The 72089-nt window shown below is 43.1% G+C and overlaps 1 long non-coding RNA gene across 1 annotated transcript; it reads left to right on the forward strand.

Annotated features, from left to right (window-relative positions):
- The first annotated feature begins 3824 nt into the window (after positions 1-3824).
- Positions 3825-30524, forward strand: LOC140623430 (uncharacterized). The gene is made up of 4 exons (XR_012023036.1): positions 3825-3932; positions 28073-28162; positions 28638-28954; positions 29382-30524. It is a non-coding gene; the product is annotated as an uncharacterized lncRNA (long non-coding RNA).
- The last annotated feature ends 41565 nt before the right edge of the window (positions 30525-72089 follow it).

The raw sequence follows: 72089 nt of genomic DNA on the forward strand, positions 1-72089 counted from the left end.
GCCCGAATGTGGGAGCTGCCAAATATATCAATCAATTAATTACCAAAGTTCAGACATACGTAGATAATAATACACTTATACTTGGTGACTTCAATGTAGCACTTCTAAACTCGATGGGTATTCTAAGGACAACAACCCCAAAGAAACAAGAGCTTTATTTTATTTTATTTTTTGAAACAAGAGCTTTAAATGATACACTGGACAACATGGATTTCACATATATCTACAGAAGTTTACATCCCAACTCAACTGAATACACATTCTTCTCAAGTGCACATGGAACTTTCTCCAGAAATGACCACATACAGGGTCACAAATCAGGTCCTACCAATATCAAAAGATCTGGATTGTCCCCTGCATATTCTCAGACAATAATGCCTTGAAATTAGAACTAAATCACAACAGGAAATTTGGAAGTCTTTCCAACACATGGAGGTTAAGAACATCCTGCTAAAAGATGAAAGATTCAACCAGGAAATTAAGGAAGAATTAAAACAATTCATGGAAACTAATGAGAATGAAGATACAACCATTCAAAATCTTTGGGATACTGCAGAAGAACTCCTGAGGGGGAAATACATCGCAATACAAGCATTCCTTCAAAAAGAGGAAAGAATTCAAATACAAAAACTAACCTTGCACCTAAAGGAGCTAGACAAAAAACAGCAATTATACCCTACACTGAGCAGAAGAAGAGAGTTAATACAGATTTGAGCAGAACTCAATGAAACAGAGACCAGAAGACTGTGGAACAGATCAACAAAACCAGGTGTTTATTCTTTGAAAGTATTAATAAGATAGATAAACCATTAGCCAGCCTTATTGAAAAGAAGAGATAGAAGACTCAATTCAATAAAATCATAAATGAAAAGGAGAGATTACTACCAACACCAAGGAAATACAAAGGATTTAAAAACATATTATGAACAGCTATACACCAATAAATTAGGCAATCTAGAAGAAATGGATGCATTTCTGGAAATCCACAAACTACCAAAACTGGAAATGGAAGAAATAGAAAACCTGAGCAGGCCAATAACCAGGGAGGAAATTGAAGCAGTCATCAAAAACCTCTCAGGACACAAAAGTCCAGGGTCAGGTGGCTTCCCTGGGGAATTCTATCAAACTTTTAAAGAAGAAACCATACCTATTCTAATAAATCTGTGCAGGAAGATAGAAAGAGTTGGAGTACTTCCAAATTCGTTCTATGAGGCTAGCATCACCTTAATTGCAAAACCAAAACTCCACCAAAAAGAGAATTCTAGACTAGTATCCCTGATGAACATGGATGCAAAAATTCACAAGATTGTAGCCAATAGGATCCAACAATACATTAATATTATTCACGATGACCAAGTAGGATTTATCCGCGGGACACAAGCCTGGTTCAACACTCATTAAGCAATCAATGTGACTGATCATATAAGCAAGAGAAAAAAGAAGAACCATATGACCCTCCAATAGATTCAGAGAAAGCATTTGACTAAATACAGCATCCTTTCCTGATCAAAACTCTTCAGAGTGTAGGCATAGAGGGAACATTCCTCAACATCTTAAAAGCCATCTATGAAGTGCTCACAGCAAATATCATTCTCACTAGAGAATCACTAGAAGCCTTTCCCCAAGGATCAGGAACAAGACAGGGATATCCACTCTCACCACTGATATTCAACATAGTACTAGAAGTCCTAGCCTCAGCAATCCAACAACAAAAAGACATTAAAGGCATTCGAATTGGCAAAGAAGAAGTCAAATTCTCCGTCTTCGCAGATGGCATGATTCTCTACATAGAAAAACCAGACTCCACCCCAAGATTGCTAGAAGTCATACAGTAGTTTGGCAGTGTGGCAGGATACAGAATCAATGTCCAGAAGTCAGTGGCATTTCTATACACTAACAATGAGACTAAAGGAAGAATCAATCCCATTTACAATTGCACCCCAAAGCGTAAGATACCTAGTAATAAACCTAACCAAAGAGGTAAAGGATCTCTACTCTAAAAACTACAGAACTCTTCTGAAAGAAATTGAGGAAGACACAAAGAGATGGAAAAATATTCCATGCTCATGGATTGGCAGAATTAAGATTGTGAAAATGTCAATGTTACCCAGGGCAATTTACACGTTTAATGCAATCCCTATCAAAACATCATGGACTTCCTTCAGAGAGTTAGGACAAATTATTTTAAGATTTGTGTGGAATCAGAAAAGACCCCAAATAGCCAGGCGATTATTAAAAAGGAAAACCATAGCTGGGGGCATCACAATGCCAGATTTCAGGTTGTACTACAAAGCTGTGGTCATCAAGACAGTGTGGTACTGGCACAAAAACAGACAAATCAATGGAATAGAATAGAGAATTCAGAAGTGGACCCTCAACTTTATGGTCAACTAATATTCAACAAAGGAGAAAAGGCTATCCATTGGAAAAAAAAAACAGTCTCTTCAATAAATGATGCTGGGAAAATTGGACATCCACATGCAGAAGAATGAAACTAGACCACTCTATTTCACCATACACAAAGATAAGTTCCAAATGGATGAAAGATCTAAATGTGAGAGAAGATTCCATCAAAATCCTAAAGGAGAACACATGCAAAACCCTTTTTGAACTTGGCCAGAGTAACTTCTTGCAAGATACATCCATGAAGTCAAGAGAAACAAAAGCAAAAATGGACTATTGGGACTTCATCAAGATAAGAAGCTTTTTCACAGCAAAATAAAGAGTCAACAAACTAAAAGACAACCTACAGAATGGGAGAAGATATTTGCAAATGACGTATCAGATAAAGGGCTAATATCCAAGATCTTTAAAGAACTTATTAAACTCAACAATAAGTAGTAAACAATCCTATAATGAAATGGGCAAAAAATAAATAAACAGAAATCTCACAGAGGAAGACATAGACATGGCCAAAAAGCACATGAGGAAATACTTTGCATCATTTGCCATCAGGGGAATATAAATCAAAACCACAATGAGATACCACCTCACACCAGTGAGTATTGGTAAAATTAACAAGGCATGAAACCACAAATTTTGGAGAGGATGTGGAGAAAAGGGAACCCTCCTGCACTGTTGGTGGGAATATGAACTGGTTCAGCCACTCTGGAAAACTGTGTGGAGGTTCCTCAAGTTAAAAATAGATCTTCCCTATGACCCAGCAATTGCACTGCTGGGGAGTTACCCCAAAGATACAGATGCAATGAAATGCCGGGACACCTGCACCCCATGTTTATAGCAGCAATGTCCACAATAGCCAAACTGTGGAAAGAACCTCGGTGTCCATCAAAAGATGAATGCATAAAGAAGTTGTGGTCTATGTATACAATGGAATATTACTCAGCCATTAGAAATGACAAATACCCACCATTTGCTTCGACATGGTTGGAAATGGAGGGTACTGCTGAGTGAAATAACTCAATCAGAGGACAAACATTATATGGTCTCATTCACTTGGGGAATGTAAAAAATAGTGACAGGGAATAAAGGACAAGGAGGAAAAATGAGTGGGAAGTTCAGAAAGGGAGACAGTATATGAGAAATTCCTAACTCTGGGAGACGGGCTAGGGGTGGGGGTGACTGGGTGATGGGCACTGAGGGGCCACTTGATGGGTGTTATTCTACATGTTGGCAAGTTGAACACCAATAAAAAATGAAGTTACAAAAAAACCCACAAAGTGTTTACTCTCAAATATTAAACTTGCCTCCCTGGATACATCCCCTTCTAGACAGCAGAAGTTGGCTGCTGTGCATCTGAATTCACTTTGAAGAGCATTATGACGTCACACGTTGCCATGGTGCCGAGAAATATACCTCTGCCTCTCTTCCCAACTGTCACTCTGAGCTGAGCATTTCAAAGTTGATTTTGAGGCAATTCTCAGCTCTCTACCTAGCGTCTTTGAAGATGGGCAATTGATGCTGCTGCGATGGTATGTTCCTAAGATCTACTGAATGCTCTTTGCTACCAACTGGATACTTAACTCGTTCTCAAACTATTTTTCCCATTGTTTAAAATTTCCTGTACCAACATTGTCTTGCGGAGTTATACCTACATGTGTTCTTTGTTCTAGACTTCTATTTTATTTTTGATTATTCTACCAAAAGAGCTGCATTGAATATTGCACATCTATTTTTTTAAAAATGTTACTTCCTATTATATCCTGCACCTATCATTTGTCAACACAAAGGTCCTCACAGAGGTAAGTATGGCCACGTGTGTTTTCAGGTTTTGCTAGGGTCTAAAATTTATATTGAAATAATTCATTTCAGAAATTAAGTGTGAATCTGGAAAGGTCGATATGGAGAATAATTGTCATTGTTTTAGCAATGCTTAAAATGACTTCCTCAATATTTTTCCCACAATGGGTATCAAGTTCCGTATTTGTGGGGGACTTGTTGCTACCCTCATCTTAATGTTGGCCCAAACTCACCCTGTGAATATGAGTGTCTATGTTTCAATTTATGTCCCAAACACACATTTCCTTTCACACTTCAGGCGTTTTCCAAAACTACTGTTTAGAGAGATATCGATTTTATACCATCCTTCATCCGACCTAACAATGATTATAATTAGTGAAAAAAGGATAGAAGAAGAAAAGAGGTAAAGGGGGTAATTCTGGGTGAAGACCTACAAGAGGTTTGTGGAAAGTAAGAAAATTATTTTAACTGAGTGGATAGAAAATGGAGAAAGATTTAGATGAGAATCTTGGGTGGAAGTTGCCCACTATCTATAATCATTTGCCTGTTGTGAAAGAATTGATCAACTGTCTTTTCCTTTTTTTTAATAATAAATTTATTTTTATTGGTGTTCAATTTGCCAACATACAGAATAACACCCAGTGCTCATCCCGTCAAGTGCCACCCTTACTGCCCGTCACCCATTCACCCCCACCCCCCACCCTCCTCCCCTTCCACCACCCCTAGTTCGTTTCCCAGAGTTAGGAGTCTTCACATTCTGTCTCCCTTTATGATATTTCCTACCCATTTCTTCTCCCTTACCTTCTATTCCCTTTCACTATTATTTATATTCCCCAAATGAATGAAACCATATAATGTTTGTCCTCCTCCGATTGACTTATTTCACTCAGCATAATACCCTCCAGTTCCATCCACATTGAAGCAAATGATGGGTATATGTCATTTCTAAGGTTGAGTTATATTCCATTGTATATATAAACGACATCTTCTTTATCCATTCATCTTTTGATGGACACCGAGGCTCCTTCCACAGTTTGGCTATTGTGGACATTGCACTATAAACATTGGGGTGCAGGTGTCCCAGCATTTCATTGCATCTGTATCTTTGGGGTAACTCCTAAGCAGGGCAATTGCTGGGTCAAAGGGCAGGTCTATTTTTAACTCTGATCCTCCCAATAGATGCAGAGAAAGCATTTGACAAAATACAGCATCCTTTCCTAATCTAAACTCTTCAGAGTGTAGGGATAGAGGTAATAGTCCTCAACATCTTAAAAGCCATCCACGAAAACCCCACAGCAAATATAATTCTCAATGGGGAAGCACTAGTAGCCTTTCCCCTAAGATCAGGAACAAGACAGGGCTATCCACTCTCACCACTGCTATTCAACATAGTACTAGAAGTCCTAGCCTCTGCAATAAGACAACAGAAAGACATTAAAGGCATTCAAATTGGAAAAGAAGTCAAACTCTCCCTCTTTGCCAATGACATGATACTCTACATAGAAAACCCAAAAGACTCCACCCCAAGATTGCTAGAACTCAGGGATCCCTGGGTGCCGCAGTGGTTTGGCGCCTGCCTTTGGCCCAGGGCGCGATCCCGGAGATCCGGGATCGAATCCCACACGTCGGGCTCCCGGTGCATGGAGCCTGCTTCTCCCTCTGCCTGTGTCTCTGCCTCTCTCTCTCTCACTGTGTGCTTATCATGAATAAAAAAAAAAAAAAGATTGCTAGAACTCATAGAGCAATTTGGCAGTGTGGCAGGATACAAAATCAATGCCCAGAAGTCAGTGTCATTTCTATACACTAACAATGAGACTGAAGAAAGAGAAAGTAAGGAGTCAATCCCATTTACAATTGCACCCAAAAGAATAAGATACCTAGGAATAAAGCTAACTAAAGAGGTAAAGGATCTATACCATAAAAACCATAGAACACTTCTGAAAGAAATTGAGGAAGACACAAAGAGATGGAAAAATATTCTATGCTCATGGATTGGAAGAATTAATATTGTGAAAATGTCAATGTCCCCAGAGTAATTTACGCGTTTAATGCAACCCCTATCAAAATACCACAGACTTTCTTCAGAGAGAACAAATTATTTTAAGATTTGTATGGAATCGGAAAAGACCCTGAATAGCCAGGGGGATTTTAAAAAAGAAAACCAGAGCTGGGGGCATCACAATGCCAGATTTCAGGTTATACTACAAAGCTGTAGTCATCAAGACAGTGTGGTACTGGCACAAAAACAGACACATAGATCAATGTAACAGAATAGAGAATCCAGAAGTGGACCCTCAACTTTATGGTCAACTGCCTTTTCCTAAGACTGATTGCTTGCATAAGATCTCTGCGGAAACTATTTAAGAAGCTTATAATTTTGCTGAATTCAGAATTTTTTTAAAAATGTAATTAAAGAATGATCTTCCTAGATATTCATTGCTTTGTTTTTAAATAGATCAATAAGTTCCCTTTCAGTGATGTGTCAGGGCAGTTTTCCATATTTGGTACTTCCTTCAGAAATATCTCCTATTAAAAACAAACAAAAAAACAAAAAAAAACAAACAAAAAAAAACAAAAAAACCAAAAAAAGAAATATCTCCTATTGAAGAGCAGGAAAAGGCTGTTAGGAAAATTTGAGGAACATTTGCCTTAACTTGTTGAAAAATTTGGGTAATAACATAAGCGTTCTTTAAGATCCTACCATATCTGCATTAGTATGGTAGTGCCCTCTAGGGGTGGTGAAATTCCTAGACTTGTGAATCTTGCAGCTCCTAATTTACATGAAAGAATCATTATGTACCAAAGGGAAGGGACTGGATAGCTCTCCTTGCTATAGTGTCTATTTGCACCAAGGGAACTCACAGGATTTTGAGTGTTTTCTCTATCTTAATGGATGGATGAAAATAATTTCCCTTCTTTAAATAGGTTATGTCTAGAATAATGAAATTATTTAGCAAAACTGTAATGTCCTTTGAATCTGTATAATTCTTTCTCATAAGTTTTGGAGCAAATATGTGGATCCTTTTTGTTGTGTGTGTGTGTGTGTGTGTGTGTTCTCTGTACAAAGTGGAAGACCATCCACTTATTGTTATTGTATATGAAAGGAATTACAAGAACACCTGTGTGGCTCAGTGGTTGAGTATCTGCCTTTGGTTCAGTTCATGATCAAGGTGACATCAGGCTCTCTACAGGGACCTGGCCCCTCCTTTTGCCAATGTTTCTTCCTCTCTCCCTCTCTCTCTAAAGGATAAATAAAAAATCTTTAAAAATTAAAAAGAACTAAATGACTTTAGATTATTTAAGTCTTGATTAGGCACAGGGGAAAACCGAAGGGGTCTTCAGTGAACTCCTATGTCATGATTGTCCAAGAATACCATTGTAATCTTCTGGAGAGAGGGAAATGGATTGACCCTCTGATCCAGAGGCACACTGAGAAAGGAGACCAACTATTCGGTAGAGCACAGTGGGTAGCTTTGGAAGAATTGATAATAGTTCAGCTTTTGGGCGAGGTCCTAGCAAAAAGAAAAAAAATCAATTTTGTTGATGACCCTGAAGTCCTGAATAAATCAGTATATTTCTTCATTTGGTGCCTTTCCTGGCAGTACAAGGATGGTACTAGCACAAATGGAGGGTATATGAAGACTTATTTAAAAGGCTTTTAATTAGAAGATTGATCCTTGGTGATCCCTGGGTGGCTCAGTGGTTTAGTGCCTTCCTTTTGCCTGGGGTATGATGCTGGAATCCCGGGATCGAGTCCTGTGTTGGGCTCCTGGCATGGGGCCTTCTTCTTCCTCTGCCTGCTTCTCCCTCTACCTCTGTCTCTGCTTCTCTCTCTCTCTCTCATGAATATATGAATAAAATATCTTAAAAAAGAACTACATATTTAAAAAAAAAACTTTGATCCTTACTTTCCACCTCCTAAATTATTAAATTTTAGGTTACAGTTTGTTGGTTCCCTCTCCTCATTTCTAGGTTGTGCTCTATTTCTTTTACCTATGTCAATGGGATTTGTAGCCTGTGAATGTCAAGTACACAAAATTCTTGTGGAAGGTATGTTTACCTCCAATGGAGTAGGCAAAATTATATCCAGAGCAGATATATCTCAGTTATGAATAGACCCATGGGTCTTCAAGTCATTGTCATTGTGTATACATTAAATATTACAATTAAAATTTCAAAGTCTCTCCCAAGTAAATCTGCAGGGCTGGAATCATATAGAAGCAAATATTAGTGTTTTCACTTAAGGGGCCACAGGTTGTGATGACCTTAAGTGGGGAGTCAAGGAAACTTTGTGTGATACTTGATACCTACAGCATACAAGATATATCTCCTCCAAGGATGAGCAGGAGCACGGGTAGCATTTAAGAAACAAGTAGGAGGGGATCCCTGGGTGGCGCAGCGGTTTGGCGCCTGCCTTTGGCCCAGGGCGCGATCCTGGAGACCCGGGATCGAATCCCACATCGGGCTCCTGGTACATGGAGCCTGCTTCTCCCTCTGCCTGTGTCTCTGCCTCTCTCTCTCTCTCTCTGTATGACTATCATAAATAAATAATAATTAAAAAAAAAAAAGAATAAGTGGTAATGTTAGAGGCCTAGCAGGTGAGCTAGTTCTTTAAAAAAAAAAAAAAGAAAGAAACAAGTAGGAGCACCAGGGTGTACCAGGAATTAATGAGAATGTTCGTTTATATTTCTAGATAATTCATCTTAAATCCATAAGCCTACAGAGGTACCTGAGTGCTTCCTCTTTCCTTGCAACATCTTCAGTTATTTTAACTGGAGAGCTTTACTAGGTCTTTGTCTTTTTTTGTCCTGAAGACATATTTTTTCCACCATGTTGATTTGTTTACACTGTTTACAGATGACTTGGGTACTTCATTAAGGTATGTTACACCAAGGTGTGTCTCTACAGGCCCTTCCACTGCTCCTCTTATCTCCTTTTTGTAATAAAGCCCTTTGCAAAAGACCTACCAGTGTGTTGTGGTACACTTAAGGACTTCATGTCCCTTTTCATGTATGTTTTTGAGTGAGGTCTCCAATTTTGAGTTTAGCTTGTTTGACAGCAGGAGATGAAAGAGTTACTATTTCAACAGCATCTCTTTCAACTAATGAATGAAATGGAAAGTTATTTCCTACTCTGGATGGAACTTTTAATTGCCTGATTATTTAATTAGTTTGCTTTGTATTTATTTCATTAATGGTAGTGTCTTTTCAGAATATCTCCATCTGTAGGGAAAAAAAGGTGGTTTTAGAATATAATGGTGGAGGTTATAACAAATTCTGACCCCTTCCTCTATGTCTTCTTCCTTCTTTATATAAGAACCTAATTTTGTTTTAAGAAAGCGATGTGGTCACCTAAAATATCGACCGACACATGAGTACATTTTCTAAGGACCATGGTTAATTTAGTCTTTTGATGATGCCAAGAGTGAATACTTTGCTTGGGTTTGCTCTCTGCATAAACATGTCCCTATATGATGGGCACATCTATTCCTAATTGTTTGTGGGCCCAACACAGGACTCGATCCCAGAACCTGAGTTTATGTACTGAGACAGAGACAGATGCTTAATTTCCTGAAACAGCCAAGCTTCCAGGAAGGGTCCTGCACAAAGGACTTAGTCCCCCTCTAGTGTGGGGCCTACAGAAGGATGAGTAGTCTGTAGAGAGTGGATCTGAGGGAGCATGGAGGGAGCAGGAAAGGGGACCACTCAGAGCTAGTGCAACCAAAGCCTACTGCCTGTCAGGCCTTATCCCCAGGTACTCACACTGTTACTGAGACCCACAGTCAGTGAACTTTGTGTGGCTTAGATGTCATCCATTAAGCCCCCCGTCAAAAGCCTAAATAACCACTTTCTTTGTGAATTCATAATATGTGCTCATCAAGGTTTGGTCGATTGACAGAAATACAACTTAATATCAGTAAGGTCTGCTATTTGACAGTGGTTTGGAATGTCATGGATTCTGAGTCAATTTGGGAGATGGGCAGACCACTCACTGGTCACTGAGGGTGGTCAGCTGGTCCCTGGGAGAACTCTAAGTGACACAGCTGGTAGTGTGAAATCTAGGTTAGAAAGCCACAGTTGGGCTTCTCTGGCCTTTCTTTTTTTTAATTTCTTTGAGTTTTTTTATTTATGTTTATTTATTTATGATAGTCACACACACACAGAGAGAGATAGAGAGAGAGAGGCAGAGACATAGGCAGAGAGAGAAGCAGGTCCCATGCACTGGGAGCCTGACGTGGGATTTGATCCCGGGTCTCCAGGATCGTGTCCTGGGCCAAAGGCAGGTGCTAAACCACTGCGCCACCCAGGGATCCCTTCTCTGGCCTTTCTAAGAGGCTTTACTTGAGGAAGTGCACTGTGATTGGGGTCAAGGTGGGAGGTGAGAGGCTGTTAGGATTTGCTCTTTTTTTTCTCAGGGACTTCCTCTAGGTTATGGAATATCTCCCACAGTGAACCTAGTGCAGGAGGATTTGAGTAACAGACTGACAGAGATCCAGGTTCAGGGGTATTTGTTCTGAACTCGGGTGCCTAAAGGACATCTCAGGTATTATGAGAACCTTCTCCAAACTGAGACAACTCCATTCTTTTCTGGACCCGTCACTCTCACCAGTTTGATAACTCTTGGTAAGTCACCAACCATATGATATAAATGAATGTGTTGTTCCATCATTCTCTGTTGTGTCATCTACATCTGTGTAGGATTTGTCCACACAGTTATCTGCTAGAGCTCGACTTCTTCTTGACTCTAGGCTCCGTCTTTGGAAATATCACCCCAGTGACTTTCAGAAATATAATACAATTTGTTTAATCAAGGCCTCTATGTTGTCTAGAGGCCTTCCAGAACATATTTAATGTCCTATCATCCACATTTCCTCATTTGTCTGTTCCCCCAGCGACTGTTTGACTTTTTTCTTCTTTGTCTTTGGCTATTTGAGTTTCAAATGTATATTTCATCATGCAATATTTGTCTTACAGCTCCTGGCGAATTTAGCTTAACATAATGTCTTCTAGGGCCATCCATGTTGTCAACAATGTTAATATTAATATTTCCTTCCTTTGAAGGAGGGATAAGATGCCATTTCCTGGATAGACTCAATTTTCTTTATTCATCTGATCAGTGTAGACATGAATTTTTTCTATAATCTTGCCTGTTGTGATTAGTGCAGAACATGCATAGATATCTCTCTGAAGTTCAGATTTCAATCTTTGAGATATGTTTCCAAAAATTCATTATGCTGCTCTATATTGTATTTTTTAAATTTTTATTGAGGAACTTCCGTATTTGTTATAGTGAGTGCATCATTTTACATTCTCTCTTGAGACATTTAAGTGTAGAGCAATTCATGTCCTATTTAAAGCCCCAGTGAATCAGAACCTCTGAACCAGGTTGCTCTTCTAGACAAAGGATTAGGAATGCAATCAAAATTTTGAACTCTGAAAAAGTTATCAGTCATTCTGTATGGTCTTCTGACCATAGGATATTAACATGTCAGTGTACTTCATTACATTTTGCAGTCTATATTCAAGAACTCCAAAACTGATACATAGCAAGGATTGTAACTGTGTGCTTCCTCAAGTGAGCCATAACTTTCCACCGAGTGAAAGAACAAAAGACATCATAAATGGCTCAATTGAAGGTATCATGGAAATTCATTCATGGATTTAAATATAACTATTCTATGGACACCTGGTTGACTCAGTCATGTAAGTGTCCAATTCTTGATTTTCCCCTAGATCATATTCTCATGTTCATGAAAGGTAGCTTTGAGAGTAGCTGTGTGCTGCATATGGAATCTGTTTAGATTATCTTCAGATTTTCATCTCCCCCTCCAGTATTTACACTCTATCTCTCTGTAGCTCAAAAAACGGGTCAGTGTTCAGGTTTGTTCAATGTCTCAATCTTAGGAGAAATGTAATAAGCCATATTCTTTTTATTTTGCTTGTGAACATTTCAAATTAGCTAGTGAGACATTATTCTATAAGCAGAATAGTCAATTTACATTTTCTTTTTTTTTTTTCAATTTACATTTTCAAATCAAGTTCAGTCATTTAGACAGGATATTTTTATTTATTTATTTATTTATTCATTCATTCATTCATTCATTAGTTCTTTCATTCATTCTTTCATTTATTTATTATTTATGGGAGTATAAGAAAAAGGGATGGAAATAGAGAGAGAACATGAGCAGAGGGAGGGGCAGAAGGAGAAGTAGGATACCCATTAGGAGGGAGCACAACATGGATTGAATCCTGAACATGGATCATGCCCTGTCTCCCAGGCATACAATTAAGTGACTGTTTCCACTAGCACCCTATAATGGAAATGTGATTATCAATGTAATTATTTTGAATCTAATATTTGGATATTAATCTAGTATAAAACATTAGAAAATGTAAGTCTCTTATTGTTTTTAATCAATAGATGGTATTACCTAGATTAAAACTGATCTTTACTACTCTGAAAGACTTTAGGAAGCCAGAAGAAACATACTGCTTGAGATAGTGGCGCCCAAAGTAAGTGAAAGGATACCTGGAGGAAGGTTTTTTCCTGAAGGATGTGTCTCTTCAGTCCACTCAGGATGGTGACTACAACATTCCTCAACCAAGTAGGGGAAAGTGTTGTTGAGGGAAAGTATCCCATCACACACTTTATAACCAGCTTCGTGGTCACCAATGGCAAACATCCTCTCAAATAAGGTAATGGTTGGCAAGAAGCAACCACTCAGCACTCTTCCCAGGAGGCAGATGGTGTATTTTATCTCACATGGAAAATGTCTGATTTTTATCAGAATTTGTGTGAAAAGAAATCAAGAAAGTGACATTCGATCTTTGGTCAAAGATAGTCAAGCTCACTTTGATAATACTTATTTGATCTTCTGCGATGTTCTTGAAGAACTCTCTCATTAAAAGGGATCATTTGGGTGCTTCTAGAAGGACAGAGAGTACCCCTCAGCATGTTGGTCGTACCGCTCAAGTATAACTCAGGTAGGGGTGCCTGAGTTGGTAAGTCAGTTAAGTTTCTGCTTTGGTCAGGTCAGGGATTCTGGGACCTGAATCAAGCCTAGCATGGTTCTCCTTTACAAGTGAGGGGTTTGTTTTTCTATGTCCAACTACCTCTCACTTCTCATGCTCACTTCAACACCACATGGGCAGTGATATTAAAGTGGATGGCCTTCAAAGAAAGAACAGGTTGCAGCCATGAAAAAGCATGAGCTATTCTTGGGAGATAGATCTTTCCAGTTCAGTGAAGGAACAACATGAAATTCTTAACTCAGGAAGGAAAAACCTCACGTGAGATAAAGGTCTCCAACAACACTGTTTATAATCTCCTCTTCCAACACCCCATGAAAATGGCCCGTACACCTAAAAAACACACTGTTCCTTGTCATATTTGAATTCACTCCAAAGAGGAAAAAAGTCCCATTTGTACTTCAGAATAGCCAAGCATTCCATAGAAGAAATTGGAGATTCCTTCACTGACTTCTTGTGGAAAACCTCCTGCATCACACCCTTGGTAAGATTTAGGAGGACACAGAGTAACTGTCAATGCATTGGGTGTGGAGCTCAGGAATTGCTGAGAGATTACTGTTTATATGGATACAGGGCAAGACTGTAGTGTAGTCAGTGATTAATAAGCATCATATGAGGGTCTGGGGGGGCCATCCTCCTTGGTGGATGAGGAAAAGCCCTTAGCTCAGGCCAAGGTCCAGTGTCCTGGAATCCATCCCCTATTTGGGGCCTTGTTCAGCTTTAAATATGCTTCTCCCTTTGCCTCTTCTCTTTTCTTGTGTTCTCTCAAATAAATAAACAAAATCTTCAAAAAAAGTCAAAGACAACTTCAAGTAGCCTGACATACTCAATGCATGAATGGAACTGATCTGCACATCGATTCCAATGAGAAGTTCCCATCACTCATGCAGCTAGTTGTGAAACCCAACTAAAAGCTCCTACCTTCTGGACATCTGGCAAAATCAATTCTGACATTGTAGATCCACATATACTCTTCGGTATTTTGTAAGTTTTTTCACTTGATTTTACCCATAATCTTCATAGGTGTGTTTCAGTGCTAGCAATTACTCTCTTTTTTCTATTTAATCTAGTCTATTATATTTAGTTGCTAATCAGGTTTTTAAAAAATATTTTATTTATTTATTCACAAGAGAAACAGAGGCTGAGACATAGGCAGAGGGAGAAGCAGGCTCCACACAGCGAGCCCAATGCAGGACTCGATCCCAGGACCCTGGGGGTCACAACCTGGGCTGAAGGCAGACGCTCAACCACTGAGCCACCCAGGCATCCAGGTGCTCAATATTGTTTTTCTTTTTGTACCAGTTCACCTACTGATGGATATAAGAGTTTCAGCCATTTTTCCCTGCAGGGAGCCTGATGTGGGACTCCATTGTAGGCCCACGAGACCATGACCTGGGCCAAAGGCAGATGCTCAAACACTGAGCCACCCAGATGACACCACTATTAAGTTTTGATGAAAATATTCCATCCAGGAGAGATTTAAATATGGGAAGTATACCATTTGCCAATAGCAATAGCTGTGAAACAGAGTGGGAGGGACAGGTTTCCCATTTTCCATGAAGAAGTCACAGAGTTCAAAATACTGCATAGGGAATATGATCAGTGGAATTGTAATAGTGCTCTATGCGGATACATGGTATCTACACTAGTTGTGACACTGTATTAACTATATAAGTATCGAAATCCTATATGGTATACCTGAAACTAATGTGACCTTGTGTGCCATCTCTATTTCAATTAAAAAACAGTAATAATTTGGCCACCAGACTGGTTCCTTTGGTTGGGCATCTACTTTGGGCTCATATCATGATCATTGGATACATAATATGCATTTTTAAGAACATGCACAAATGCATAACATGAAGCAGACACTATTCAAGACATTTCATAATCTGGAGGGCTGCCTGAGCCAACAGTAAGGTTCACATCCTAACTCAGTCATCAACCTCCTGGTGTCAATCTCCAATCCAAAACACAAAGGAGTTGCCCCCAAGTCAAAATCTGGAATACGGTCTGTAGCCCAACTCTGGTTATCCTCCCCCAGCATTCATAACACCAGCTGTCTCACATGGAGCCTTCCTGGGCACCAGTTGGCCATCCTCATTTACAAGTGAACACTGGGGCAGCCCTTGGTTCAGGGTGCACAGCATGATATCCGGGACCTTTGGAATACCTCAGGTGTTCAGGGACCTCTCTCAACAGGGATCCAACTCAGACCCTGTCCTAGACCCCTTGCTCATTATATTGTAACTCTTGGCAATTCATCAACACCATGCTTTCAGCTCTCAATGAATGTGTTGTTCTGTATTTGTATATTGTCTCACCTAAAGGAAGGTATCTCCCCACACATACTGGTGCTAGCGATTTTCTTGTCCTTTTTTGACAGTAAGTGCATTTGATATAATCTCATCTCTTCATGATTTTCAAGCATATAATGCAGTGTTGTTTATCACAGGCCCTTGATTGCAGATAGAATTCCAGAACATACCGAATTCTTTTTTTTATTTTTTTAAATAATAAATTTATTTTTAATTGGTGTTCAATTTGCCAACATACAGAATAACACCCAGTGCTCATCCCATCAAGTGCCCACCTCAGTGCCCAAATTCGTATCATTGAAGCTTGGAACACTACTTGCAACATTTCCCTTTGTCTTTCCTTCTAGCTCCTACTCTGTTCTCTGATGCTGTTTATTGACTTTGAGGTTCCCCATGTAAGTGCCATCATGCATTATTTGTGTTACACTGCCTGCTAATTTCTCTTAACATAATGGCCTCCATATGCATGCATGTCATCACAATTGTTGAAATTTCCTTCCTCTCAATGTGGGATAATATTTCATTGTAGGGATACACTAATTTTTTATCCTTTTGTTCCTCGATGGACATGAAGTCATTTCTTTTTTCTTGGGTGTTGTAAGTGGTGTTGCAGAACATGTGCAGATACCTCTGTGAAATGCATATTTAATTTCTTTGTGACCCATTTGTCAAAACTCAGATGGCTAGATTATATGACACATCTTTTTAAATACTGGGGGAGGGGCTCTCAGTGTTGTTTTTCATTGTAACTTTATCACTTTATATTTGTGGTTGGCTACTTTAAGAATACTGCAACTCCAAGGACTTTGTACAGACCACTCTGAGTCAGGTGGTTCTGCAAGAGAATGATGTGTAATGGGATCAAAAGTTTGAACTCTGATAATGTTATCATTTTGGATTGTCCTCTAATATAAAGATGTCAACAGCTCTTTCTTTACTTATCCATTTCCCAAGATGTACAATTAAAAACCCAAAACAAAAACTATTTGTGAAATCAACTGGGTACAACTGGCCTGAAAAGTGGGGAAAAAATTTCATGTTTGCAGAAAGTGAAAAATTCACTCATCAAAGTAGTCAATGGAAGGTACAATAAAAATTCTTTCATTAAAGTGACTCAAGAAATATTGTTCTAGGGGCTGCTGGGTGTTTCTGTCAGCTAAGTTTCTGCCTCCTGGTTTCAGCTCTGATCATGACCTCAAGGTCATCAGATTCACCCATTTTCAGTATGGAACCTATTTAGTATTCTTTCTTGCATTCCCTCTGCCCTTCTGCACCTTAGACTTTCTCTTTTGCTCTCTCTGAAAAAAAAATAAGTATTCAATTTTGCTCAGGGTGCGATACTAAAGACAAATATACTAAGCCATATTCTTTATGTTTCATGTATGAAAATCTTAATTTAAATGGTCATGCATTAGTTTATTGCCAAAATAGTAAAACCCATTGAGAAATCTAATTTGACTAGATTAAATTGCAGCTTTTGAGAAGCTAACATTTGTATATATTAGTTCATGTTAAATATTAGCAAATAAAACTTTATTATGTTTTAATAAATAGACCTTACATTAGAATTAGTCTGATGTCACAATGCAGCATATAATATGAAATTTTTCCTATCACCATATCCTTTGACACACTAGTCCTACAAACATTCACACCTACATCAGTGTGGAACATTCATCACAAAGCACAATTCGATGTAGGCATACTATTATCATTGCTGTTCATCACAGATATTAAAAACTGCTCTGTGTTATGCTTTAGTGTGTATTTTGACATATGCATAATATTTTGTATCCCAGGATACTGGGATCATGACCTGAGCCAAATGGAGATACTCAACCCATGGAACCACTATTGTGATAACATTATTACTGCTTTTACATTTGGGTCAAGATAACCCTCATGGTTATACTAGTTTAAGGTGTACCACACATGACTGACACATGTTTATTGAAACTACACTCACCTCAAGCATATATACCATGTGTCCCCATGGAACACTATTACCATTCCGATAGTCATATTCTCTATGCTGTACCTTTCATCCTGTGATTTTTTAAATGCATGTCGAAGCCTGTCCCCTCCTCTCCTTTTCACAATTATGGCTATTTGTAAAGGGTATATATTCTGTATTTAAATCTTTTCCATAGTGGATGATTTTTTCAACATCAGATTTGTGAATAAATACAATAGAGTACTAGACTCACTAGAACAAAAGACCACAATTGCCTAATATTGAAAAAGTACACCAAAATATGGTTGAAATTAATTGAAAACCATACAAATAAGATGAATGCATGGATCTACAGAGGCAGAAATGATTTTGGAAGACGTCAATAAATTATGAATATTTAGCTGGGCTTCACCACAAGTGCTATGAATGAAGGGAACCTATCTTTGAATTCGATGTGTACATCAGTTCTATTTTACATTGTTTATTTCATGTTACTTAAAGTTGTCCTTGTCTTTTTTAAAGTTTTTATTTATTTGAGAGAGACAGACAACAAGAGAGAGCATATGCAAGGGGAGGGTAGAGGGAGAGAGAGAAGCACAACCCCGCTGAGTGGGGTGCCCAAAGAGGAGAGGGATCCCAGGCCCTGGGTCCTTGGCCTGAGCTGAAGGTTTTTCCCCATCCACCAATGAGGATGGCCTAGCAGTAGCTTTATGCTTATTACCCAGTCATTACCATCTAGTCATCCCCTGGATCCATATAAACATTGATCTTACAAATATCTGAGGACCACCACCAATGCACTGACAGTTATTCTGTGTTCTCCTGAATGTTGCCAAGGCTGTGGTGCTGCATTTTGTCCACCAAAACTCAGTGAATGACTCTCTACCCTCTTGTATGATAAGCCTGCCCCATTTGGTGTGAATTAAAAATGCTGGTCTCTTGGTTTTCCTCTTTTCAACGTGAATACACATGTAATAAGAAAAAGTGAAAAAAAAGTGTATTTTTCGGGGTAAGGGCCATTTTGATGGGGTGTTGTAAGGAGAGGAGGTTAAATGTGCAGTAGGGGGACATTTTCACAGAAGCACTTTCTCTGCCTTGAATTCTGTAGTTGGAATTGCTGTTTCAGTCAACTTGAGATATCTATCCCCTGGAAAATATCATGCTTTCTCCATAGGTGCAATGTGTGATTCCTTTGGGGGCCTTTGACACTACTATATTTGCTCATTTTGTGTTCACTACTTATCAGGATAACCAATGACAAAGTACACACATAAACCGACAGCCATCTTATCCTCTTTTGTGTAAATGCAGGACATCTCAGAAACCACCCAAACTGGTATGTATTCTGGAACCAGTCTCTTGCTTGGGAAAGTCTCTAAGTAGTAAGGCAGATGTTTGTTGTACTCATTCTGGGAAGATGCCCAGCTTCCATGGTCCTGAGGCTTGGGAGTGTGTGAGATAGGCAGCTTTTCCAGGTGAGAAAATAGGTCCATGTTTCTACACTCCTAGGAAGCCAATGTATTCTCTGTGTAGAGTGGTTATGAGTGCAACAGGCTTGTCGGTGGTGACTTGTTGACTCTATGTAGTGTGTGAGAGTGTGACTGTGAGTTTGTGTATGTGACAGAGAGAGAGACGCAGAGAAAGACAGAGGAGATTGAGAGAGAGAGATAGAGAGAGAGAGAAAAGAAAGATAGATAAAGACAGGGAAATACAGGGAAAGGGAAAAGAAGAGGTAAAGAGTGAGGTAGATTCTCCAGCAGATATGTCTTAATGAATCCACACGAGGGACACAGTAAACATTTTCAAAAAAACCAAACCAAAACAAAACAAAACAAAAAATGCCATTACACAGAACCTTTTAGAGTCCTAAGATCATGGGTGACCCAACAGTGCAGATCATCCCATGCTTCATCACCAAATGCCTTCGTATTCACTAGGTCTCCATTGATATGAGTAGTATTCCCAAATCACTATTTCTCTTTCTTCAAGCTCTAATTTATGTATTTGATATAAAGAGACCAGAAGAGAGTGAGAGGTGCAGAGGGGGAGAGAAACATGCCCTTTACTGAGCAGGGAGCCCCACACTAGTCTTGATTTCAGGACACAGAGAGCCTCACCTGAACTGAAGGTACACTCAGGCACCTGTACCTGAGTTATTCTTGAGTGGCAATGAAATGTCCTGACAGGTACTCTGTGTCCTTCTAGATGCACCCTATGATCCTTTGGTTATTACACTCTTCCAGGTGATCAGAGCGAAAGTGAAAATTAATGATGTCAAGGCGAGCTTGAGTATCTTTCACTGAGGAACAAATGTCACTTTCATGGTTGATTATCACAAAAATTCCAATGAGAATCTGACAGTGTTCATTTGAGGTGAAATAAACAATCTTCCTGCTGGGAAGAGAGTTGAGTGGTTGCCTCTTGCAAAACATTACCTTATTTGAGAGTATGTTTAATGCTGGCAACATCAAAGCTGGAAATAAACAGCACGATAGGGTACTTTGCCTCAAAAACAGTTTCTCCTGCTTGATTCAGATTTGTTGGAATCGCCATCCTGAATGGACTGGAGAGACACATCCTTCAGGAAAAGAAGCATCTTCTTCCAGGCATCCTGTCATTTATTTGGGCACCAATATCTCAAACATGATGTTCCTTCTGGTTTTCTTAAGTCATTGAGACCTTTATAATCAGTGCAGACAGACACCATAATGGGATCTGAGCTTCATGGTGTCCTCTCTTCTGTACATGCAGGTAGACTCACAAACTTGTGAAAGTGGTACATATTCTGGAACCAGGTTCTTCCTGTCTTTAGTCAGGAGCAACAGTCTGATTCTTGGTTCTCATTGGAATGAGGATCACAGGTGTAGAGACCAAACAATACAAAAAAATGAGTAGGAGACATCACAGTGGGTGACAAAGCATGAGAGACTCCTACGCTGGGAAATGAAGGGGGGGTGGTAGAAGGGGAGTTGGATGGTAAAATTTGGTGACTGGGCAATAGGCACAGAGGGGGGCACTTGACAGTATGAGCACTGGGGGCTATACTATATGTGAATATTACAAAATCAAAAAAATTTTCAAAAAATTAACCACCAGAAAACCAGTCTTCCAGGTGGAGACCCATGTTCATGTTTTATTGTTAATTTATTTTTAATGGTGTTTAATTTGCCAACATATAAAATAACACCCAGTGCTCATCCCATCAAGGGCCACTCTCAGTTCCTGTCACTCAGTCACCCTACCCCACACAAACCTCCCTTTCTATGACCCCTTGATCATTCCCAGAGTTAGGAGTTTCATGTTCTGTCTCACTTGCTGATACTTCCCACTCATTTCTTGTCCACTATTCAACATAGTACTACAAGTCCCAGTAATCAGACAACAAAAAAGGGATACCTGGGTAGTGCAGTGGTTTAGCATCTACCTTTGGCCCAGGGCGTGATCCTGGAGACCCGGGATTGAATCCCATGTCAGGCTCCTGGTGCATGGAGCCTGCTTCTCCCACTGCCTGTGTCTCTGCCTCTCTCTCTCTCTCTCTCTCTTTCTCTGTGACTATCATAAATAAATAAAAAATTAAAAAATAAAAGGCATTCAAATTGGCAAAAAAGAAGTCAAACTCTCCCTCTTTGCAGATGACATTATACTCTACATAGAAAACCCAACAGACTCCACCCCAAGATTTTGAGAACTCATAGAACAATTTGGCAATGTGGCAGGATTCAAAATCAATGCCCAGAAGTCAGGGGCATTTCTATACACTAACAATGAGGCTGAAAAGAGAAATTAAGGAGTCAATGCGATTTACAATTGCACCCAAAAGCTTAAGATACCTGGGAATCAACCTAACCAAAGAGGTACAGGATCTCTACCCTAAAAACTACAGAATACTTCTGAAAGAAATTGAGGAAGACACAAAGAGATGGAAAAGTATTCCATGCTCATGGATTGGAAGAAGTAATATGTGAAAATGTCAATGTTACACAGGGCAATTTACACGTTTAATGCAATCCCTATCAAAATACCATGGACTTTCTTCAGAGAGTTGGAAAAAAATTATCTTCACATTTGTGTGGAATTAGAAAAGACCCCAAATAGCCACAGGAATATTAAAAAGGAAAACCAGAGCTGGGGCATCACAATTCCAGATTTCTGGTTGTACTACAAAGCTATGGTCATCAAGACAGTGTGATACTGACACAAAAACAGACACATAGATCAATGGAACAGAATAGAGAATTCAGAAGTGGACCCTCAACTTTATGGTCAACTAATATTAGACAAAGGAGGAACCCTATTCACTGGAAAAAAGTCTCTTCAGTAAATGGTGCTGGCATAATTGGACATCCACATGTAGAAGAATGAAACTAGAACATTCTCTTACACCATACACAAAGATAAACTCAAAATGGATGAAAGATCTAAATGTGAGACAAGATTCCATCAAAATCCTAGAGGAGAACACAGGCAACACCCTTTTTGAACTTGGCCACAGTAACTTCTTGCAAGTTACATCCATGAAGGCAGGAGAAACAAAATAAAAAATGAACTTTTGGGACTTCATCAAAATAAGAAGCATTTGCACAGAAAAAAAAAAAAGTCCACAACACTAAAAGACAACCTACAGAATGGGAGAATATATTTGTCGATGACATGTCAGATAAAGGGCTAGTATCCAAGATCTATAAAGAACTTATTAAACTCAACAGCAAAGAAACAATCCAATCATGAAATGGGCAAAAGACATGAACAGAAATCTCACAGAGGAAGACATAGACATGGCTAACAAGCATATGAGAAAATGCTCCAAATCACTTGCCATCAGGGAAATACAAATCAAAAGCACAATGAGATACCACCTTACACCTTAAGAATGGGGAAAATAAGGTAGGAAACAACAAACGTTGACGAGGATGTGGAGAAAGGGGACATCCCTGTCTTGTTCCTGATCTTAGGGAAAGTCTCCCTGTGTTTCCCCATTGAGAATGATGTTTCCTGTGGGCTTTTTGTGGATTCCTTTTAAGATGCTAAGGAATGTTCCCTCTATCCCTACCCTCTGAAGAGTTTTGATCAGGAATGACTGCTGTATTTTGTCAAATGCTTTCTCTGCATCTATTGAGAGGATCCTACGGTTCTTGTTTTTTTCTCTCGCTGATATGATGAATCACATTGATTATTTTACAAGGGTTGGACCAGCCTTGCATCCCGGGGATAAATCCCACTTGGTCATGGTGAATAATCTTCTTAATGTATTGTTGGATCCTATGGGCTAGTATCTTGTTGAGAATTTTTGCATCCATGTTCATCAGAGATATTGGTCTATAATTCTCTTTTTTGGTGGGGTCTTTGTCTGATTTTTGGAATTAAGGTGATGCTGGCCTCAGAATGTGTTTGGAAGTATTCAATTTCTTTCTATTTTTCCCAAGAGCTTTAATAGAATAGGTATGGTTTCTTCTTTAAACGTTTGATAGAATTACCCAGGGAAGCCATCGGGCCCAGGAATTTTGTGTCTTGGAAGGTTTTTGATGACTGCTTCAATTTCTTCCCTGGTTATTGGCCTGTTCAGGTTTTCTATTTCTTCTTGTTCCAGTTTTAGTAGTTTGCGGTTTTCCAGAAATGCGTCCATTTCTTCTAGATTACCTAATTTATTGGCGTATAGCTGCTCATAATATGTTTTTTAGAATAGTTTGTATTATCTTCGTTTTGGTAGGGTTCTCTCCTTTATCTTTCATGATTTTATTAATTTGAGTCTTTTCTCTCTTCTTTTTAATAAGGCTGGCTAATGGTTTATCTATCTTATTAATTCTTTCAAAGAACCAAGCCCTGGTTTTGTTGATCTGTTCCACAGTTATTCTGGTCATAATTTCATTGAATTCTGCTCAAATCTTTATTAAGTATCTTCTGTTTGGTGTAGAATCTATTTGCTGTTTTTGCTACAGCTCTTTGGGGCATGTTAGCTTTTGTATTTGAGTCCTTTCCGGTTTTTGGATGGATGCTAGTATTGCAATGTATTATCCCTTCAGGACTGCTTTCACTGTATCCCCAAGAGTTTGAATGGTTGTATCGTCATTCTCATTAGTTTCCATGAATCTTTTATTTATATTTTATTTAATTATTTTTTTGTTTTTAGTTTTTTTGTAAAATTATTTTTATTGGTGTTCAATTGGACAACATATAGAATAACACCCCGCGCTCATCCCATCAAGTGCCTCTCTAAGTGCCCATCACCCAGTCAGCCCCACGCCCCACCCACCACCTCTTCCCCCACCCCTAGTTTGTTTCCTAGTCAGGAGTCTCTCATGTTCTGCATCCCTGTCTGATATTTCCTACTCATTTTTTTCTCCTTTCCCCTTTATTCCCTGTCACTATTTTTATATTCCCCAAATGAATGAGACCATATAATGTTTGTCCTTCTCTGATTGACTTATTTCATTCAGCATAATACCCTCCAGTTCCATCCACTTCGAAGCAAGTCGTGGGTATTTGTCATTTCTAGTGGCTGAGTAATATTCCATTGTATACATAAACCACATCTTTTTTTTTTTTTATCCATTCACCTTTTGGTGGACATCAAGGCTCCTTCCACAATTTGGCTACAGTGGACATTGCTGCTATGAACATAGGGGTGCAGGTGTCCCAGGGTTTCACTTCATCTGGATCTTTGGGGTAACTCCCAGAAGTGCAATTGCTGGGTCATAGGGAAGATCTATTTTTAACTAATTGAGGAACCTCCACACAGTTTTCCAGAGTTGCTACACCAGTTTACATTCCCAGCAAAAGTTCAAGGAGTTTTCCTTTCTCCACATCATCTCCAACATTTTTTGTTTCCTGCCTTATTTTCCCCATTCTTATGGTGTTAGTTTGTATCTCTTGTGGTTTTGATTTGTATTTTCCTGATGGCAAGGGATGCATAAAATCCTGATGTTTATAGCAGCAATATGCACAGTAGCTAAACTAATGGAAGGAGCCATGAATCTTTTTAATTTTTCCCTAATTTCCTGGTTGACCTTTTCTTCATTTAGTAGGATGGTCCTTAACCTCCACATGTTTGAAATCCTTCCAACTTCTTCTGTGACTTAGTTCTAATTTCAAAGCATTATGTTCTGAAAATAAGCAGGGGACAATCGCATTCTTTTGGTATCCATTCAGACCTGATTTGTGACCCAATATGTGGTCTGTTCTGGAGAAAGTTCCTTGTACACTTGAGAAGAAGTTCTATTCAATTGCCTTTGGATGTAAGGTTCTGTAAATATCTGTGAAATCCAGCTGGTACAGTGTATCAGTTAAGGCTCTTGTTTCTTTGGAGATGTTGTGCTTAGAAAACCTCTCAATTGTAGAAAGTGCTACATCGAAGTCACCAAGTAGAAGTGTATTATTATCTAAGTATGTTTTAACGTTGGTTATTAATTGATTGATATACTTGACAGCTCCCACATTCAGGGCATATATATTGATGATTGTTAAGTTCTCTTCTGGGATAGATCCTTTAAGTATGGCATAGTGTCCCTCTTCAACTCTCAATACAGACTTTGGGATAAACTTTAGCTTATTTGATATAAGGATGTCTACCCCTGCTTTATTTAGAGGATCATTTGAATGGTAAATGGTTCTCCAACCCTTAATTTTCAATCTGTAGGTGTCCTTATGTCTAAAATGAGTCTCTTGTAGATAGAAAATAGATGGGTCCTGCTTTTTTATCCAGTCTGAAACCCTGCACCTTTTGATGCTTTCATTAAGCCCATTCATGTTCAGAGTTACTATTGAAAGATATGAGTTTAGTGTCATCATGATACCTATTTAGCCCCTGTTTTTGTGGATTGTTCCATTGGAGTTCCTCTTAAAGAGGAATTTTAAGAGTCCCCCTTAAAATTTCTTGCAGAGCTGGTTGGGAGGTCACATATTCTTTCAGTTCCTGCTTATCCTGGAAGCTCTTTATCTCTCCCCTATTCTGAATGAGAGCCTTGCTGGTAAAGTACTCTTGGCTGCATGCTCTTCTCATTGAGGATTCTCAATATATCCTGCCAGCCATTTCTGGCATTCCAGATCTCTGTGGAGAGATCGGCTGTTAATCTAATATTTCTCCCCATAAAAGTTAGATGTTTCTCATCTCTTGCTCCTTTAAGGATCTTCTCTTTATCTTTGAATTTGCAAGCTTCACTACTAAATGTCAAGGTGTTAAGTGGTTTATATTGATTTTAGGAGGGGATCTCTCTATTTCCTGGATCTGAATGGCTGTTTTCCTTCCCAGATTAGGAAAGTTTTCAGCTGTGATTTGTTCAAATATATATATTCTGGACCTCTGTCCCTTGGGAACCCAAATTATAGGTAGATTTTTCTTCCTCAGGCTGTCATTTATTTCCCTTAATCTATACTCATGATCTTTTAATTGTTTGTCTCTTTCTTACTCAGTTTCCCTCTTTGCCATCAACTTGTCTTCTATGTCACTCATTCCTTCTTCCACCTCGTTAATTCTGGTCATTAGGACCTCTAGTTTGGATTGCATCTCATTTAATTGATTTTTAACTTCTGCCTGATTAGATCTAAATTCTGCAGTCATGATTCTCTTGAGTCCTTTATGCTTTTTTTAGAGCCACCAGTAGCTTTATAATTGTGCTTCTGAATTGGCTTTCTGACATTCAATTGTAATCCAAATTTTGTAATTCTGTGGGAGAAAGAACTGTTTCTGATTCTTTCTTTTGAGGTGGTTTTTTCCTTCTAGTATTTTGCTCAGTGCAGAGTGGCCAAAAACAGGTTGTATTGGGAAAAGGAGAAATAGAGAGAAGAGAAACAAAAGAAAAAGAAAAAAAAGAAGAAGGAAAAAAGAGAAGTAAAGAAAAAAATGGCTGCTCTGGTGGCTCAGTGGTTTAGTGCCTGCCTTTGGCCCAGGGTGTGATCCTGGAGACCTGGGATCGTGTCCCACATTAGCCTCCCTGCATGGAGCCTGCTGCTCCCTCTGCCTGTATCTCTGCCTCTCTCTCTCTCTCTCTCTCTCTATTTCTCTCTCCCTCTCTGTATGTCTCATAAATAAATACCTTAAAAAAAGAAAAGTAAAAAAGGGGGGAAGCAAACAGAAATCAGTAAACAAGGGGGAATATCCTCTGATTCTATATACTGTAAATCCCTCGACATACCCTGGAACTTTCCATGTTGCTTGGTCAATAATTTGTTTTTCTCCTGTCGTCTAGCTGGTCTTCTGGGGGAGTGTCCTGATGCGGACATCCTCAGGTGTGAGCACTTGGGGAGTTACTCAGCCTCTTCCTGGTGCAAGGCTCAGTGAATGTTGTTTAATCTGTTTATCCTGTGAGGCCATGGTGATGCACAGTGGGGGTTGATTATCCTGTGAGACCCCAACAGGATCAACAAGAGTGGCAGCCAGTTTTTTAGCCCTGGAGTCAGCTCCTGCTGTAACTATCAGAGCTCTCAGTCTCTAGGGGCCTGGATGCTATGAGTGTGGGGCCGCTGATCTGCACACCTCAGCACTGCACAGTGGCAGGAAGGTCCTTGCTGTCCTGTGCCCTCCCAGCCTCTGCCTGTCCCAGGGGGAGCACCGGATCTTGGGCTGTGTCCCCCAGGCCCTGGGCTCCTGGACTTGCATTCCCAGTCACGCAGTTCTGCCTGTGCAGAGCTTCTGCCAGAGCTGCCCCTGAGCTCTTCAGGGGCCCAGCAAGGTGCAGGCTGCAGCCCTTTAGGGAGCTTAGCCCCAGGGTTGGCGGGCTCTCCCCCAGGTGCAGTTGCTCTGTTAGTGTCCCTGGGAGCCTGATGGCATCCCCACCCCTCCTGGGATTCTGCTCCAACTTCCTGTGAGCTCCTTTCTGTCCCGGAAGTTTGGTGAAGCTCCTGCTCCTCTTGGATGGGGCTTTCCTGTCCTGGGGGCACTGGCCATGTGGCCTTAGCCCAGTTCCTTATGGGGCCCCTCCCCTTGGATACCTTTAGTTTTTTTATTTCTTTTTTCCTCTCATCTTCCTACCTTGATAGAAGCGTAAACTCTTCTCACTGTAGCAATCCAGCTGTTCTCTCTTTAAATCTCAGGCCGAATTTATAGGTTTTCAGGATGATTTGAAATTTATCTAGATAATTTGGTGGGACAGCTGACTTGGCAACTGTACTCTTCTGCCATCTTGCCCCACCTCCCCATGTTCATGTTTTAAAAAAAAATCATATAGCATTCAGGTAAGGAGTTTGTGTCCATGGAGGTAAGAGGAAGTGGAGGGTTAAGGACTCCAGTGCTGAGTGAGATCAGCCGAGGGATGGAGGCCAATTCCAGAGTCAAGGTGCTCTGTGCCACTCCCCTTTATGGTCCACAGGACAGCATTTGATGGTTTCCCTGAAATGGTCACAGATTACTCAGGTCCAAACTCTATCTGTATTCTCATACTCAAGGTGACAGGAACACTGATTCTGAGACTCACTGCAAAGTCATCAGCAAAACTTCCTCATTTCTTGTCCTCACACTTTTTAGCTCTGAGCAGCCCTTTTTTCAAACCCTAGGCAGGGATCCAGGTGTAGGTTGGAAAAATTCCCTGCTCAGCTTCTCTGGGGTGTTGGGTCCCACACTAAACTATGTTTCTACCCAGGCTGTAGCCTACATCCGAAGGAAAGGGAGACCTCCTGAAGAGGAAATGTGTCCACTCTCTGCCTCATTTATCTGAATACAACCAGCACAGGTAGGATCATAGTCTTCTCCTCTGCCTAGAAGTAGCCCCAGTTGGGATTCCTCTAGTATGCAAATGTGAACCTTCCTTTCTGAGTGTTGCCAGGACCTCACATAGTGCATCCCTCTGGATAGGAACCCACAGACAAATGGAAATGAACACTCATATCAGGCCAGCAAAATCCACTGCAGAAATCCCCAGGGAAGGCTGGTAACAGCTTCCTCATTTTTGATCCTAGACCTGAGCTTTCCAAGGAGGTAGGTAATAGCCAGACGTGCCTGCATATGTTCACATTACTTTAAGTCAGTGAAGTTACACATTCGATCCTTCATCATACATCCACATTCCTGGTACCCAGTAGATTATATTTAAATCACAGATCATGTCCATCATCATCGATGGCTCTCCTGGGCAGCTGTTCTGAGTCTGACACAGGGGCTGCTCACAGACACCCTCTAACCTAGTGTGTGTCCATCACCCATCACAGGCGAATCCCAGGTGGATCAGTGTCCAAGTGACAGCCTTCGTGATCTTTTGGAAATGAAATGCCAGGAGAAGGGGGTATTTTCTCTTAAGGAAGGTTTGCAACTGTGGTCAATGTCTAGTTGAAGGACTCTAACTCCCAAAGCCCAGGTAAGGTCTGAGGATCTCAAGGAAGAACAGGTGTTGACAGTGATTCACAACGTGGCCTCAGCTGGAGTAGCAGGAACATGGGGCCCCACTCTATAATCATCTCCTCTCCAAGCTTGTGTCTCTAAGGATTGGATATCGAGAACACAATTACTGAAGATGAAGAATACTTAGGTAAAGAACTACAATGAGGTGGGAATCAATGGAGAGGGTCTTGGGAGCAGATGGATTACACATGTTATTTTTAGACTGAGGGTGGGCGGGATTATGTCAAAAAGATTAAGGAATGGAATTGTTCATTATTTAGACTATAACCTATTTAAAGAGGGGAAATATTTTCATCTCTCCATTTAAAGAGGAAAAACATTCAGAATCCTGTGAGTTCCCTGGATGTAAGTAGACACTAGCAAGGATGGTTATCCATTCCATTTCCTTCAGTAATACAGGTTCTTTCACTGTAAATTAGGAGCTGGAGGATCCATGAGTCTAGGAATTTCAGCACCCAGATTAGAGCTCACTACTTTACTACATGGAGAGATGGTAACATCCCTAAGTAATCACCACCAATGTAAGGCAATGTTTCCTCAAATTTTCCTATTAGCCTTGTCCTGCTCTTCAACTGGAGATTTTTATGAAGGAAGACAAATGTGAAAAAATGCCGTGAAGCACCGCTGAAACGGACCTTATCAGGTCTATGTAAAAAGAGCAAATTAAACTCTAGGAGGTTCAAACTTTAACCAACTTAAAAAAATTCAGAATTGGACAGAATAAGAAAGCTACTTAAACTGACTCCTCAGACATCTCCTGGAAGAAGTCAGTTATTGGAAAAAGGTATGGACCCAAGACTTTCACCACAGGCAAACGATGATAGATAATGGGCAGCTTCCACCCAAGATAATGGGACAAGATTATCATCTAATTCATTTCTATTTTATATTAGCTCAGTTAAAATAATTCTTCTCACTTTCCACAGACCCCTTGTGGCCTTACAGCCAGAATGACCCTTTTCTTCTTTTCATACTTGCTATACTATTTATAATCATTGTTAGGTCAGAACATAGCCATGCAGGTGCCATGACTACCTGTTTTTCTGCCTATGCCATGCATCACGGAAGTTCATGGTAAATCCCTCTGGAAAATGTGGATTTCATCCAATGAAATGAATCACCAAGGCTGGAATTTCCAACTTATTAGTGAATTTCCATATGAGACCACTTTTGTTTGTTCAGACACAGGACTCAGAGAAATTACTATTCATGCGAAAGATTAGGAAATTGTTCCATGGGTGGAAATTGCAGAAATCAGGATGCCGAGAAAAACAGCAACCTGTCATTTTGGCAAATGTTACTGGTCACGTCCCAGATGGAATACCAATCAGTCAAATCCTATTAGGATGAAGAGTGGTGGATGGTCACATACCCTAGATTTCCTGTTGGCTGGATGTGGGGACATCAGTGTCATTGTTAACAACTTCTGTACTTGGACCAATAAAGTCAAGAAGGCTGAACAAGCTGTGAAGTGCATAATGGAAGAATCTGTCTAGCTTTCAGTTTGATTCTTATGGCTTCCAGGATTTGTTCTTTTTATCTGGCTTGGGCAAATGGGGTTCCTCAATTGAGGTACTTTTTTTTAGGTACCTTAACTTGTTCTTTGTTTGTTTGTTTGTTTTCATAGTAGTCATAGCCCTGGTCCAATGCATTCTATCTGGAGCCTTAACGGGTTCTATAGAGATAATCTAGTGTGACATGAATGTCAACAAAATCTTCCAATTCAGCTGAATATGAAGATGACTAGAGCATATGCAGCAGCACATGTGGGATCTGTTTTCTGAGTGGTTCAACCTCTCCCAGGTGAGACAAGGACCATAATGGGGACTGCGAATAGAAGACACAAATGGGCAGTCTGGACACAGCCTGGACACAGATAAAATTGAACACTCATCAGTAACCCACCAAGGAAACCAACTGATTCTCTAGGCTTTCTTCCTTACAGTAATTCAGAATAGTATCTCGGGTAAGCAGTCCAGAAGGTAACCAGTAAACCTTGACAAAATTGATCACATGAATTGTCCCTGAAATAGTCCCCGATTCTTCTCCCTTGGCAATAAACCACCAGCAGACAAAAGAGCCCAAACCATCACAATGGATGCCCTGCCATCGGACTCCCAACCCTGCCCTCTGCACACCACTCATGGATGATCAGTGACATTCAGTGGTCCAAACCCAGGTCAGGAGTCAGGGTGACACCAGTTGATTAAGTGACATGATCAACTTCAGGTATACTATAGAAAAGGGAGATGCAAGGGAGAAAGCATCAGGTTGGTACCGTGTTTCCAGAATGATAATCATCCATAAGAGACACACAGAGAGAGGCAGAGATACAGGCAGATGGAGAAGTATGCTCCATGCAAGGTGCCCAATGTTGGACTGGATCACAGCTCCTAAGATCACACCCTGAGATGAAGGAAGATGCTCTACTGCTGAGCCACTCAGGTGTCCCCAGAATGATAATCATCCAAATATAGATGGGGTAGAGGCACAGAGGTAACTTAAGGCTAAACAAGAAATAGAAAAAAGAAAAGCTAGAGGGCAGATGAAAGTGTCATGCATATGACTGAGGCCTGTGTCCTAATCCTCAGGATTTGTAAGATAGACTTCTGTGTACACTGGGGCATTGACAGAGACAGGATGGCCTTCATAAAGAGATAATGGAGTCACAGGTGATGAGAGAACTTGGATCATTGCTCCTGGGGTTGTGTCCCTGAACCTGGAGTACCACTCTGTCCTCACCACTGCATTCCTCCAGGGACCAGGATCTGTTTCCCAGGAAGGGAGGAAAGGATCCATATTTTAGGATGATTTTTCTCTCCCAGATTTCATAAGGGAGGCCAGCAAGCAGCCTCTGAACCGCCCTGTCCCTTCAAGAAGCAGTCATTGTACCCATGATATTATGTTGGGAATATTGACTTATTCCCTGTTCAACAAACCCCTCCATGAAAACACTCCTGTCACTTGATTCATGCCCATTTCACTTCTCTGAATTGGCCTACACCTTTGTGTTTCTTTCCAAAATCAAAAAAGCAGAGAGGCTTGGTCAAGGGCATGTTGACACACTCCCTTACCAAAAAAACGATCAATGAATGAATCCTGTCAAATCCAGGGGCACCTTTATGATTTGAATGCTCCTTGGAGAATGAAACCAACTCTGCACAACATATCACTAGCCTTTGCTGTTTCTGTCCTCAGCGTCGTGGGAGACAAGGAGCTTCACCCTTGTCTGTCCATGGCATCTTCACCTGCCCATGGCATCTTTGGCCATGAAGAGAGGTGAATATGATATTAGAAATAATCTATCTTGGGATCCCTGGGTGGCACAGTGGTTTAGCGCCTGCCTTTGGCCCAGGGCATGATCCTGGAGACCCAGGATCGAGTCCCACGTCGGGCTCCTGGTGTGTGGAGCCTGCTTCTCCCTCTGCCTGTGTCTCTGCCTCCCTCTCTCTCTCTCTCTATCATAAATAAAAAAATAAGAAATAATCTATCTTGTTAAAAATCCCCCAGTCTGTAGGTGAAGGGTGGGAAAGGTAAAGCCTTTTCTCCTACCCATTGGGGGGGGGGCTACCAGCCTTTGATCCAAGCATTGAAAGTATTGCAGAGACCATTAGCAGGCTGGAGGGAAGACCCAACATGGGGCCATGATCCTAATGTTGGGAACAGAACTATGACTCAGTATCTAGCATAGCAAAATGACATGGGAGCACAGAACCTGACCCATAGGCCCAGAGCCTCAGTCCTCAATGTGGTCAATCCTAGGAAACCAGCTCTTTGGAAAGAGAGAGAGAGAGAGAGAGAGAGAGAAAGAGTGAGCTTGTGGCTACATGAGCAGGACCACATAGGCCTCTAGAATTCCCAGCCCAGGGAGGATCTTGAGAGGCTACACTCATGTCAGTCTAGAAAGCAAGATGTAAATCTACTGCATACATAACAGGCTACAGTGTAGTGCAAATGTAACTCTTGTATGTATTGTAAAAAAACCAAAAACAGGGATCCCTGGGTGGCGCAGCGGTTTGGCGCCTGCCTTTGGCCCAGGGCGCGATCCTGGAGACCCGGGATCGAATCCCACATCAGGCTCCCGGTGCATGGAGTCTGCTTCTCCCTCTGCCTGTGTCTCTGCCTCTCTCTCTCTCTCTGTGACTATCATAAAAAAAAATTTAAAAACCAAAAACATATTTGACCCACTGTATGGGGATATTTGATTTATTATGTTAGTCTCAACAGAACCCACCCGGTCTCAGACCTGCATCTCTATCATTGTACACACAACCATGGTGGACCTTGAGTGAGGATGCTGCCCTCTTGAACTTAAAACCTTGGAATTGTTCACCTGCTACCCTCATGTGGCCTGCTTAGTCTCTTTGCTGTCCTTTTACCCCTCTGTTTCTTTTTCCTCTTAAGTTTAGCCCACAGCCCTGAACTCCTTGGTCACACATGGAAACAATGGGGTAACTGTCTCTGGATCCCTAGAAACCTCGTTCTTGGTATCACTCATTTTAAAAATCACATGCAGCCTAGGTCCCCGAAGGCACCACTGGGAACCTAAGATGTAGATATTAAGGATCTCTGGTAACAAGAAGTATGATTCTGAGGAAAATAATTGCTGTTTTCAATGAAGTAGCCCATCTCTCTCTCCATGGGTGAAATATCAACATCTGTAGAACAATCCAGTTCAATTTTAAGAGTATGTATTTAATGCAGAAGTCATATTGCAAAAGGATCCTCAAATTATGATTGAGATAATTATTCAATTTTATTATTAATTCAACTAAAAAAATTACCCTGAATTGTTTCCTTCTACGATAAGTCAATAATCCGATTCAAATATAGGGCTTCCAGAACATGAACGACTATCCTGCTATCACGTACTGAGTGTCTCTGGGCCTTGCAACATACCTCCTTCCATCTGTTCTCCTAGGTGGGAACCCAACTGCCAACCCTGACACTCAGACCAAAGACAAACCTTGTGCTTCTCTTCATCTAACAGAGTGTTTCTTGTCCCATAACCATGACTGGCTTGGTGATAGCAGGCAGTCTTTCCTCAAGGGAAGCCATTTCTGACTTTTGGCAGCATTTTCTGAAGCAAAATATTAGACTGTAGTGGGTGAAACCTGGATGAAGATTGCTCCAACTCTGTCAAGATAGCCTTCCTCCTCTTTGGATCCCTCCAGAGATGGGCATATAATGTAGCACCTGGGGCTGCACATGACAGCCCTCTAGATAATGTAGAGGATTCTTTCTCAGGATCCTTTAATCAAAAGGGTTTGGGAACAAAAGGAGGGTCAGGAAGGAAGTATCAGTGGGGAAATATCCCTTTCATCCTGAAAGAACTGATGAAACAATGATCCTGGTATCAGTGTAGTTTCCAGTGTGCAGAGAGTCCCACATGTGGAGGAACAGGAACAAGGCTTAAAAGTATTACTGATGCCAAACATAGGTATAAGTTTAGAGTCTCCCCCACAGAACATAGAGATGTGGAAAAGGTGTACTGGATTGTGTTTAAATGGCCTTGTCCCAGAGACTGACTCCCCATCTGCTGGCACATAGTTGTGAAATTTTCAGCATCCTTGTGTATGTAGGCCAGCAAAACCAGTATTTTGGAGATAACCATGTATATACTATACAAATGATTCCATTGAAGATACCATGGAGATTCTTTCACTGAGTTGATTCAACATTAATTATTCTAGTGGCACCTGGGTAGTTTTGTCAGTTAAGTGTTTATTTCTTGATTTTTACTCAGGTCATGATCTTCAGGTCCTGAAATTGAGCCTCACAATGGGCTCAATGTTGGCCATGGAGCCTGCTCAATATCTTTTTCCCTCTGCCCCTCCTCCCCTCATATTTTCTCTTTCTGCTTTAAAAAATAATAAAATTAATCATTATGATAGTTTAGTCAGTGTGACGTACTTCAGAAAAACATATTAAGGCATGTTATTTTTGTTTCACATGTACATTTTAATTTTCTGGCGAGTTTTCAGCTTATTACAACAGTAGAAAGAAAATAATTTGCAACTCAAATTTGATCTCATTCCATGAGATATTATGAAGCTAGCATTTGAGTATTAGTTTGTTGTTAAACATTATCAAAATTGATATCATTACTGTTTAATATACTTTATTACTTAGATTAAGTTGGAATAATTCAGCAAGTAATATAAACCATTTCCCTATATCCTTATTCCCTGGCACATTATTTCAACAATAATTAAAACTGGAATATTTGTCATGAAGACACCAGTGGAGTGATACTTTTATTCGTTGAAGTCTACCATTTCTATGAAGGTCAGCTCTAAGTTGTGCTACTGCACAGGTTTCGACAAATGAATAATATCATGCATGCACTATGTACAGTGTATTTCAATGTATTTTTAAAAATCTTTTATTTATTTATTTGAGAGAGAGAGAGTTAGAGACACAGGCAGAGGGAGAAGCAGGCCCCATGCAGGGGGCCCAAAGTGGGACTCGATCCCAGGTCTCCAGGATCATGTCCTGCATTGAAGGGGCACTAAGCCACCTAGGATTCCCTAGGTTCACTGCTTTTAATTCCCTTGTTCAACTATTAATGCTTCTGGACATTCTATAGAAATATTAGCAACAATTGAGATATGTAATCTGTATAGGTTAGCTTTTTTCAAAATTAAAGCATAAAACATATCACTGTTTGGGACAACCTTACATTTTCATGTATAACTTTTCAGTTAATGTTCATCCATGTCTTTTGGGGGGCTTGAAAAATCAATTATTTTTGTTGCTTATATTTCTGGCTCCTGTTTGACAACATTGGGAGGATTCCGACTTTTGTTGGTTTTGAGCTGCGTGTGTGTCTATCACATGCAGCTATCCCGTGCAGCCATCAGATCCTCTGTCTGGGTCACCCAAAACCCCGAAATGGTTGGCAGAACATCATTTCTGGTGCTGGCGCTGGGCGGCTAGCTGGGCTCTCCTGGCCACGTCGGGGCTCACTCGTGCAGGAACTTTCAGCTGGAGGGTCACCTGAGCTGGAAGTTCTGGCTCGGCCACATTCCCATGTCCAGCAGGGGGTCTGGCTGCCCTGGAAGGCATGTGGGGACGTCAGCTGTGTGTGCCTGGTGGCGCCCCTGCAGGGGCTGGTTGGGGCCTAGGCGGTGCCCCCTCCTCCTCTGTAGGGGTCTCTCCACAACCCAAGCACATAGTTCTGGGAGACACAAAAATGGGCTGGCTCTGCATTTTCACACCACAACAGTTTATTGACTTTCTACAGCAAAGGGCTCAGAGCCATGAGTTCGTGCCTTCCCCTGGAGAAGGAGACCTTTCTGTCCTTTAAGGGGGGGCAAGAATCACATGGGTTGGGGGGGCGGGTACTGGAGTCCCCCACCTGGGAGCATGTGTGGACTCCAGTTGGGGGTGAGTGTCCTGAGGTTTCAGCCTGATTGACGGTTCTGAGGACAGCAGAGCTGACCTGGACCTGCAGCTCATGGGCTACTGCTCTGGGTCCCCGCAGGGCAGCTGGACCCTGGCCTGGGCTCTCTGGGGCCACAGAACCTGGAGGAGCCTGCCTCCTGGTGTGGGTGCGGGTGTGGCCCACGGGCTTACCCCTCCTCTCCCCACACTGGTGTGTCCTGGGATCCCCAGGGCTGCCCTAGATCAGCGACCTGGATTTGTGGGGCATGCCCAGGGCCCAGGAGGCCACATCAAGCTGTGAGAGGGCTCGCTCAGCCCGGGGCCAGAATCCAGGGTTGGCCAGGGCCATGGGGGCCTGATTCCATTAGTCTTTGAGTTGGGACTGGTGGGGGCTCAAATCAACCCAGCCCCCAAAGAGCCTGGGCCCAAGTCAGCCCAGGTCCCTCTGGGTTAGGGGCTGGTGTCCTGTGCAGGATGTGCCACCCTCCAGGAGGAAGAGTGGGAGGAGGCAGGGCACAGTGCTTCCTCTGCTCTACCCACCTGCACCCACCCTGTCGGGGGGTCCCTGTCTTTCCTCCTCCCTGCAACCCCTGGACACTCTATGGGACACTGGGCTTCTGATGGTAGCAGGCTGTCCAGAGAACCCCGGGGAGGCTGAGCATGTCCCACAGGGTGCAGCTGCACTGGGTCCTTGCTGGGGGGTGATGGTGTGTGAGTGGATGATGTGGGGGCAGGGGTATGATGGTGGTGGATTGAGGGGGATGGTGTGGGGGGATGGTGTTGGGGTATAGTGTGGGTGGGGTTTGTGTGGGGGTGTGTGGGTGTGAGGGGGATGGTGTAGGGGGGATGCCATGAGGGATAATGATGTAGGGGGATAGTGTATGGGTAGGGAATGAGGGGGATGGCGTGGAGGGCCTGTGGACACAGGGCATCCCCTTTCTTTAAGATGCACACCGAGACATCTACAGATAAAGGCGACCACAGTCTGGGGTTTGTTGTGACATCTGCCCCAGAGGTCCTATGTGGTCAGTGCAGGGCTCTGGCTGGACCGGGCACATTATCTGGGGGTCATCATACTATGTATGTTTACAAATTGCAAATTGTCTCAAATTAAATGCATAGAATTTAGAAATATATAAAGCACTGTGGGTGGGTGTCACTCTGACCCTTCCGACCCTCATCGGATCAATGTGTGTTCTCCTCCAGTCACAGCCATACAACCTGCCCCCAGGTCCCCTTAATGCCCCCCATGGCCCCCACCCAGGCACCTGGTTTTCAGGGTGCCGTCCGTAACCCCTTTGGGGTTCAGCTAACATGACAATCCCTGGAGGCCTTGTCCTAGTGGCCTCCTCATCCCTGAGACCCCGAGGGTGGGGGCACGGTGTTCATCCCCAACAACCTACCATGCAGCCGTGTGTTGTTGGCTGCTGTTTTTCTCCCAGGCTCTGAAGCCCCATGTTCCCTACCCAGAAGCCCCCGGTCCTCCCGGGTCCCGATGCCCCTGGCCCCTCAGCCTCAGCCTACCCCATAGTAGTCCCAAAACATGACGTGACTGCTGAACATCCTGTTGATGTCCAGGTCCCCCAGCGTGATGTCCCTAGAGGAGACCAGGGCCTCCTCATTCATTTCCTACGGGAAAACTGGGGAGGAGGAGCTGGCGTCAGGGACACAGACCCTAACCTGTCTGTCCTGGGCAGGGAGCCCTGGGGCCACCATGGGAGTGGGTACTGCCAAAACCTCCTTCCTTCCTCTGGGAGGCCAGGGACGGCGGGAGTGCCCACCGTGCCCATGGGACCTGTGTGACGGCCTGTGCCCAGCTGTTGTAGGCAGGGAGGTGACTGAGTGTCACCCTGGGTGGGAGGGGATAGCGGTTCAGCCAAGGTGGGAGGGGACATGGGGGTGTTGTGCCCAAGATTGCGAATCCGAGAAACCACTAAGGGGCTGACACCAATGCAAACACACAAGGGTTGATTTCCAAACTCGAGCTTGCGTCCCAAGTACACCCAACACTGCGGAGCAGGGACTTGGACCCTGAGGTGGGTTTTAGCTTAGTTTTAAGGGCTTGTCTCGGGGTCCTCCAGAAGGGCTGGAGCAATTCCTCAAGTTCTGTTTACATTTTGATATGGGGCCTTCAAGGGTATTGAACTCTGCTCTCATTCTAATAGGCGCTTCCAGCCCTTGGCATGGGCTCAGATTCATTCTATTGTGGGGCTTTCTAGGACATTAAGCTGTAAACTTTTGCTTTTTCCGGTAACTGAATAATGTAAATTTCAGCTCTTCTTCACAGGGACCTGGGATGGGTGGACTTGTGCTAACACTGCATTTAAATTGGAATGGCCTTAATTTTCTTGGCCTCCACGCTTCCCATCCCATCCTATCTAGCTCCTTCCCCCTTCCCCAGAGCTCCTAAGAGAGCAATTGAAAATGACCTCAGAGTGGCAGCCTGTGTTGGGGGACAGGCCCAGGGATTTCGGATCAGGAAGACCTGGGGCACGGGCTTCCCAGCTGTGCAGCGGGATTCAATGCTGTAGACTCTTATTCCATAAGGCTATCTTGACAACAGACTTTGTACATAAAAAAGCTCTCCTTTGTCTTTAAAAGATGAAGAGCGAGTCAAAGCATTTTTTCTCTGCCCATCTGATTGCTCAGATTCCAATCTGAGACATATTTCCTGTTAATAAGGATAATTTACTATCCGTGGTACTATGGTTAAAATATTCTGACACAAGTAATTCAGAGGGATGAGGGTTTCTCATCTCTTTCTTCACAGCTCAGTCACTAATCAGGAAATGCATCTTTATGGATTTGGAAAGAACTGAGAGACATTATTACCAATGGTCCTATTATTTATGTGAAGGATCCTTCCCTGAGATTCTTCCCCTGTTTCAACTGACACTGAAACACTTTGAACTCTTTGGAAGACAAATGTCAAGGAAATAAATGTTATGCATTGCTAATTTTAAATGCACTTGCAATATGGTGTCTATTATACTAGAAGTATTTTTATCTGATTTTTGCTATTTATTATCCTTTCCTGCTTTTCAGGTTGAGGAGGCATTATACGTGTTCTTAAGTGTTGTTCTTTCCTTCTGATCTAAAATTCTTACTTTGTTTCCATCAAAGGAACTCTTTAAGAATAAGGCAAAAGTTAATTCAACAATTCTTAAAATGTCTTCACACCTGGAGCCTGATTCATTTAAGTCAATTTTCAAAATAAATCTTATTTATTAGGAAAAAACAAAGATTTATAGGGAAATTGAGAAGATAGTACAGAGCATTCGCATACACTTGCACTCAATTTCTCCAATTATTGATATATTAGTACGGTACAAATATGAGCTAATGAATCAATATTTAAAAATTTGCATTAAACAAACACGGAAAGAAAAAAAACAAAGACCATAGTTTATTCAGATTTCCTTAGTTTTTGCTAAGTTACCAATCCTCATATCACATTCCATTTGTCCTCCTGTTTCCTTAGGCTCATCTGGATTGTGACAGTCTTTCAGCCTTTCCTTGTTGTTGAACTGGAACACTTTGAGAAGTAGAGTATTTTGTAAAATTACCCTCAGTTGGGACATGTCTGTTGTTTATCTCATGACTGAACTGTTTTTGTGGATTATATACAGAGATATACTGCCGTTTTCATTATATCATATAAAGGATAGATACTATCAACATGATTTATCAGTCTTGGTATCGATCTGATCATCTTGCTGAGGTAGTGTTTGTCAGCTTTCTCAGTAGTAAACTGATTCTTCATTATTATTATTAATTATTATTATTATATTATCATTATTATTTTAAGGTTTTCATATGATATTTTGTAGAAGGAAGTTACTATGTGTATTCCACACTTAAGAGTGGGAAGCTATGCTCATGAACTTGAGGGTGGAATATCTTCAAATTGTTTGAAATTATTCTACATGGGCAATTTCTCTTCCTTGTGGATTTGTTTGTTTCTTTTTCAAAGATGTTTTTTATTTATTTGAGAGAGAGAGTAGAGATAAAGCATGAGCGAGAGGGGAAGAGGGAGAGGGAGAAGCAGGTTCCCTGTTGAACAGGGAGCCTGCCTTGGGACCTGGATCATGATCTGAGCCTAAGGCAGAAGCTTAACTGACAGAGCCACACAGGTGCCACTCATTCTTTCCTTCTTTCCTTCTTTCTTTCTTTCTTTCTTTCTTTCTTTCTTTCTTTCTTTCTTTCTTTCTTTCTTTCTTTCTTTCTTTCTTTCTTTCTTTCTTTCTTCCTTCCTTCCTTCCTTCCTTCCCTCCCTCCCTCCCTCCCTTCTTTCTTTCTTTCTTTCTTTCTTTCTTTCTTTCTTTCTTTCTTTCTTTCTTTCTTTCTTTCTTTCTTTCTTTCTGTCTTTCTTTTCAATACAGCAACTTCTGAGGAATTCCTCCCTCAGATGGGAGCTACATACTAACTTCCAAACCTGAGTACCTCCCTGAAAGCTCACTCGGGGGAACTTCCCTCTCGGAGATGAGCTGAAACGTGGTCCTTCCCAGTTCCACACTGCCTGCAGATACACTTATAAACATCCTCACTAGACATGTTTGTCAGAAGCTCATGGGACGCAAGGGGCAAGCTGCAGGCTTCAAGGTTGTGTCTCCAGGTGCAGTAAAGCGGTATTCATGGAACATCCTGAATTACAATGCTGCCACGTTTCATGGCCATCAGAATGCAGTTAGTAGAAAGCTGGCTTCGAGGCAGGTCTCCTTTTGAAAGCTGAGCTCAGGGCAGGACCCTCCCGCATCCTGCCTGCCCATAGTCGTAGCTGCTAACGTCCTTATCTTAGGTGCTGGGAGAGGTTGGAGAAATGCAAGTGGAAGTGTCAGGATGGTACTCACGTGTATCTGAGTTCAATACAGCGATTGCCAACGTCCTTGTTAAATTAGAGTGTAGTTCGGGTATACCTCACCTCGATAAGTGTCTAGCAGACATCAGCCTGCAAAGCATACACACTTCTGAGATTTGAGCTTATGGTCTGTACCTCCCCCATCCTGACTGCCTGTATGTTCCACTTCCAAGAATTTCATTGTATGCAGGACAGTAGCGGAGTGAAAACCAAGTGTCTGGGAGGAGCAAGATGGCGGAAGAGTAGGGTCTCCAAATCACCTGTCTCCACCAAACTACCTAGAAAACCTTCAAATTATCCTGAAAATCTATGAATTCGGCCTGAGATTTAAAGAGAGACCAGGTGGAATGCTACAGTGAGAAGAGTTCGCGCTTCTATCAAGGTAGGAAGACGGGGAAAAAGACATAAAGGAACAAAGGCCTCCAAGGGGGAGGGGCCCCGCGAGGAGCCGGGCTGAGGCCGGGGCGAGTGTCCCCAGGACAGGAGAGCCCCGTCCCGGAGGAGCAGGAGCTGCACCGACCTTCCCGGGGGAAAGGGGCTCGCGGGGAGTTGGAGCAGGACCCAGGAGGGCGGGGATGCCCTCGGGCTCCCGGGGACAGTAACAGCAACTGCGCGCCCAGGAGAGTGCGCCGAGCTCCCTAAGGGCTGCAGCGCGCACGGCGGGACCCGGCGGGACCCGGAGCAGCTGAAGGGGCTCGGGCGGCGGCTCCGCGGAGGGGGCTGCGCGGCCCCGGGAGCAGCTCGGAGGGGCTCGGGCAGAGGAAGAGGCTCCGTGCGGAGGGGCCTGCGCGGTTCCAGGAGCAGCTCGGAGGGGCTCGGGCGGCGGCTCCACGGAGGGGGCTGCGCGGCCCGGGAGCGCGAATCCAACAGCGCAGGCTCCGGAGCACAGGGCGCCGGGACACAGCCCAGGATCCGGCCTCCCCCGGGACAGGCAGAGGCCGGGAGGGCCCAGGACAGCGAGGACGCTCCTGCCCCAGCTGAGCAGATCAGCGGCCCCGCCCCGGAGCCTCCAGGCCCTGCAGACGGAGTTCCTGCCGGAGCTGAATCCAGGTTTCCAGAGCTGCCCCGCCACTGGGGCTGTTCCTCCTGCGGCCTCACGGGGTAAACAACCCCCACCGAGCCCTGCACCAGGCAGGGGCACAGCAACTCCCCCAACTGCTAACACCTGAAAATCAGCACAACAGGCCCCTCCCCCAGAACACCAGCTAGACGGACAACTTCCAGGAGAAGCCAAGGGACTTAAAGTACACAGAATCAGAAGATACTCCCCGGTGGTTCTTTTTTTGTTTGTTTGTTTTTGTTTTTGTTTTGTTTTGCTTTTTGATTTGTTTCCTTCCCCCACCCCCTTTTTTTCTCCTTTCTTTTTCTTTCTCTTTTTCTTCTTTTTTTTTTTTTCGTTTTTTTTTTCTTTTTCTTCCCCTTTTTTTTTTCTCTTTCTCTTTTCTTTCCTTCTTTCTCTCCTCTCTTTTTCTCTTTTTCCCAATACAACTTGCTTTTGGCCACTCTGCACTGAGCAAAATGACTAGAAGGAAAACCTCACCTCAAAAGAAAGAATCAGAAACAGTCCTCTCTCCCACAGAGTTACAAAATCTGGATTACAATTCAATGTCAGAAAGCCAATTCAGAAGCACTATTATACAGCTACTGGTGGCTCTAGAAAAAAGTATAAAGGACTCAAGAGACTTCATGACTGCAGAATTTAGAGCTAATCAGGCAGAAATTAAAAATCAATTGAATGAGATGCAATCCAAACTAGAAGTCCTAACGACGAGGGTTAACGAGGTGGAAGAACGAGTGAGTGACCTAGAAGACAAGTTGATAGCAAAGAGGGAAACTGAGGAAAAAAGAGACAAACAATTAAAAGACCATGAAGATAGATTAAGGGAAATAAACGACAGCCTGAGGAAGAAAAACCTACGTTTAATTGGGGTTCCCGAGGGCGCCGAAAGGGACAGAGGGCCAGAATATGTATTTGAACAAATTCTAGCTGAAAACTTTCCTAATCTGGGAAGGGAAACAGGCATTCAGATCCAGGAAATAGAGAGATCCCCCCCTAAAATCAATAAAAACCGTTCAACACCTCGACATTTAATTGTGAAGCTTGCAAATTCCAAAGATAAGGAGAAGATCCTTAAAGCAGCAAGAGACAAGAAATCCCTTACTTTTATGGGGAGGAGTATTAGGGTAACAGCAGACCTCTCCACAGAGACCTGGCAGGCCAGAAAGGGCTGGCAGGATATATTCAGGGTCCTAAATGAGAAGAACATGCAACCAAGAATACTTTATCCAGCAAGGCTCTCATTCAAAATGGAAGGAGAGATAAAGAGCTTCCAAGACAGGCAGCAACTAAAAGAATATGTGACCTCCAAACCAGCTCTGCAAGAAATTTTAAGGGGGACTCTTAAAATTCCCCTTTAAGAAGAAGTTCAGTGGAACAGTCCACAAAAACAAAGACTGAATAGATATCATGATGACACTAAACTCATATCTCTCAATAGTAACTCTGAATGTGAACGGGCTTAATGACCCCATCAAAAGGCGCAGGGTTTCAGACTGGATAAAAAAGCAGGACCCATCTATTTGCTGTCTACAAGAGACTCATTTTAGACAGAAGGACACCTACAGCCTGAAAATAAAAGGTTGGAGAACCATTTACCATTCGAATGGTCCTCAAAAGAAAGCAGGGGTAGCCATCCTTATATCAGATAAACTAAAATTTACCCCAAAGACTGTAGTGAGAGATGAAGAGGGACACTATATCATACTTAAAGGATCTATTCAACAAGAGGACTTAACAATCCTCAATATATATGCTCCGAATGTGGGAGCTGCCAAATATATAAATCAATTATTAACCAAAGTGAAGAAATACTTAGATAATAATACACTTATACTTGGTGACTTCAATCTAGCTCTTTCTATACTCGATAGGTCTTCTAAGCAAAACATCTCCAAAGAAACGAGAGCTTTAAATGATACACTGGACCAGATGGATTTCACAGATATCTACAGAACTTTACATCCAAACTCAACTGAATACACATTCTTCTCAAGCGCACACGGAACTTTCTCCAGAATAGACCACATATTGGGTCACAAATCGGGTCTGAACCGATACCAAAAGATTGGGATTGTCCCCTGCATATTCTCGGACCATAATGCCTTGAAATTAGAACTAAATCACAACAAGAAGTTTGGAAGGACCTCAAACACATGGAGGTTAAGGACCATCCTGCTAAAAGATAAAAGGGTCAACCAGGAAATTAAGGAAGAATTAAAAAGATTCATGGAAACTAATGAGAATGAAGATACAACCGTTCAAAATCTTTGGGATGCAGCAAAAGCAGTCCTAAGGGGGAAATACATCGCAATACAAGCATCCATTCAAAAACTGGAAAGAACTCAAATACAAAAGCTAACCTTACACATAAAGGAGCTAGAGAAAAAACAGCAAATAGATCCTACACCCAAGAGAAGAAGGGAGTTAATAAAGATTCGAGCAGAACTCAACGAAATCGAGACCAGAAGAACTGTGGAACAGATCAACAGAACCAGGAGTTGGTTCTTTGAAAGAATTAATAAGATAGATAAACCATTAGCCAGCCTTATTAAAAAGAAGAGAGAGAAGACTCAAATTAATAAAATCATGAATGAGAAAGGAGAGATCACTACCAACACCAAGGAAATACAAACGATTTTAAAAACATATTATGAACAGCTATACGCCAATAAATTAGGCAATCTAGAAGAAATGGACGCATTCCTGGAAAGCCACAAACTACCAAAACTGGAACAGGAAGAAATAGAAAACCTGAACAGGCCAATAACCAGGGAGGAAATTGAAGCAGTCATCAAAAACCTCCCAAGACACAAGAGTCCAGGGCCAGATGGCTTCCCAGGAGAATTTTATCAAACGTTTAAAGAAGAAATCATACCTATTCTCCTAAAGCTGTTTGGAAAGATAGAAAGAGATGGAGTACTTCCAAATTCGTTCTATGAAGCCAGCATCACCTTAATTCCAAAGCCAGACAAAGACCCCGCCAAAAAGGAGAATTACAGACCAATATCCCTGATGAACATGGATGCAAAAATTCTCAACAAGATACTGGCCAATAGGATCCAACAGTACATTAAGAAAATTATTCACCATGACCAAGTAGGATTTATCCCTGGGACACAAGGCTGGTTCAACACCCGTAAAACAATCAATGTGATTCATCATATCAGCAAGAGAAAAACCAAGAACCATATGATCCTCTCATTGGATGCAGAGAAAGCATTTGACAAAATACAGCATCCATTCCTGATTAAAACTCTTCAGAGTGTAGGGATAGAGGGAACATTCCTCGACATCTTAAAAGCCATCTATGAAAAGCCCACAGCAAATATCATTCTCAATGGGGAAGCACTGGGAGCCTTTCCCCTAAGATCAGGAACAAGACAGGGATGTCCACTCTCACCACTGCTATTCAACATAGTACTGGAAGTCCTAGCCTCAGCAATCAGACAACAAAAAGACATTAAAGGCATTCAAATTGGCAAAGAAGAAGTCAAACTCTCTCTCTTCGCCGATGACATGATACTCTACATAGAAAACCCAAAAGTCTCCACCCCAAGATTGCTAGAACTCATACAGCAATTCGGTAGCGTGGCAGGATACAAAATCAATGCCCAGAAGTCAGTGGCATTTCTATACACTAACAATGAGACTGAAGAAAGAGAAATTAAGGAGTCAATCCCATTTACAATTGCACCCAAAAGCATAAGATACCTAGGAATAAACCTCACCAAAGATGTAAAGGATCTATACCCTCAAACTATAGAACACTTCTGAAAGAAATTGAGGAAGACACAAAGAGATGGAAAAATATTCCATGCTCATGGATTGGCAGAATTAATATTGTGAAAATGTCAATGTTACCCAGGGCAATATACACGTTTAATGCAATCCCTATCAAAATACCATGGACTTTCTTCAGAGAGTTAGAACAAATTATTTTAAGATTTGTGTGGAATCAGAAAAGACCCCGAATAGCCAGGGGAATTTTAAAAAAGAAAACCATATCTGGGGGCATCACAATGCCAGATTTCAGGTTGTACTACAAAGCTGTGGTCATCAAGACAGTGTGGTACTGGCACAAAAACAGACACATAGATCAGTGGAACAGAATAGAGAATCCAGAAGTGGACCCTGAACTTTATGGGCAACTAATATTCGATAAAGGAGGAAAGACTATCCATTGGAAGAAAGACAGTCTCTTCAATAAATGGTGCTGGGAAAATTGGACATCCACATGCAGAAGAATGAAACTAGACCACTCTCTTTCACCATACACAAAGATAAACTCAAAATGGATGAAAGATCTAAATGTGAGACAAGATTCCATCAAAATCCTAGAGAAGAACACAGGCAACACCCTTTTTGAACTCGGCCATAGTAACTTCTTGCAAGATACATCCACAAAGGCAAAAGAAACAAAAGCAAAAATGAACTATTGGGACTTCATCAAGATAAGAAGCTTTTGTACAGCAAAGGATACAGTCAACAAAACTCAAAGACAACCTACAGAATGGGAGAAGATATTTGCAAATGACATATCAGATAAAGGGCTAGTTTCCAAGATCTATAAAGAACTTATTAAACTCAACACCAAAGAAACAAACAATCCAATCATGAAATGGGCAAAAGACATGAACAGAAATCTCACAGAGGAAGACATAGACATGGCCAACATGCATATGAGAAAATGCTCTGCATCACTTGCCATCAGGGAAATACAAATCAAAACTACAATGAGATACCACCTCACACCAGTGAGAATGGGGAAAATTAACAAGGCAGGAAACAACAAATGTTGGAGAGGATGTGGAGAAAAGGGAACCCTCTTACACTGTTGGTGGGAATGTGAACTGGTGCAGCCACTCTGGAAAACTGTGTGGAGGTTCCTCAAAGAGTTAAAAATAGACCTGCCCGATGACTCAGCAATTGCACTGTTGGGGATTTACCCCAAAGATACAAATGCAATGAAACGCCGGGACACCTGCACCCCGATGTTTCTAGCAGCAATGGCCACTATAGCCAAACTGTGGAAGGAGCCTCGGTGTCCAACGAAAGATGAATGGATAAAGAAGATGTGGTTTATGTATACAATGGAATATTACTCAGCTATTAGAAATGACAAATACCCACCATTTGCTTCAACGTGGATGGAACTGGAGGGTATTATGCTGAGTGAAGTAAGTCAGTCGGAGAAGGACAAACATTATATGTTCTCATTCATTTGGGGAATATAAATAATAGTGAAAGGGAAAATAAGGGAAGGGAGAAGAAATGTGTGGGAAATATCAGAAAGGGAGACAGAACGTAAAGACTGCTAACTCTGGGAAACGAACTAGGGGTGGTAGAAGGGGAGGAGGGCGGGGGGTGGGAGTGAATGGGTGACGGGCACTGGGTATTATTCTGTATGTTAGTAAATTGAACACCAATAAAAAAAAAAAAAAAAAAAAGAAAACCAAGTGTCTGCCTTGTCAATTTCGCACCTAGCGGACACCTGCCTGCAAGGCATGCACACTCCTTTGGATTGAGCTTATGGCTTGTACCTCCCACATGCTGACCACCTGTACACTTCACTTCCAAAGAATTTTGTTCGATACGGGACGCAAGTTTTGCGAGAGGCATGTGTCTCCTCGTTCAATCCAGCGACTTCTGAGGAATTCCTCCCTCAGATGGGAGCTACATACTAACTTCCAAACCTGAGTACCTAGCTGAAAGCTCTTTCTCTGGGGAATTTCCTTCTGCGAGATGAGCTGACACGTGGTCCTTCCCAGTTCCACACTCCCTGCAGATGCTGTTACGAACATCCTCACTAGACATGTTTGTCAGAAGCTCATGGGACGCAAGGGCCAGCTGCAGGCTTCAATGGTTGTGACTCCAAGTGCAGTAGAGCGGTATTCATGGAATGTCCCACCTTACAATGCTGCTACATTCTCACGGCCATCAGAATGAGCTAGTGGAAAGCTGGCTTCTAGGCATGCTTCTTTTTGAAAGCTGAGCTCAGGGCAGGACCCTCCCGCATCCTGCCTGCCCGTAGACGTAAATGCTAATATCCTTATGTTAGGTGCTGGGAGAGGGCGGTGAAATACATGTGGAAGTGTTAGGCCTGTACTCACGTGTATCTGAGTTCAATACAACGATTGCCAACGTCCTTGTTCAATTACAGTGTAGCTAGTTTCTAACTCCCATGTACGAGTGGGTAGCAGACATTTGCCTCCCAGTTGTACACACTTTTGAGAGTTGAGCTTATGGCCTGAACTTCCCACATCCTGCCTGCAGGTACACTTCGCTGCTAACAGGCCTAGGCTCGATGCGTGACTGAAGTGTTGTGAGAGGTAAGTGGAAAATCCCGGCACACAAGACTAGTGCCTCCAAGCTCAATCCAGCGATTTCCTAGTAATTCCTGTCTTAGACAGGTGTTACATACTAAGTTCCATACGTGAGAAGCTAGCTGAACTCCGAGTCCAAAAGCATCTCTCTCCCGAGAGTTGAGCTCACACCTAGTCCCTCACAGTTCCACACTGCCTGCAGAATGAGTTTTGAACATCTTCACCAGAGACGTTTGTCAGAAGCTTGTGAGACACAAGTGGAATCATGCAGGCCTGGAAGGTGTCTCCAGGTACAGTAGAGTGGTATTCTTCAAACCTCCTGAGTTAGAAGACTGCTATGGTCTCACGGCCATTAGAACGCAGCTAGTTGAAATCTGGCTTCTAGGCATGCTCTCTTGTGAGAGGTGAGCTCAGGGCAGGACCCTCCCGCATCCTGCCTACCCATAGTCATAGCTGCTAACTTCCTTACATTAGGTGCTAAAAGAGGTTGGAGAAATGCGAGTGGAAGTGTCAGGACTGTACACGTGTATCTGAGTTCAATATAGTGATTGCCAACGTCCTTGTTCAATTAGAGTGTAGCTCGGAAAAAAAAAAAGAGTGTAGCTCGGGTATACCTCACCTCGATAAGTGTCTAGCAGTCATCGGCTTGCAAAGCATACACACTTCTGAGATTTGAGCTTATGGCCTGTACCTCCCCCATCCTGACTGCCTGTACGTTCCGCTTCCACAGCATTTCGTTGTATGCGCGAGTGTGGCGGAGTGAGAACCAAGTGTCTGCCTTGTCAATTTCGCTCCTAGCAGACAGCTGCCTCCAAGGCATGCACACTCCTTTGGTTTGAGCTTAGGACTTGAACATCCCACATGCAGACCTTCTGTAAGCTTCGCTTCAAAGGATTTCATTTGATAGGGGCGCAAGTTTTGCGAGAGGCAAATGTGTCTCCGGGCCTCCTCTCCGGGCCTCTGTGGTCTGACGACTTGGTGGCAGCGAGTGGTCTGTGTGGTGTCTGGGGATGGGATGTGGCGCTGATTGTCAGGTGCACATCTGCCTGGGAGATGCACCTGTGAGGATCAGTGACGGGGTGGGCGTCAGCACCTCTGGCCTCCAGGGGGCAGTGCTGTGCTGCCCTGAGACTGGGATCTGATGGGGGGGAGGCGGGTGGGGATGCTGGGTCCTCTGGCTCTAGGACTGAGGATTCCACCCCCCAGTCTGCAGGCCCACCACAGAAGAGCCGCCAAGCCCCTGGTTCCCTGCCGCTTCTCTCAGAACCCTGCTTTCACTCTGCCCGCGTCTGAGTTTCTTTTGGTTTTGTTTTTTATCTCAGACTGTTGTGCCCAAGATTGCGAATTAGAGAAACCACCAAGAAGCCGATTCCGATGCAAACACACGAGGGATTATTTACAAGCTCGATCTTGTGTCCAATTATACCCGACATTGCAGATCAGGGACTTGGACCCCGAGGTGAGTTTTAGCTTAGTTTTAAGGGCTGGTCTTGGGGACCTCAAGAAGGGCTGGAGCAATTCATCAAGTTCTGTTTACATTTTGATATGGGGCCTTCAAGGGCATTGAGTCCTGTTCTCATTCTAATAGGGGCTTCCTGCCCTTGGCCTGGGTTCAGTTTTGATTCAATTGTGAGGCTTTCTAGGACATTAAGCTGTAAACAGCAAAGGTTCCACACCTGGAAGGGGGATGTCACACTGTCCCTATTTGCTGAAGATGCGGTACTAGAAACAGGAAACCTGAGAGCCTCCACCAAAACCTGTTAGAACTAAGGAGTGAGTTCAGTAAAGTAACGGGACACAAACTGACCCTACAAAGCAGAGTAGCCTTGCTGTGTCCCGACAATGAGCACTCAGGAAGGAAAGGAAGGACGTGAAGGCCTTCTCAGGAGCATCAAGGAGAATAAATAATGAGACTGAACCAAAGGAGCACAAGTCTTGTGCACTGAGCCATACCAGGCTCTGGGAGGACGTCCTGGGTTTGTGGGGTGGGAGCCTCATCTTGTGAAAATGTCCGCAGTTCCTGAAGCCACCCTCAGTTTCTTTTTTTTTTTTAAGATTTTATTTATTTATTCATGATAGTCACACAGAGAGAGAGAGGCAGAGACACAGGCAGAGGGAGAAGCAGGCTCCATGCACCGGGAGCCCGATGTGGGATTCGATCCCGGGTCTCCAGGATCGCGCCCCGGGCCAAAGGCAGGCGCCAAACCGCTGCGCCACCCAGGGATCCCCACCCTCAGTTTCAATGTCATTCCTATCAAAATCATGGTGGCAGATCTTAGAAATAGGAAAAAGAAACAAAACCCATAACATCCAACCCCCACAACAAATGACCCCGGACAGCAAATCAGTATTGGAGAAGCATGACAGAGTGGGACGCAGCACTTTCCTATTTCAAAAGATGTCACAGAGACACAGGATAAAGCAGTGTGGTTCTCGGGCCCCTGGCTGGCTCCGTCGGTTAAGCATCCGACTCCTGACCTCACCTCCGGTCCTGATCTCAGGGGTCGTGAGTTCTAGCCCTGTGCTGGGCCATGGACGAGGCGTGGAGCCTACTTAGACAAACCAGACCCACGGGGGGGTGGTCCCGGCATAAGCTGAATGAGCAAAACAGAGAGTCCAGAAGGAAATGTGCTCTGATAGAACTGATTTTTTTAACTTAATTTAAACCCAATTAATTAACGTATAGCATATTATACTTTCAGAGGAAGAATTCAGGGATTCACCAGGTGGAGATAACAGCAGTGCTCGTGACATCACGTGACCTCCTTCATGCCGGTCCCCTGTTATCCGCCCCCTCCAGCTACCCTCAGTTTGTTTCCTATCATTAAGAGTCTGTATTTCCTGCATCTGTTTTCATCTTATTTGTTTTTACTTCCCTTCACAGTTGTTCATCTGCTTTGCTTCTTTAATTCCACCTATGAATGAAACCACACGTCATTCTCTTTTCCGAGTGAGTTACTTCACTTAACATGATCCCTTTAGTTCTATCCACATCATTGCAAATACAAGATTTCCTTCTCTTTGATAGCTGAGTTCCATTCCTCTCTCTATGACCATCATCTATCTCCCATCCTCTTTATCCATCATCTGGCAGAGGACACCGAGGCTCCTCCCACAGTGTGGCTACTGTGGACCCAGCTGCTGTGGACATTGGGGTGCAGTTGTCCCACGTCTCACTGCATCTGTATCTTCAGAGTGAGCTCCAGGCCGTTCACCTGCTGGTCGCAGGGCGGCTCTATTTGTAACTTCCTGAGGGGCCTCCACACTGTTTCCAGGGCGGCTGCACCAACCCGCGGTCCCGCCCACAGTGGAAGAGGGTTGAGTGAGTTTTGCAGGACATGGTAAAAGTCTGGTCCACATTTCATTTCACGTCCTGTGGGCTCCAGTTCCTTGTACTTAAGTATTTCTGGGGAAGCCGGGTGTTGGGCTCCTTTTCAGTGAGAGGTTTCCGAAGCTAACAGGCCCCAGCTGAAGCCTGAAAGGAGGCAGGTGCAGCCCAGAGAGCACCCACTGCCTCCTGCACAGTCTCCTGTAGCGCCTGAGGATCCCGCAGGGGGCGCCTGAGCCCAGGCCCCTCCCATGGGGCACGCATGTGCAGTAGGCCTCCTCTGCCTGCACTAACAGGAGCCAGCCTGTGCTGGGGAGGCCTGCGGAAGACACGGGGACGCGTCTATGCTGATGAGCTGCAGCCTCCTCAGGACCCGCGGGGAGTCTTCAGGGCGAAATTGGGCCACATTCATGCTGACAGGAACCCCGGTCTCCTCAGGACCCGCGATGAGGCTTTAGGAATATGTGGGCCCACATCCACCCTGACAGGAGCCCCTGGGCCGCCTCAGGACCCGCGGGGAGGCTTCTGGAAGATGTGGGCCCACATTCCCGCTGACAGGAGCCCTGAGCACCTCAGGACCCGCGGGGAGGTTTCAGGAAATTGTGGGTCCGCATCCACGTTGAGAGGCGCCCCTGAGCAGCCTCACGACCCGCGGGGAGGCTTCAGGAAGATATGGGCCCGCATCCACACTGACAGGAGCCCCTGAGCTGCCTCAGGACCTGTGGGGAGGCTTCAGGAAGATGTGGCGACGCGTTCACTCTGGCAGGAGCTCCCGGGTCCCTCAGGACATAAGTTGAGGCTTCTGGAAGCTGGGGGCCGCATTCATGGTTACAGGAGCCCCAGCCTCCTCAGAACCCTCGGTGACACTTCGGGAGGATTTGGGGCCACATGGACACAACAGGACGCTGACTTCCTCAGGACCCCTGGTGTAGACTTGAGGAAATATGTGGATGCGTCCATGTGGACAGAAGACCTCAGCTTTGTCAGGGCCTGTGGTGAGGCCTAAGAAAAATGTGGGTGCCGCATCCACAGTGACAGGAGTCTCCAGCCTCCTCAGTTTTGGGAAGATTTGGGGCTACATCCATGCTGACAGGAGCCCCCAGCCTCCTCAGGTCTTATGGTGAGGCTTGAGGAAAATGTGGGGCCACGTCAATGCTGACAGGAACCCCGTCCTCCTCAGGACCTGCACTTTGGCTTCGGGACATAAGGGGCTGCGTCTATGCTGACAGGAGCCCACAGCCTCCTCAGGACCTGCGGTGAGATTTCTGGGGGACGTGGGGCCATGAACAGGGTGACAGGAGCCCCCGGCCTCCTGAGGACCTGCTGTGAGGCTTCCAGAGGATGTGAGGCATAGTCCACAGTGACAGGAGACCCAGCGTCCTCAGGACCCGCTGACTATGACTCAGGAACACGTGGGGCCACGTCCGCACTCACAGGAGCCTGGCTTCCTCAGGACCCCTTGGAGGAATCTGGAGGAGCTGTTGGGGGCCACTTCCACATCAGAAGGGACTCCTCAGAACCACAGGGTAAGTGAAAGGGTAGAATGAATGGTAGGGTGAGGGGAGGGGAGGCAGTTGGTGGTTAGCCTTAGGTTAGATGTTAGGGGTTAGTGATTATGCTTATGGTTACGAATTAGAGGTTAGGTGAGGCATAGGGTATTGGTCAGTGTTAAGAGTTAGGATGGGGTTAGGGTAAGGGACAGGATTTAGTGTTAGGGTTAGGGTTTAGGCTCTAGGGATTAGGGCAGGAGGTTAGAGGTTGGGGTTAAGGTTATGGTTAGAGTTAGGGTTGGGCTTAGGTTTGCAGTTAGGGTTAGGGGTTAGGGTGTGAGTTATGGTTAGGGGTTAGAGTTAGGGATTAGAGTTAAGGGTTAGAGTTAAACTTAGGGCTAGGTTTAGGGTTAGAGCAAGGGTTAGGATTAGGATAGGAGTTAGGGCTAGGGTTAGGGTTAGTGTTTGGTTAGGGGTTAGGGTTAGGGTCCGGTCAGGGTCAGGGTACGGTTTTGGAAAAGGGTAAGATATAGGGTTAGGGAGTGGGTTAGGGGTTGGTTTTAGGGTACGGGTTAGGGTACAGTTTGGGGTATGAGATAGGATTAGTATTAGAGGGTTAGGGTTAGGGTACAGGTTAAGGTTAGGAATAGGATTTGAATACCTTATTTTAAGGTTAGGGTTAGAGGATAGGGTTAGGGTTAGATTTAAGGTAGGGGTCAGGGTTAAGGAAACCTAAGTTTAGGTGAACCTACGTTTAGGAGTTAGGGTGAGGGTTGGCAGAAAGGTTCAGTGAATGTGTTTTGGTCTTGGGGTTTGTGTTTGTTTTTCGATTAGTGATGGGTCTTCTTTAAGGGCTAGGTTAACATTAGGATTAAGTGTAGGGTTAGGGTTATGTCTGTGTATGGTTAGAGTTTGGGTCTGGCATGTGCCTGCACTGGGACTCCTAGCATCTTGGGCCGTTTAGTTTTATGCACTCTATTTAGGTTTTGGGTTCAAAGATAGCCTGACTCCACCAAGTCAGTGGCCTCCCCAGAGAATCAAAATCCAGCCTTCTGCTGGGGTCAGAATAGACATGGCAGGCTTCTCCCGAGCTGAGCTAAGGAGGGGATTTGTGGCTCTAAAGACTCTTTATTTGGATTTTCAGTTGCCTTTCTGATTTTATCTCTAGTGCGTACATGTTTCATCAATACTACCTATTATTATTTTAAAGTTTTACTTGAATTCCTGTTTGTATACACAGAATGATATAGTTTCAGGTTTACCACAGAGTGATTCAACCCTTGGATACAACGTCTGGTACTGGCCACAGGTGCCCTCCACTATCCCCGTCCCCTGATTCCCTATCCCCCTCACCTTCCTCTGGTATTTGTTAGTTTATTCTCTGTGGTTAAGAATGTGTTTTTTTGTTTGCTTCTCTCATCCCCCCTGTGCCCCTTTGCCAGTTTGTTTGGTTTCTTAAAATTCACATGTGAATGCAATTGTATGGTATTTGGTATCTTTCTCTGACTGACTGAGTTCCTTGAGCATAAGTCCTTTCCACTTCTCCCACGTCATTGTAAATGGCTTCATTTCATCCCTTCTGATGACCCAGTGATGTTGCAGTTGGTATATTTACCACATCGTCTCTGCCCATTCATCACTCGATGGACATCTGGGCTGTATCCACAGTTTGGCTGTTGTTGATAACGCTGCTACAAACACTGGGCTGCGTGTCCCACTTGGAATCTACTAAACGACTTTTGTATCCTTGGGGTAAATACCTAGCTTTGCAATTTTGGAATCGTAGGGTAGCTCTATTTTTAACTTCTTTTTTTAATTTTTTTTTATGATAGTCACAGAGAGAGAGACAGAGACACAGGCAGAGGGAGAAGCAGGCTGCATGCACTGTGAATCCGACGTGGGATTCGATCCCGGGTCACCAGGATCGCGACATGGGCCAACGGCAGGTGCCAAACCGCTGCACCACCCAGGGATCCCCTATTTTTAACGTCTCTAGGACTTCCCACAGTGTTTTCCACAGTGGCTGCACCTGTTTGCATGTCCACCAGGAGTGTAAGGGGGCTCCCTCTTCTCTATAGCCTCAACAACACCTGTTGTTACTTCTGTTGTTAATTTTAGCCATTCTGACTGCTATCAGGTGACATCTTATTGTGGTTTTCATTTGCATTTCCCTGTTGATGGGTGACGCTGAGTGTCTTTTGGTGTCTGGTGGCCATCTGGATGTCTTGTCAGAGACAAAGTCCATTCATGTCTTCTGCCCATCTGCAGTTAGATAATTTGTGTTTAGGATGCTGAGATTTATATTTGCTTTACGTATTTTGCATACCAACTGTTTATTGGATGTGTTGTTTACAAATATCTCCTTTCATTTTGTATGTTGTCTTTTAGCATTGTTTGTTTCTTTCACTTTGCAGAAGCTTTTCAATTTGATGAAGTCCCAATGGTATTTTTGCTTTTGTTTCCCTCACGTCAGAGGCATATCTAGAAAGAAGATCCAATGGCCAATATCAAAGACGTTGCTGCCTATATTTTATTCTTTGTATATGGTTTCAGGTCTCACATTTAGGTCTTTCATCCATTTTGAATTTATTTTTTATATATATGGTGTAAGAAAGTGGTCCAGTTTGATTCTTCTGCATGTGGCTGCCTGGTTTTCCCAACACCATTTGTTCTTATCCTGGGGTCAGGGTTAGGGTTTTTTGAAGAGACTGTCTTTGTGCCATTGGATATTCCTTCCTGCCTTGTTGTCGATTAATGGATCATAGAGTTACAGGTTTGTATCTTGTTTTGGCATTCCATTCCATTCTATTCTATTGATCTAAGCGTCTCCTGTTGGGAGATTCTTGATTGCTGATTCAATTTCGTTGCTGGTTATCTGTCTGTTCAAGTTTCTTATTTCTTCCTTTTTCATTTTTGCTATGTTATATATTTCCAGGAATTGATCTATTTCTTCCAGGTTCTAGATTGCTGGCATATAATTTTTCATAATGTTCTCTTATAAACGTTTGTATTTCTCTAGTGTTGGTTGTTATTTCTCTTATCTCATTTGTGATTTTATTTGGGTCCTTTCTCATCTTTTTATCTTTTTTCTTTTTTAAAGATTTTATTTATGTATTCATGCGAGACACAGAGAGGCAGGGGTATAGGCAGGGTGAAAATGAGGCTCCATCCAGGGAGCCTGATGTGGGACATGATTTCCCAGGACCCCGGGATCATGACCTGAGCCAAAGCAGATGCTCAACCACTGAGGCACCCAGGTGCCTTGCTGATTAAATTCCTTTGCTTTATGAGTCTGTTCACATTTTCTATTTCTTCCTATTTCAGTTTTGCTCGTTTGCACATTTCTAGGGATTTGTCCATTTCTTCCAGGTCTCCCAGTTTGTTAGTGTATAATCTTTCATAGTATTCCCTTATAATTGTCTTATTTTTCTGGTGTTGATTGTGATCTCTCTTCTCTCTTTTGTGATTTTATTTATTTAGTTCTTTTCTGTTTTCTTGTTGATAAGGCTGGCTAGGGCTTGATCCATTTTCTTAGTTATTTTGAAGAACCAGTTCTTAGTTTCATTATTCCCTTCTACTGTTTTGTTGTTTCTGTATTGTTTATTTCTGCTCTCATCTTTATTTTTTCCTTCTTCTGTAGGCTTTAGGCTTTGTTTCCTATTCCTTTTCCAGCTCCTTTAGGTGTAGTGTTGGGTTGTGTATTGGAGACTTCTTGTTCTTGAGGTAGGACTGTATTGCTATCTACTTCCCTCTAAGGACTGTCTTTGCTACATCCTAGAGGTTTGAAGAAATATGTTTTCATTTTCATTTGTATTAAATTTCCTCTTTAATTTCCTGGTTGCTCCATTCATTCTCTAGTAGGATGATCATAATCTCCACGAATTTTTGGTCTGTCCAAATTTTTTCTTACTGTCAACCTCGAGTTTCATAGCGTCGTGGTCTGAAAATGTACATGGTGTGATACCATCCTTCTTGTACCTGTTGTACCTGTTGAGGGCTGATTTGTGGTCCATGATATAATCTATTCTGGAGAATGTCCCCTGTGCACTTGAAAAGAATGTGTATTCTGCTTTAGGAAGAAATGTTCAGACTATATCTGTTGAGTCTCTTTGGTCCAGTGTGTCAAGGCTATTGTTCCCCTGTTGATTTTCTGCATAGACAATCGGTCCATTGCCATAAGTGGGTGTTAAAATCCCCTGTCATTGTATTATTATCAGTGTGTTCCTGTATGTTTGTTGTTAATTGGTTTCTATATTTTGGTACTCCCATGTTGGCAGCATAAATATGTAGTTGTTTGATCTTTTTTTTAAAATAAATTTATTTTTTATTGGTGTTCAATTGACCAACATACAGAATAACACGCAGCGCTCATCCCGTCAAGTGTCCCCCTCAGTGCCCGTCACCCATTCACCCCCACCCCCCGCCCTCCTCCCCTTCCAGCACCCCTAGTTCTTTTCCCAGAGTTAGGAGTCTTTATGATCTCTCTCCCTTTCTGATATTTCCCAAACGTTTCTTCTCCATTCCCTTATATTCCCTTTCACTATTATTTATATTCCCCAAAGGAATGAGAACATACACTGTTTGTCCTTCTCCGATTGACTTACTTCACTCAGCATAATACCCTCCAGTTTCATCCATGTTGAAGCAAATGGTGGGTATTTGTTGTTTCTAATGGCTGAGTAATATTCCATTGTATACATAAACCACATCTTCTTTATCCATTCATCTTTCGATGGACACCGAGGCTCCTGCCACAGTTTGGCTATTGTGGACATTCTGCTATAAACATTGGGGTGCAGGTGTCCTGGCGTTTCATTGCATCTGAATCTTTGGGGTAAATCCCCAACAGTGCAATTGCTGAGTCATCGGGCAGGTCTATTTTTAACTCTTTGAGGAACCTCCACACAGTTTTCCAGAGGGACTGCACCAGTTCACATTCCCACAAGCAGTGTAAGAGGGTTCCCTTTTCTCCGCATCCTCTCCAACATTTGTGGTTTCCTGCCTTGTTAATTTTCCCCATTCTCAGTGGTGTGAGATGGTATCTCATTGTGGTTTTGATTTGTATATCCCTAAGGGCAAGTGATGCAGAGCATGTTTTCATGTGCATGTTGGCCATGTCAGTGTCTTCCTCTGTGAGATTTCTGTTCATGTCTTTTGCCCATTTCATGATTGGATTGTTTGTCTCTTTGGTGTTGATTTTAAGAAGTTCTTTATAGATCTTGGAAACTAGCCTTTTATCTGATACGTCTTTTGCAAATATCGTCTCCCATTCTGTAGGTTGTCTTTTAGTTTTGTTGACTGTATCCTTTGCTGTGCAAAAGCTTCTTATCTTGATGAAGTCACAATAGTTCATTTTTCCTTTTGTTTCTTTTGCCTTCATGGATGTACCTTGCAAGAAGTTGCTGTGGCCAAGTTTAAAACGGGTGTTGCCTGTGTTCTCTATGATTTAGATGGACTCTTGTCTCACATTTAGATTTTTCATCCATTTTGAGTTTATCTTTGTTTATGGTGAAAGAGAGTGGTCTAGTTTCATTCTTCTGACTGTGGATGTCCAATTTTCCCAGCACCATTTATTGAAGAGACTGTCTTTCTTCCAATGGATAGTCTTTCCTCCTTTATCGAATATTAGTTGACCATAAAGTTCAAGGTCCACTTCTGGGTTCTCTATTCTGTTCCATTGATCTAAGTGTCTGTTTTTGTGCCAGTACCACACTGTCTTGATGACCACAGTTTTGTAGTACAAGCTGAAATCTGGCATGTGATGCCCCCAGATATAGTTTTCTTTTTTAAAATTCCCCTGGCTTGGGAACCCTGGGTGGCGCAGCGGTTTGGCGCCTGCCTTTGGCCCAGGGCACGATCCTAGAGACCCGGGATGGAGTCCCACATCAGGCTTCCAGTGCATGGAGCCTGCTTCTCTCTCTGCCTGTGTCTCTGCCTCTCTCTCTCTCTCTGTGTCACTATCATAAATAAATAAAAAATAAAATAAAATAAAATTCCCCTGGCTTTTCGGGGTCTTTTCTGATTCCACACAAATCTTAAAATAATTTGTTGTAACTCTCTGAAGAAAGTCCATGGTATTTTGATAGGGATTGCATTAAACGTGTACATTGCCTGGGTAACATTGACATTTTCACAATATTAATTCTGCCAATCCATGAGCATGGAATATTTTTCCATCTCTTTCTGTGTTCCTCAATTTCTTTCAGAAGTTTTCTTTTTTTTTAATTTTTATTTATTTATGATAGTCACAGAGAGAGAAAGAGAGAGGCAGAGACACAGGCAGAGGGAGAAGCAGGCTCCATGCACCGGGAGCCCGACGTGGGATTCGATCCCGGGTCTCCAGGATCGCGCCCTGGGCCAAAGGCAGGTGCCAAACCGCTGCGTCACCCAGGGATCCCTCTTTCAGAAGTTTTCTATAGTTTTTAGGGTATAGATCATTTACCTCCTTGGTTAGGTTTATTCCTAGGTATCTTATGATTTGGGTGCAATTGTTAATGAGATTGACTCCTTAATTTCTCTTTCTTCAGTCTCATTGTTAGTGTATAGAAATGCCATTGATTTCTGGGCATTGATTTTGTATCCTGCAATGCTACCAAATTGTTGTATGAGTTGTAACAATCTTGGGGGGGGAGGGTTTTGGGTTTTCTAGGTAGAGTATCATGTCATCAGCAAAGAGGGAGAGTTTGACTTCTTCTTTGTCAATTTGAATGCCTTTAATGTCTTTTTGTTTCCTGATGCTGAGGCTAGGATTTCTAATACTATGTTGAATAGCAGTGGTGAGAGTGGACATCCCTGTCTTATTCCTGATCTTAGGCGAAAGGCTCGCAGTGCTGCCCCATTGAGAGTGATATTTGCTGTGGGCTTTTCCTAGATGGCTTTTAAGATGTCGAGGAATGTTCCCTCTATCCCTACACTCTTAAGTGTTTTGATCAGGAATAGATGCTCTATTTTGTCAAATGCTTTCTCTGCTTCTAATGAGAGGATCATATGGTTCTTGGTTTTTCTCTTGCTGATATGATGAATCACATCGATTGTTTTACGAGTGTTGAACCATCCTTGTGTCCCAGGGATAAATCCTACTTGGTCATGGTGAATAATATTCTTAATGTATTGTTGGATCCTATTGGCTAGTATCTTGTTGAGAATTTTTGCATCCATGTTCATCAAGGATATTGGTCTGTATTCTCCTCTTTGGTGGGGTCTTTGTCTGGTTTTGGAATTAAGGTGATGCTGGCTTCATAGAACGAATTTGGAAGTACTCCATCTCTTTCTATCTTTCCAAACAGCTTTAGTAGGATAGGTATGGTTTCTTTAAACGTTTGATAGATTTCCCCTGGGAAGCCATCTGGCCCTGGACTTTTGTGACTTGGGAGGTTTTAGATGACTGCTTAAATTTCCTGACTGGTTATTGTCCTGTTTAGGTTTTCTATTTCTTCCTGTTCCAGTTTTGGTAGTTTGTGGCTCCAGGAATGCGTCCATTTCTTCTAGATTGCCTAATTTATTTCCATATAGCTGTTCATAATATGTTTTTAAAATCGTTTGTATTTCCTTTTTTTTAATTTTTATTTATTTTTGACAGTCCCACAGAGAGAGAGAGAGGCAGAGACACAGGCAGAGGGAGAAGCAGGTTCCATGCACTGGGAGCCCGATGTGGGATTCGATCCCAGGTCTCCAGGATTTTGCCCTGGGCCAAAGGCAGGCGCTAAACCACTGTGCCACCCAGGGATCCCCTCGTTTCTATTTCCTTGTGTTGGTAGTGATCTCTCCTTTCTCATTCATGATTTTATTAATTTGAGTCTTCTCTCTCTTCTTTTTAATAAGACTGGCTAATGGTTTATGTATGTTATTATTTCTTTTAAAGAACCAACTCCTGGTTTTGTTGATCTGTTCCACATTTATTGTGGACTCAATTTCCTTGAGGTCTGCTCAAATTTTAATTAAATCTCTTATTCTTTTGGGTGTAGGATCTATCTCCTGTGTTTTCTCTAGCTCCTTTATGAGTAAGGTTAGCTTTTGTATTTGAGTTCTTTCCAGTTTTTGAATGGATGCTTGTATTGTGATATATTTCCCCCTTAGGACTGCTTTTGCTGCATGCCAAAGATTTTGAACATTTGTATCTTCGTTCTCATTAGATTCCATGAATCTTTTTAATTCTTCCTCAATTTCCTGGTTGACCCTTTCATCTTTTAGCAGGATGGTCCTTAGCCTCTCCGTGTTTGAAGTCCTTCCAAACTTCTTGTTATGATTTAGTTCTAATTTCAAGGCATTATGGTCTGAGAATATGCAGGGGACGATCTGAATCTTTTGGTATCGGTTCAGACGCGATTTGTGATCCAGTATGTCGTCTATTCTGGAGAAAGTTCCATGTGCACTTGAGAAGAATGTTTATTCAGTTCAATTGGATGTAAAGTTCTGTAGATATCTGTGAAATCTATCTGCTCCAGTGTATCATTTAAAGCTCTCGTTTCTTTGGAGATGTTGTGCTTAGAAGACCTATCGAGGGTAGAAAGACCTAGATTGAAGTCACCATGTATAAGTGTATTATTATCTAAGTATTTCTTCACTTTGGTTAATAATTGATTTATATATTTGGCAGCTCCCACATTCGGGGCATACATATTGAGGATTGTTAAGTCCTCTTGTTGGATAGATCCTTTAAGTATGATTTAGTGTCTGTCTTCATCTCTCACTATAGTCTTCAGGGTAAATTTTGGTTTATCTGATATAAGGATGGCTACCCCTGCTTTCTTTTGAGGACCATTTGAATGGTAAATTGTTCTCCAACCCATTATTTTCAGATTGTAGGTGTCCTTCTGTCTAATATGAGTCTCTTGTAGACAGCAAATAGTTGGGTCCTGCTTTTTTATCCAGTCTGAAACCCTGCGCCTTTGAAGGGGTCATTAAGCCCATTCACGTTCAGAGTTACTATCGACAGATGAGTTTAGTGTCATCATGACATCTATTCAGTCCTTGTTTTTGTGGATTGTTCCACTGAACTTCTTCTTTTTTTTAAATTTTTATTTATTTATGATAGTCACAGAGAGAGAGAGAGAGAGAGAGGCAGAGACATAGGCAGAGGGAGAAGCAGGCTCTATGTACCGGGAGCCCGATGTGGGATTCGATCCCGGGTCTCCAGGATCGCGCCCTGGGCCAAAAGCAGGCGCCAAACTGCTGCGCCACCCAGGGATCCCTGAACTTCTTCTTAAAGGGGAATTTTAAGAGTCCCCCTTAAAATTTCTTGCAGAGCTGGTTTGGAGGTCACATATTCTTTCAGTTCCTGCCTGTCTTGGAAGCTCTTTATCTCTCCTTCCATTTTGAATGAGAGCCTTGCTGGATAAAGTATTCTTGATTGCATGTTCTTCTCATTGAGGACCCTGAATATATCCTGCCAGCCCTTTCTGGCCTGCCAGGTCGCTGTGGAGAGGTCTGCTGTTACCCTAATGCTCCTCCCCATAAAGGTCAGGGATTTCTTGTCTCTTGCTGCTTTAAGGATCTTCTCTATATCTTTGGAATTTGCAAGCTTTACTATTAAATGTCGAGGTGTTGGACGGTTTTTATTGATTTTAGGGGGGGGATCTCTCTATTTGCTGGATGAATGCCTGTTTCCCTTCCCAGATTAGGAATGTTTTCAGCTAGGACTTGTTCAAATACATATTCTGGCCCTCTGTCCTTGTCGGCGTCCTCGGGAACCCCAATTACAAGTAGGCTTTTCTTCCTCAGGCTGTCGTTTATTTCCCTTAATCTGTCTTCCTGGTCTTTTAATTGTCTGTCTCTTTTTTCCTGAGTTTCCCTTTTTGCCATCAACTTGTTTTCTATGTCACTCACTCGTTCTTCCACCTCCTTAACCCTCGTCATTAGGTCTTCTAGTTTGGATTGCATCTCATTCAATTGATTTTTAATTCCTGCCTGATTGGATCTAAATTCTGCAGTCATGAAGTCTCCTGAGTCCTTTATGCTTTTTTCTAGGGCCACCAGTAGCTGTATAATCATGCTTCTGAATTGGCTTTCTGACATTGAATTGTAATCCGTATTTTGTAACTCTTAGGAGAGAGGACTGTTTCTTTCTTTTGAGGTGAGGTTTTCCTTCTAGTCATTTTGCTCAGTGCAGAGTGGCCAAAAAAAATTGTATTGGGAAAAGGAGAAAAAGAGAAGAAAGAAGGAAAGAAAAGAGAAAAAAAGAAAAGGAAGAAAAAAAAGAAAATAGAGAAGAAAAAGAGAAAGAAAAAGAAAGAAAGGAATAAAGGGTGGGGGATGCAAACAAATGAAAAAGAAAGAAGAAAAGAAGAGATGAGAAGAGAAAAGAAAAGAAAAAAAAGAAAAGAAAGAAAAGAAAAGAAAAGAAAAGAAAAGAAAAGAAAGAAAAGAAAAGAAAAGAAAGAAAAGAAAAGAAAAGAAGAGAAAAGAAAAGAAAAGAAAAAACCACGGGGGAATATCTTCTGATTCTGTATACTTAAGTCCGTTGACTTCCCCTGGAACTTGTCCGTCTAGCTCGTCTTCTGGGGGAGGGGCCTGTTGTGCTGATTTTCAGGTGTTAGCTCTTGGGGGAGCTGCTCTGCCCTCTGCCTGGTGCAGGGCTCAGTGGGGGTTGTTTAACCCGTGAGGCCCCAGGAGGAACCATCCCAGTGACGCCAGCAGCTCTGGAGCCCTGGATTCAGCTCCCACAGTAACTATGGAGCTCTCCCTCTGCAGGACCTGGAGGTGCCAAGGCGGGGACGCTGATCTGCTCAGTTATGGGCAGAAGCATCCTAGCTGTCGTGGGCCTTCCCGGGCTCTGCCTGTCCCAGGGGGAGGCCAGATCCTGGGCTGTGTCCTGGCGCCCTGTGCTCCAGTGCCTGCGCTGTTGGATTCCCCCTCCCGGCCACACAGCCACCTCTGCGGTGCTGCCGCCCGAGCCCCTCTGAGCTGGTCCCAGAGCCCCGCAGCCCTCTCCGCAGGGATCCTCTTCCTCTGCTGGAGCCCCCTCTGAGCTGCTCCTGGCCTCGCAGCCCCCTCCATGCGTAGCCGCCGCTCGAGCCCCTCCAAGCTGCTCCGGGTCCAGCGGTGGGCCCTGCAGTCTTTTAGGGAGCTCGGCCATGGGGTATGGTGCAGTCTCCTGGGTGCGCAGGTGTCTGTTAGTGTTCCAGGGAGCCCGAGGGCATCCCCGCCATCCTGGCGTCCCTCTCCAACTCCCTGCGGTGCCTTTCCACCCAGGAAAATTGGTGAAGCTCCTGCTTCTCCGGGACAGAGCTTTCCTGTCCTGGGGGCACTCGCCCAGGCCTTAGCCTGGCACCTCGTGGGGCCCCTCCCCCTTGGATGCCTTTTGTTTCTTTATTTCTTTTTCCCCCTCTTCCTACCTTGATAGAAGTGTGAACTCTTCTCACTGTAGCATTCCAGCTGGTCTTTCTTTAAATCTCATGCCGAATTCATAGATTTTCAGGATGATGAAGATTATCTAGGTAATTTGGTGGGGACAGGTGATTTGGGGACACTACTCTTCCGCCATCTTGCCCCTTCCTCCACTTTCCTATTTCAAACAGTGTCACAGAGACACAGGATAAAGCAGTGTGGTTCTCGGGCCCCGGCTGGCTCCATCGGTTAAGCATCCGACTCCTGACTTCACCCTTGGTCTTGATCTCGGGGTCATGAATTCTAGCCCTGTGCTGAACTGTGGACGAGGCATGGAGCCTACTTAAACAAACCAAACCCACAGGGGTGTGGTTCTGGCATAAGCTGAAGGAGCAGAATAGAGAGCCTGGAAGAAAATGCACTCCGATACCGTCAACGATTTTTTAAACTTAATTTAATTTAAACCCAATTAATTAAGAGTATAGTGTATTATACTTTCAGAGGTAGAATTCAGGGATTCACCAGTTGGAGATAACACCAGGGCTCATGACATCACGTGCCCTCCTTCATGCCCATCTACCAGTTACCCTGTCCCTCCACTCCCCTCCCCTCCAGCGACCCTCAGTTTGTTTCCTGTGATTGAGTCTTTTTTTCTCCATGTCTGTTTTTATCTTATTTGTTTTTCCTTCCTTCACAGATGCCCATCTGCTCTGCTTCTTTAATTTCATCTATGAATGCAACCATACGGTAATTTTCTTTCCTGACTGACTTATTTCACTTAACTAGATCCCTCTAGTTCTATCCACATCATTGCAAATGACAATATTTTCTTCTCTTTGATAGCTGAGTACCATTCCTATCATCTAACTATCTATCATATATGACCATCATCTATCTTCCATCCTCTTCATCCATCATCTGCCTGAGGGCACCAAGGCTCCTCCCATAATGTGGCTACTGTGGACCCGGCTGCTGTGGACATTGGGGTGCAGGTGTTCCCGAGTCTCATGCATCTGTATCTTTGGGGTGAGCTAAGGCCGTGCACCTGCTGGTCGCAGAGCAGCTCTATTTGTAACTTCCTGAGGAGCCTCCACACTGTTTCCAGGGCGGCTGCACCAGCCTGCAGTCCCGCCCACAGAGGAAGAGGGATGAGTGAGTTTTGCAGGGTGTGGTTAAAGTCTGGTACACATTTCTTTTTGTGTCCTGTGGGCTCTAATCATTGTCCTTAAGTATTTCTGGGGAAGCCGGGTATTGGGCTCCGTTTCAGTGAGACATTTCCGAAGCTCATAGGCCTCAGCTGAAGCCTGGAAGGAGGCAGGTGTGGCCCCGTGTATGGGGACCCTGCCTCCTGCATGGCCTCCTGCAGTGCCTGAGCGTCCCCCAGGAGGCACCCAAGCCCAGGCCCTGCCCAAGGGCCACGAGGGTCAGTAGGCCTCGTCCACCTGCACTAACAGGAGCCCACCTGTGCTGGGGAGGCCTGAGGAGGACATGGGGACGCATCCAGGCTGATGAGCCCCGGTCTCCTCAGGAACCGTGGTGAGGCGAAATGTGGGCCCGCATCCACCCTGACAGGAACACCTGGGCTGCTTCAGGACCTGCAGGGAGGCTTCAGGAAGCTGTGGTGCCGGGTCCACTCTGGCAGGAGCTCCCGGGCCGCTCAGGACATAAGTTGAGGCTTCTGGAAGATGGGGGCCGCATCCACGGTGTCAGTAGCCCTGGCCTCCTCAGAACCCGCAGTGACATTATGGGAGGACGTGGGGCCACACCCACACAACAGGACGCTGACCTCCTCAGAACCCCCGGTGTAGACTTCGGGAAATATGGGGATGATTCCATGCAGACAGAAGACCCCAGCCTTGTCAGCGCCTGTGGTGAGGCGTAAGAAAGATGTGGGTGCCGAGTCCACACTGACAGGAGTCTCTGGCCTCCTCAGTACCTGCCCTTTGGCTTCGGGATATATGGGGCTCTGTCTATGCTGACAGGAGCCCACAGCCCCCTCAGGACCCGCGGTGAGTTTTCTGGGGGCCATGGGGCCATGTCCAGGCTTACAGGAGCACTCGGCCTCCTGAGGACCTGCTGTGAGGCTTCCAGAGGATGTGAGGCTTAGTCCACAGTGACAGGAGACCCGACGTCCTCAGGATCTGCTGACTATGACTCAGGAACACGTGGGGCCACGTCCACACGCACAGGATCCTGGCTTCCACAGGACCCCCTGTAGGACTCTGGAGGTGCCGTTGGGGGCCACGTCCACATCAGAAGGGACTACTCAGAACCACAGGGTAAGTGAATGGGTAGAATGAATGGTAGGGTGAGGGGAGGGGAGGCAGTTGGTGGTTAAATTAGGTTAGATGTTAGGGTTTAGTGATTATGCTTATGGTTACGGATTAGAGGATAGCGTGAGGGATAAGGGTAAGGGTGAGTGGTTAGGAGTTGGATGGGGGTTAGGGTTTAGGGAAAGGGGTTAGGGTTAGTGTTAGGGACAGGATTTAGAGTTAGGGTTAGGGTTTAGGCTTAGGGATTAGGGCAGGATGTTAGGAGTTGGGGTTAGGGTTATGGTTAGTGTTAGGGTTGTGATTGGGTTTGCAGTTAGGGTTAGGGGTTAGGGAGTGAGTTAGGGTTAGTTGTTAGGGTTAGGGGTTAGGGTTAAAGTTAGTGCTAGGTTTAGAGTTAGGGTGAACGGTAGGGTTAGGATGGGGGTTTGGTTTAGGGTTAGTGTTTGGTTAGGGGTAATGGTCAGGTCAGGGTCAGGGTAGGGTCAGTGTACGGTTTTGGAAAAGGGTAAGAGATAGGGTTAGGCAGTGGGTTAGGGGTTAGTTTTAGGGTACGGGTTAGGGTACAGTTTGGGGTATGAGATAGGTTTAGTATTAGAGGGTTAGGGTTAGGGTACAGGATAAGGTTAAGAATAGGATTTGAATACATTAAGTTAAGGTTAGGGTTAGAGGTTAGGGTTAGGGTTAGATTTAAGGTAGGGGTCAGGGTTAAGGAAACCTAAGAATAGGTTTAGGAGTTAGGGTGAAGCTTGGCCTGTAGGTTCAGTGAATGTGTTTCGGTCTTGGGGTTTGTGTTTGGTTTTTGATTAGTGATAGGTCTTGTTTAAGGTTTAGGTTAACATTAGGCTTAAGTGTAGGGTTAGGGATATGTCTGTGTATGGTTAGAGTTTGGGTCTTGGCCTGTGCGTGCACTGGGACTCCTAGTATCTTGGACAGTTTAGTTTTATGCACGCTATTTAGGTTTTGGGTTCAAAGATAGCTCGACTCCAACAAGTCAGTGGCCTCCCCAGAGAATCAAAATCCAGGCTTCTGGGATCCCTGGGTGGCGCAGTGGTTTAGTGCCTGCCTTTGGCCCAGGGCGTGATCCTGGAGACCCGGGATCGAATCCCACGTCGGGCTCCCGGTGCATGGAGCCTGCTTCTCCCTCTGCCTGTGTCTCTGCCTCTCTCTCTCTCTCTGTGACTATTATAAATAAATAAAAATTAAAAAAAAATTAAAAAAAAATCCAGGCTTCTGCTGGGGTCAGAAAAGACATGGCAAGCTTCTCCCGAGCTGAGCTAAGGAGGGGATTTGTGGCTCTAAATACTCTTTATTTGGATTTTCAGTCGCCTTTCTGATTTTATCTCTTGTGTGCACATGTTTCATCGATACTAACAATTATTATTTTAAACTTTTATTGAATTCCCGTTTGTAAACACAGTATGATATAGTTTCAGGTTTACCACATACTGATTCAACCCTTGGATGAAATGCCTGGTACTGGTCACAGGTGCCCTCCACTATCCCCATCCCCCTATTCCCCATCCCCCCCACCTTCATCTGGTATCTATTAGTTTATTCTCTGTGGTTAAGAGTGAGTTTCTTGGTTTTCTTCTCTCATCCCACCCCATCGATCCCCTTGCCAGTTTGTTTGGTTTCTTAAAATTCACATGTGAATGAAATTGTATGGTATTTGGTATCTGTCTTTCTCTGACTGACTGAGTTCATTGAGCATAAGTCCTTTCCACTTCTCCCACTTCATTGTAAATGGCTTCATTTCATCCCTTGTGATGACCGAGTGATGTTGCAGTGTGTATATTTACCACATCGTCTCTGCCCATTCATCTGTCGATGGACATCTGGGCTGTATCCACAGATTGGCTATTGTTGATAACGTCACTACGAACACTAGGCTGTGTGTCCCTCTTTGAATCTAAGAGACTACTTTAATATCCTCAGGATAAATACCTAGCTGTGCAATTTTGGAATCATAGGGTACTTCTACTTTTAACTTCTTGAGGACCCTCCACACTGTTTTCCACAGTAGCTGCACCTGTTCACATGACCACGAGGAGTGTAAGGGGGCTCCCCCTTCTCCATAGCCTCACCAACACCTGTTGTTTCTTGTGTTGTTAATTTTAGCCATTTTGTCGGCTGTCAGGTGACATCTCATTGTGGTTTTTGTTTGCATTTCCCTGATGATGGGTGATGCTGAGTGTCCATGTGTCTGGTGGCCATCTGGATGTCTTGACAGAGACAAAGTCCATTCATGTCTTCTGCCCATCTGCAGTTGGATAATTTGTGTTTAGGATGCTGAGATTTATATTTGCTTTACGTATTTTGCATACTAACTCTTTATTGGATGTGTTGTTTACAAATATCTCCTCTCATTTTGTATGTTGCATTTTAGCGTTGCTTGTTTCCTTCACTTTGCAGAAGCTTTTCAATTTGATGAACTCCCAATAGGATTTTTGCTTTTGTTTCGCTCACCTCAGATGCATATCTGGAAAGCAGATCCAATGGCCAATGTCAAAGATGTTGCTGCCTATCTTTTCTTCTTTGTATGGTTTCAGGTCTCACATTTAGGTCTTTCATCCATTTTGAATTTATTTTTTATATATATGGTGTAAGAAAGTGGTCCAGTTTCATTCTTCTGCATGTGGCTGCCTGGTTTTCCCAACACCATTTGTTCTCATCCTGGGGTCAGGGTTAGGGTTTGTTGAAGAGACTGTCTTTGTGCCATTGGATATTCCTTCCTGCCTTGTTGTCGATTAATGGACCATAGAGTTACAGGTTTGTATCTCGTTTTGGCATTCCATTCCATTCTATTCTACTGATCTAAGCGTCTCCTGTTGGGAGATTCTTGATTGCTGATTCAATTTCATTGCTGGTTATCTGTGTGTTCAAGTTTCTTATTTCTTCCTTTTTCATTTTTGCTATGTTATATATTTCTAGGAATTGATGTATTTCTTCCAGGTTCGGGGTTGCTGGCATATAATTTTTCATAATGTTCTCTTATAAACGTTTTATTTCTAGTGTTGGTTGTTATTTCCCTTTTCTCACTTGTGATTTTATTTGGGTCCTTTCTTATCTTTATATCTTTTTCTTTTTTAAAGATTTTATTTATGTATTCATGGGAGATGCAGAGAGGCAGAGGTATAGGCAGAGGGAAAATGGGGCTACATGTGGGGAGCCTGATGTGGGACTTGATGCCCCAGGATCCTGGGATCGTGACCTGAGCCAAAGCAGATGCTCAACCACTGAGGCACCCAGGTGCCTTGCTGATTCAATTCCTTTGCTAGTTATGGGTCTGTTCACATTTCTATTTCTTCCTATTTCTGTTTTGATTGTTTGCACATTTCTAGGGATCTCTCCAATTCTTTCTGGTTCCCAGTTTGTTAGCGTATAATCTTTCATAGTATTCCCTTATAATTGTCTTATTTTTCTGGTGTTGATTGTGATCTCTCTTCTCTCATTTGTGACATTATTTATATAGGTCTTTTCTCTTTTCTCGTAGATAAGACTGGCCAGGGCTTTGTCTATTTTATTAATTATTTTGAAGAACCAGCTCTTAGTTTCGTTATTCCATTCTACTGTTTTGTTGTTTGTGCATTGATTATTTCTGCTCTCATCTTTATTTTTTCCCTTCTTCTGTAGGCTTCAGGCTATGTTTGCTATTCCTTTTCCAGCTCCTTTAGGTGTAGGGTTAGGTTGTGTATTGGAGACTTCTTGTTTCTTGAGGTAGGCCTGTATTGCTAGGTACTTCCCTCTTAGGACTGCCTTTGCTACATCCCAGAGGTTTTGAGAAACATGTTTTCATTTTCATTTCTTTTAAGTTTCCTCTTTAATTTCTTGGTTGCTCCATTTATTCTCTAGTAGGATGTTCATAATCTCCACTTTTTTTTGGGCTGTCCAATTTTTTTTTCTTACTGTAGACTTCAAGTTTCATAGCGTCGTGGTCCAAAAATGTACAGGGTGTGATATCAACGTTCTTGTACCTGTTGTAACTGTTGTACCTGTTGAGGGCTGATTTGTGGGCCATGATATGATCTGTTGTGTAGAATGTCCCATGTGCAGTTGAAAGGAATGTGTAGGGATCCCTGGGTGGCGCAGCAGTTTAGCGCCTGCCTTTGGCCCATGTCGCGATCCTGGAGACCCGGGATCGATTCCCCTGTCGGCCTCCCGGTGAATGGAGCCTGCTTCTCCCTCTGCCAATGTCTCTGCCCCTTCTCACTCTTTCTCTCTCTGTGACTATCATAAATAATAAAAAATGAAAGGAATGTGTATTCTGCTTTAGGATGAAATGTTCAGACTATATCTGTTGAGTCCCTGTGGTCCAGTGTGTCAAGGCTATTGTTCCCCTTTGATTTTCTGTATAGACGATCGGTCCATTGCCATAAGTGGGTGTTAAAATCCCCTGTCACTGTATTATTATCAGTGAGTTCCTGTACGTTTGCTGTTAATTGGTTTCTATATTTAGGTACTCCCATGTTGGCAGCATAAATATTTAGTTGTTTGATCTTGATAGTCTTTTTAATTATGAAATCATGCCCTTCTTCATCTCTTCTTATAGTATTTGTTCTTTTTTTTTGAAATTTAAATATTTAATTTATTATTCATGAGAGATACACAGAGAAGCAGAGGCAAAACATAGGCAGAGGGAAAGGCAGGCTCCACAAAGGGAGGCCGATGTGGGACTTGATCCTGGGATCCCAGGATCACATCCTGAGCTGAAGGCAGATGCTCAACCACTGAGCCAACAGGTGTCCCCCAGGGTTAGGTTTCAAATTTCGTTTGTCTGATATAAGTATGGGTCCTCCAGCTTTCTTTTGATATCCATTAGCGTGATAGATGATTTTCCATCCCCTGAGTTTCAATCTCCTGGTGTCTATAAGTCTAATGTGAGCATCTTGTAGGCAGCATACAGATGGATCTTGTTTTTTAAATAATGATTTTATTTATGAGAGAGAGAGAGAGAGGCAGAAAATTAGGCAGAGAGAGAAGCAGGCTCCCCACCAGGAGCAGAATATGGGACTCGATCCCAGACTTCAGGATCACACCCTGAGTCAAAGGCAGAGGCTCAACCCCTGAGCCACCCAGGCATCCCGGATCCTGTTTTTTTTTTTTTTTTTAAATCATCTCAAGCATTTTATTTATTTATTTATTTTTTTAAAATTTTTATTTATTTATGATAGTCACAGAGAGAGAAAGAGAGAGAGGCAGAGACATAGGCAGAGGGAGAA

Source organism: Canis lupus, chromosome 33 (assembly GCF_048164855.1).
Source record: "Canis lupus baileyi chromosome 33, mCanLup2.hap1, whole genome shotgun sequence".
Classification (NCBI taxonomy): Eukaryota; Metazoa; Chordata; class Mammalia; order Carnivora; family Canidae; genus Canis; species Canis lupus.